This window comes from Eulemur rufifrons, chromosome 2 (assembly GCF_041146395.1).
Source record: "Eulemur rufifrons isolate Redbay chromosome 2, OSU_ERuf_1, whole genome shotgun sequence".
Taxonomy (NCBI): Eukaryota; Metazoa; Chordata; class Mammalia; order Primates; family Lemuridae; genus Eulemur; species Eulemur rufifrons.
This window is the reverse complement of record NC_090984.1, coordinates 125,417,647-125,470,300: the sequence shown is the minus strand read 5'-3', so window position 1 is coordinate 125,470,300 and position 52,654 is coordinate 125,417,647. Positions and strand designations below refer to the sequence as shown.

The 52,654-nt window shown below is 66.2% G+C and overlaps 3 protein-coding genes across 8 annotated transcripts; all 3 read right to left on the bottom strand.

The window, feature by feature from the left end:
* Positions 1-2,907: 2,907 nt before the first annotated feature.
* Positions 2,908-8,424, bottom strand: SIVA1 (SIVA1 apoptosis inducing factor). 2 transcript variants are annotated; one of them, XM_069465324.1, is made up of 4 exons: positions 8,259-8,424; positions 5,920-6,114; positions 4,970-5,126; positions 2,908-3,123 (listed from the first exon to the last, which is right to left on the bottom strand). In XM_069465324.1, the coding sequence occupies exons 1-4, from the start codon at positions 8,374-8,376 to the stop codon at positions 3,066-3,068; spliced, it is 528 nt and encodes a 175-aa protein (XP_069321425.1). In that variant the 5' UTR covers positions 8,377-8,424; the 3' UTR covers positions 2,908-3,065. The 2 variants fall into 2 exon arrangements, with proteins under 2 accessions (XP_069321425.1, XP_069321426.1); XM_069465325.1 differs by lacking the exon at positions 5,920-6,114.
* Positions 8,425-12,288: 3,864 nt separating this feature from the next.
* Positions 12,289-30,061, bottom strand: ADSS1 (adenylosuccinate synthase 1). 3 transcript variants are annotated; one of them, XM_069490716.1, is made up of 13 exons: positions 29,830-30,061; positions 24,199-24,301; positions 21,203-21,265; positions 20,318-20,368; positions 19,936-20,002; positions 18,894-19,001; positions 18,699-18,780; positions 18,417-18,543; positions 17,736-17,890; positions 16,803-16,927; positions 15,759-15,856; positions 13,207-13,356; positions 12,289-12,671 (listed from the first exon to the last, which is right to left on the bottom strand). In XM_069490716.1, exons 1-13 carry the CDS (start codon positions 30,019-30,021, stop codon positions 12,619-12,621), a joined length of 1,374 nt encoding a protein of 457 aa, XP_069346817.1. In that variant the 5' UTR covers positions 30,022-30,061; the 3' UTR covers positions 12,289-12,618. The 3 variants fall into 3 exon arrangements, with proteins under 3 accessions (XP_069346817.1, XP_069346825.1, XP_069346808.1); XM_069490724.1 differs by having other exon boundaries at positions 12,605-12,740; XM_069490707.1 differs by lacking the exon at positions 12,289-12,671 and having other exon boundaries at positions 12,769-13,356.
* A 3,246-nt stretch (positions 30,062-33,307) lies between these two features.
* On the bottom strand, positions 33,308-48,258 carry INF2 (inverted formin 2). Of its 3 annotated transcripts, XM_069490677.1 has the most exons (22): positions 47,853-48,258; positions 46,589-46,704; positions 46,358-46,517; positions 45,759-45,792; positions 44,585-44,726; positions 43,782-43,923; positions 42,955-43,581; positions 42,353-42,501; positions 42,207-42,268; positions 41,788-41,890; positions 41,461-41,546; positions 41,053-41,153; positions 40,363-40,433; positions 40,169-40,276; positions 39,745-39,815; positions 38,880-39,000; positions 38,587-38,751; positions 38,308-38,410; positions 38,015-38,176; positions 36,825-37,472; positions 36,320-36,376; positions 33,484-33,547 (listed from the first exon to the last, which is right to left on the bottom strand). In XM_069490677.1, exons 1-21 carry the CDS (start codon positions 48,241-48,243, stop codon positions 36,321-36,323), a joined length of 3,618 nt encoding a protein of 1,205 aa, XP_069346778.1. In that variant the 5' UTR covers positions 48,244-48,258; the 3' UTR covers positions 33,484-33,547; position 36,320. The 3 variants fall into 3 exon arrangements, with proteins under 3 accessions (XP_069346793.1, XP_069346778.1, XP_069346785.1); XM_069490692.1 differs by lacking the exon at positions 36,320-36,376 and having other exon boundaries at positions 33,308-33,547; XM_069490684.1 differs by lacking the exons at positions 33,484-33,547; positions 36,320-36,376 and adding an exon at positions 33,554-34,673.
* Positions 48,259-52,654: the final 4,396 nt, after the last annotated feature.

Below are 52,654 nucleotides of genomic sequence, written 5' to 3'. Positions count from 1 at the left end.
GTGTGCGTGTGTGCGTGTGTGTGTGTGTGTGTGCTCGCGCAAGACACACCTCAGAGCGCAAACTCCAGGGAGCACAGCTGCCCCTGCAAGGGGCGGTCCCACCCTGGCCAGCAGGGCCACAGCAGACGGGGAGGGGGCAGCGCCATGGCCCAGGCCTGGTGCGGGAGGACTGGCCAGGGAAGTTGTACCACGACTGCCCATCAAGAGGAAGTTCTCTCCTGTGTCTGATGTACCATATCCTGCCTCTTCCAGGCCAGTCTGGAAGGGACAGGAAGATAACAGAAGTGACTTTAGCAGTTGGACTGCCCACTTCCAGCAGGTCCCTGGATCTGGGGGGCCTCAGTGTTGCAGGAGAGGCCCTGGTGCCCACCCAGGTGGGGTTCCCAGGGAAGGTCTGCTCCAACGCCCAACTTAGCATCCCACAGATACTTATTTCATCCTTTTGCTTCTAACTTGTGTCTTTACACTTAAAGTGAATTTCTTACAGACAGCGTATAGCTGGGTCTTGCTTTGTTGTTAAAAAAGAAATCTGACAATCTCTACCCTCTAATTGAGGTGTTCAGACCATTAACGTTTAACATGACGATTGACGTGGTGGAGCCTAAATACACCACCTGGGCATTTCTTAGGCACCCCATTTGCTCTTTGCTCCCCTTCTTTTCCTGGCTTCCTTTGCATTAAATGTTTAGAATCACCCCGTTTTACCTCCTTTATTGGCTCATTTGGATTTCACCAGTTTTCCCAGCAATGTCCTTTCTCCTGCCAGGCCGCAGGGCGGGAGGCCACACCGGGTGTGGAATGTCTGCGCAAAGGACCCAGCGCGGCTCCCGGCCTGCCCTGGGGTTTACAATACGATACGCAGCTCTTACCTGCGAGTCCCGCCAGGTGGCCTCGTGCTACTCCAGCGCAGTTTATGGGACCCTTACAGGAGTTCACTTCCACGTCCCCTCTCCCAAACTTAGTGCTGCTGTTTTGATGAATTTTGTTCCCAAATATGCCATAAACTCCTACATACACTGTTACTATTTTTGAACAGTGAATTTTTTTTAAAGTCGTAAAATATAAATTTTACTATTTTAACCACTTTTATTTATTTATTTTATTTTTCAGACAGAGTCTCGCTCTGTTGCCCGGGCTAGAGTGCTGTGGCGTCAGCCTAGCTCACAGCAACCTTAAACTTCTGGGCTCAAGTGATCCTCCTGCCTCAGCCTCCCTAGTAGCTGGGACTACAGGCATGTGCCACCATGCCCAGCTAATTTTTTTCTATATATTTTTAGTTGTCCAGCTAATTTCTTTCTATTTTTAGTAGAGACGGGGTCTCGCTCTTGCTCAGGCTGGTCTCGAACTCCTGAGCTCAAACGATCCGCCCACCTCGGCCTCCCAGAGTGCTAGGGTTACAGGTGTGAGCCACCGCGGCTGGCCGAGTGTCTGTGTTTTTGATTTGCATTTCCCTGATGGTCAGCGGCGATGAACATCTTTTCATGTATCTGTCGGCCATTTGTTTGTCTTCTTTGGGGAAATGTCTTCTCAAGTCCTTTGCCCATGTTTGAACTGGATTTTTTTTTTTTATTGCTAAGTTTTAGGAGTTCTCTGTATACAGACAGTCTCCAACTTACGATGGTTTGACTTATGATTTTTTGACTTTATGATGGTGCAAAAGCGATACACGTTCAGGATATGATGGGTTTATCTGGACATGACCCCACTGTAAGTCGAGAAGTATCTGTATAGTCAATTATCTTTTAAAGTGATTTTAAAAATAAGAAAACAACCCACCTTTTACATTTACCACTTGCTTCTGGTGCTCACGGCATAAAGCACCCTCTGCCACAGCACTCGTGCCTGTGGCGTGGACCCGGCCTCAGCACGCTCAGTTCAGGCGGGACCCCAGGCAGCCCTCTGTGACCTCCTTCTAAGTAGCCCCACAGCTGCCACCTCAGCCATCCCGACCGCCTCGCCGAGGGCCCGACACTGCTGCAGTGGCCCGCCCTGCGCCCCACGGCGGCGAGTCCCACTCTGCACCCGGCTCAGCCCCTGCCCACGCGCCGGCAGCTGCGCTCCAGGCAGCAGCGTCTCTTGCCCCTCACGACTGGCCAGTGCGCCCCACCGCCCACAGGGGCAGGGAAGGCGCTTCCCAGCCGTGCCCAGCGCACACCTGCGCCTGCCTCTGCCCAAATAACCTCTACTCTAGTCCGGAGCTTCTCGGCGGGGCTGTGGCTTGACTGTCCAGTGAGTCACCCTGGAAGGGCCGGGACCCACCCGGGGACTCCTGTGTGGGGCCAGCACTCAAGCCGCCTGCCTGGCTACGCCTCTCCCCCTGCCTACCCATCTGGGCCTCCAGGCCACTCCCCACCCCGCCTGTCAACTCTTCCTTCCAGCCCACAAACTGCACCTACTCCAAATGGAGCAGGGACTCGCACGCCCCCACCGCCGCCGGGGACATCTCCCTTGCTAGACCAAAGTTCCTGGCGGGCAAGGGCCTGTCAAGTCACCGGGGACCCTGACCACAGACTCCGAAACAGCAGAGTGGACACCAGGATACGATGGATCAGGGTGAGACGGTGGCGCTGCAGGGACAGTGTGGGAACAGGACCGCTCTTCGTGAGGTGGTCTAGCGTACTCCGGAGCCAGCGGCCCAGGCTCAGGTCCTTTCTCCCATTTACGGGCGGGGCGGGCAGGGCAAAGGGCACAGCCCGGGCTTCAGCTTTCCAATCTGAAAAGCAGGATGACAAGTCAGCACCTCACACGGTTCCCGGGGGCGCTGCAGGGGCAGGCAGGTGTGGTGCCTAGAAGGGGCCGGGGCCACTCCAACCGCCCCTTCACCCCCCAGGTGGGCGCCCTCCAAGTGGTGGGCCACTCACTTCACCCTCGCAACTGCCGACACAAACAAGAGCCCTCTTGTGCAAATATAAAGGGGTTTATTCGCTTCTGCCGTCACGAGTACAAAACACAGCATGTAAAGGCGCCCTCTCCACCCGCCCCGAGTTCAGCGTGAGCGGCCGCCGGCCGCCCAGGAAGCCTGCTGTCCGCCGCGGCCCTCGGGAACGCAGCGACCTAAGCCACGCTCAGGCTTCGAACACGGCACAGCTGGGGCACAGTGCCTTCTCATAAATGTCACTGCAGCTGCCACGTCGCCAGGGAGGAGAGAAAAAAGCTGGTGTTAGGGGCTGTGTTGTGCCCATCCCCCATAATTCAGACGCTGAGGTCCCAACCCTGGTGTATCTCGGGACGTGGCCCTATCTGGAGACAGCATCACAGCTGAGGTGGCACCTGGGAGCAGGGCCCTAAGAGCACCACGCGGAGAGAAAGACAGATGACACGAAGACACGGGAAGAAGCCAGCCACCTACAAACACCAAGACGCCAGCAGCCACCAGGAGGAACTGGCCCTGCCAACACCTTCACCTCAGACCTTGGCCCCCAGAACTGGGAGTGAGTAAATTTGCGTGTAAGCCCCCTGTCGGGGTGCTCTGTGACGGCGGCCACGGCTGACTCTCACAGCGGGTAAGGCCATTTGGGGCCCAACCTGGGTTTCAAATAGGACAGAATCTCTCCACAGAGACCTCCCAGTCCTGCCACAATTCCCTGGGCCACCAAGGTTTACACAGGAAGCATGTCACACAGTGATTTATTCTGATGTAGCGAGACTCTAAGAGTAAAGACCAGGAAGTCCAGCAAATCCCAGGGAGAAAGTGACCAGGAGACAAAGAACAAGGACACAAACAGGCAACACGCTGCAGCAAACACAGTAAGGACAGCACAGTCCAAGCTGAGTCAACAGAGCGGTCAGAACCGCTCGCCACTGGGCGTTTTAGACGCTTGGCTGGTGGCGCCGTGTGCCGGCTGTCAGGGCAGCCCCGGCCAGTCCCTGCTGCTGAGCCCGGCAGAGGACAGGCCAGCATGGGCCAGTGCAGGGCCACCAGGCAGGGGCCGTGTCGACTCAAACCAGAGCCACGGGGAGAGACCCGCCCTCACTCACACAGCTGGCAGGGGAGGGGGCACAAGACTGTGGGCTTCCCACGGGGGATGCCTGGGACACAGCTTCCTGCAGGGACCCGGAGCACGTCATTTATGTGTAAAACAGGGCCCTCAGGCACCCAGTGTGAACTGTGGGCATCTGGAGAAGAGGAAACCAGTTCGGGGAGTCCAGGCACGTGGGGCTCCACAGCTCTCTCCGGGGACCACATTCTCCCCTCAGCTGCCCTCTACTCTGGGCTCCCCCCTCCCCAGCGAGGAGGTCCACTGGACGCCGTGTCACCAAAGCCATGGGAACGCGCCACAGCCCTCTGCGCTGCTCCCCAGTGCTCCCACCCCTAGTGGGACTCGGGCTCCCACCCAGATGAAGAGACCCGAGACGGGACGCATGGTTCCGTCTCGCACGGCGAGCCTGGCAGCCCCCGTGTGTCTGGGGGAAGTCGTCTGCCTCGCAGGGCAGAGCTCTGCACCGCCCGCCACCGCCAAGAGTGGCCACGGGGTGGGGACAGTCCCCCCACCCAGACGCTCTGAGCAAGGACGGGATCCTGCCAGCTGTGGCAGACACACAGGCACAAGGGCAGGTCACGCAGACACCGCACCGCGTGCCTAAGAGACAATCCCCAGCCAAGCAGACGCAGCTGCTGCTGAGGATCGGGGGTGTCCCCGGGAAGCTACAGACCAGACAGACACACGAAAGTGCTGCTGGTGAAGTCCAGACGGGAGAGCTGAGGAGGGGAAAACAGGACGCTGCCTAACGCAGGGGGCCGCAGCCAGAGCGCGAGCAGGGAGCCCGCAAGACCTGGGTTTCCTTCAGAAAGGGCCACTGACCGCTCAAGCTGGGCCAAGTGCTTATCGCCGTCACATCCCGCTAGGCAACACTGGATGGCGAGGTGTCAGGGGCCACGCAAGCATGTGCTTGTGGCTGACCCACCCATCCCCCACGTAGGGCTGGCCGAGGACACGACTTTGGCAGCTCCGGGGACCACAGCACTTACTCCACAAGGCCACACAGGGCGCAGGCCACGGCGCCGCAGCCCCAGCAGGCGCGCACGCACCGTCTGCACAGCGCGCGCTCGCACTGGCCGCACACCGCCTTCCCGTCCACGGCCCTCACGCACGAGGAGCAGGCGACGGACGCTGCCCCAGATGGGTCTGTGAGGAAAAAATGCCACACGGTCAGCCGGGAAAGGACCCTGGAAGAGCTTGGGGAGGCAGGGTCACCCACCTCCCCACACACCTGAGGGCAGAGTGCTCCCACCTGCCGCTCCCACCCAGCACTGGACCCCTCTGACAAGCCGTGGGCCACACAGCACACAACACCCGCCACTGGAGAGAGCTCTCAGGGAGACGGGCCTGTGGCCATTCACGTGGCTCCGGGTTGGGGCCCCTTCCCTTCCCCAGAGCCCTCCGCTGCCTGGGCCTGGGCGGGAGGGCTCAGCGGCTCCCCACGTGCTGGTGTCAGAGCCCCGCGTGTCCCACCTGTGTCTGTGTGGCCCACGGCTTCCGTGGTTAGCAGAGAGGTCCTGGGCCCCTCCTAGACCCACAGACCAGACGTGCGGGTGAGGTTAGGGACTCTGTTATTAAAAAGCAGCACAGGTGACGGTCTGAGACCCACACGGCTCATGTATGGAATCTGCCTGTCTCCACCGGCTGGGGCTGCCCGAGAGGGCTGCAGGTGGAAAGCAGGTGGGGCGCCCAGGTGAGTCTCTGCTCCTTTTCTGGCCCAGCAGTTAGGATCTGCTTCACCACGGCCAGGCTCGGACACTGGGGAGGGTCAGGCCTCCGGGAACAGCAGCCTTCGGGGCCTTCCAGCATTTGCCTGGCTCATCAGACTTGGCCGGACTCCTGCTTGTCCGGGTAGGAAAAGCTCCTGAGCAGACAATTTTGCCAACAAAGAGAAACGCACATGCCACCACCCCCGTCAGCCACGGCCAGTGCCACTCACCGGCTTCGGAGGCCTGCGCGAGGCTCCGGGTCAGGCGGCCGTCGGGTCCAATCAGCATCTGCCCGCGGGCAGCCCTCGGGGCCCCCACGGGGCCGGGCTTTGGGGACTCCGGCAGGTGAAGGACGGCACAGCCTTCATCCCACGTGTGGTCCATGTAGGCCTGCGCCCCGAGGAAAAGGAGCTGCTTGGTCTTCTCTGGGGGAGACAAATCACCGCGTGTTCACGCCTGTGCAGCAAGGACGCCCCTGCACAGCCACCTCACCCTGCAAGCCTCACACGGACCCTGCTGGGCGGGCAGTGAGTCCCCCTTTGGGGCCTGTCACCCAGTAACCCCAGGACAAGCTGGGTCCTGGCAAGGCTGGTCCTGCTCTGCCTCCGTGCTGAGAGTGCTCTTCCCTCCCGCCGCGGCTGCCATGTCCTCAGGAGGGTTCCCGCCCTGCAGCCCCACTTGTGTCCGACACAAAGGACACAGATAGGGACACTCCTCTCCTGTCACTCTCACCTGCAACTCCCAGCTGGCCTCGCCTCACAGGCTGTGCCCCCTGCCCAGGACCCCCACCCTGAAGGCAGGCTGTGTGGTGCAGAGGGAGCTCCGCACTGGCGCGTTCGTCCACAGCAACAGTCCCCCTCTGCCCACCCGGGCAGGAAGCAGCCAGAGGCTGAGCTGGCCTGTGACCTCAGGCCAGTGCCCGGCCCACTGCTTCACCTCCTACAGAGCTGCCGGCAAGACAGGGCAGCAGCCGGCTCCTGACAAAGGTATCCCAGAACCTTCCAGACCCACCTATCCCTGGGAACTGCAGTGGTTACTCGGCACCCAGGACAGTGGCTCTCCATCAGGATGCAGTTCAGTCACCCGGGGGACTTCACAGCGTCAAACACCCGGCACCAGGCCCAGCAATGCTGTGTTTCCTTCTCTACCTCACCCCAGCCAGGACAGAGATCCCAGAAGCCCTGTGGCTCCACGCGAAACTGGCAGCAGTAACAGTTACAGGCAACCAATGGAGTGGCTGACAGCCCAGCCACACCTGAACCTCTTCTTCCTGACCCGCCACGTCCCCTCATTTATAAGCGGATGTCACATGGTGAGACTAATCCTTGTCCTCAAGGGCTTGTGGTATAACCGTGGCAAAGAGATCACGGTGACAGCTGTGGCTTGGCTTTCACCACTCAAGTCGCGCTTACTATGGAGGGCCCAGCGAGCCAGCGCCCTCCCCAGCCCAGTCCTGTGAATGACAAGCCCCCGCAAACGCCCTAGCACCCAAGGGAGAGAGCCAAGACTCAGACTGACCTGGTCCCCTTTCCTGTTTAGTTCAAATGTCCTTAGAGGGCACACAGTTGCAGTCCAGCCACAGACTCCTGCCCTCCTCATTTATCACCTGCACGGCCCGCAAGGGCATCTGAGTTTGCAACCCCAGTGCACAGAGAGAGAGAGGGTGGAGCAGTTGCTGATGTGGGGAGATGCAGCAAGAGGAAGAGAACCGGCGAGGGGCCAACCCAGAGACTGGGCTCTGTCCCCCATTCCCAAAACGCAAGTGGCACTACTCAATTACCGACACCTTGGGTTGTTCTCTAACTGCTCCCCAGTATAAACCTTGTGCCCCCAACCACTACTGGAAATTGCTACCCTGCTCTCCCGGACTCCCGTCTCTGCTCACGCTGATCCCGCTACTCCCGCTACGCTGCCCTCTTCCCCTCCTCTCCCTCTCTACCTAACTCCTACTCGCCCTGCCCGATCAGGCTTAGGCTCTTCCCTCGAGGAACCTCTGATACCCCTGCAGATGCTCCCGCAGCAACCTGGGCCTGTCCCCACCCGGGGCCTCCCCCACTGGGCTGGGCGCTCCCGGGGCGCAGGGGCGCGTCCGTCTTGATCGCCTTTGGTCTCCCGGGCCAGCCCGGCGCCTGGCGGGGCGGGCGCGCTCCATAAATACCTCTTGCAGTAGAAGAGGCACTTTTCCAGTTTAACCCACGCAGGACATCCCATCCCCCGACCTCTCCCAGGGCCTGCGGGGCCCCGAGCGCAGACTAGGGCATCCCCCACAAAGTCCGGACGACAAAGTCCCGAGGAAGCACCAGGCGGGCGCCGCTCACTGCGGACGGTGACTCGTGAAGAGGTCGTGGAGGAAGGGGTGGTGACAAGGGCAGCGACAGAGTGGACGGGCCTGGGGGTCACTCAGGTCCCACTCACTGACTCCAGACGTGGCCAGCCCGTGTCCTCGCGGCTTCCCACCTCCCAGGGGCTCGGGGCCGGGAAAGCGGACGCCGCCTCAGAGAGGAAGTTGTGGCCCGGCGGGATCCAGGCCCCGCCGCGGCGAACCCTCGGCGGCCGCCCCCGCACTCACCGAAGATCTCCCGTGAGTAGCGCTCCCCGCACACGCCGCGGCTCAGCTCCTTCTGGCCCACGCGGACTTTGAGCTGCAGCGGGGCCGCCGCAGCGAAGGGGCAGCCCCGCTTGGGCATGGCCGCGGGGCGCGAGCGACGCAGCTCCGCCGTCGCGCGCGCCTTACCGCTGACCCCGTGACGTCACAGCAGCGCGCCAATCCGCGGGCGAGGGCGGGGGCGGGACGAGGGCGGGGTGCGGCCCGGGATAGGCCGGGGTGGAGATCGGGGGCGGGGCTCCTGCGCGACGAGGCGCCGGAGAGGCCGACGGCGACGGCGGGGCGCGGCTCGTGCGACGGCGACCGCAGCGCGGGAAAGGTCAGGGGCGAGGTTGAGGGTCAGGGTGCGCACCCGGCGCGGGATAGGCCGGAAGAGAGCTCGGAGGCGGGGTTCCCACGAGCGCGGCGCAGGATAGGGTGGGGGCAAGGCCAGGGGCGGTCCTTGGTGGCGCACGAAGGGCCGGGGCAAGGCTGAGCGTCCAGACCGTGCAGCGGAGTCGGAGACGGCAACGGGGAGGGAACTTGTGCGTCGGGGGCGGGACTCGTGGGAGACGCGGCGCCAGATAGGTCGGTGGCGACGTCGGGGGCGGGACTCGTGGGAAGCGCGGCGTGGGCTAGGTCGCTGACAGCATCGCGCCTGCTTCTTTTTGGTCCCTAAACGACTGTGGGCGCTGGTTAGGTTTCCTCGTTTCCTTTCCCCAAGTTTGAGGGCGACCCACTCTTGCTAGGTTTTGACGGTGGCGAATTCCCAGACTTCTGCTCCCGCTAGGTCGACCTGACGTCCCGCAGGCCCACGCGGGCTCCAGGGGCGACAGTTCCTGCTCCCGGCCGCTACCGCCCTGCCCACATTTCCTGCATTGTCCGAAAAGTACCTTTTCTTTACAGCTGGCTCATTGACGGGGGTCCCCACGCCGTGCAGTGCGTCCGCGGCTGCCCCTCTCTGGGGTCCTGCTCATCAGACGTCCCTGCTCCCCTCCTCTGACCTGGTCCCCGCGGCTGTTCCTCTCTGGGGTCCTGCTCATCAGACGTCCCTGCTCCCCTCCTCTGACCTGGTCCCCGCGGCTGCCCCTCTCTGGGGTCCTGCTTGTCAGACTTCCCTGCTTCCCTCCTCTGACCATGTCCCTGTGGCTGTCCCTCTCTGGGGTCCTGCTAGTCAGGCACATTTCCTTAAACAACATCAATGTCATAATTTTAGTCTAATTTGGTCTTGACGTCTCTGTCTGGAGAGTGGCTCTGAATTCTAGTCCTGCTCTGTTGGGGCTGCAGGGAGGTGGTAGTGGGTGTTCACAGCAAGTGTTTATGGGATATGTCCTCATCCTGGTGGACACCCAGCCTGAGTGTCCGACCATGACCCCACTTAGCTCACGTGTGCTGGCAGGCGACCCTGTGCCTCTTGTCTGACCTGTGTCCCGTTTATTCCTGCCAAGTCAGCCGCTCTCTAGGAGAGCCCTGACTGGGACAAGAGTTAGGTTCGGGCGTGTCAGGTAAGGCACAGAGCGGCAACTCAACAGGACACATGAAGTAGCAGAGGCTTCGTGTGACCCACAGGCCCAGAGAGAGGAGGGCGGCTTGCTCGCTTCCAAATGGATGCTGAGGCGGCATGAAACGACAAGAACTCACTACAATTACCAAATCACCAATTTGTCCTTTACCGTGTGTCGTGCAGAGATCACCACTGCCTCATCTGCACTGGGGCCGTGTCCTCCATGCGACGTGGAGAGAGCCCTTTGTTGTAACAACTCAGATGCTCACAACATCTGCTTCTCAAAGAAAAGGGATGGGCACCCGAATTACTGGCGGGGTGGTCTGCACTGACCCATCACTCGATGACAGAGCCTCCTGACGCTGGAACACGTGAAAGAACCATTTCCCTCTAAGGTGGTGCCCTCCTACCCAGTGAAACCTCCACAGATACCTGCTGGCACTGCCGGTGGCTCCTCCTCAAGGTTTCATCCAGGTATGAAGAGAAACAATGACAACAACTGTGTCTCAGTGGAGGATTTAGCAGCTACTACAAAATACAGATTTGAAAACTTTTTTTGCAGCTTCCTAAATTTTTTTTTTTTTTTTTTGAGACAGAGTCTCACTCTGTTGCCTGGGCTAGAGTGCCGTGGCGTCAGCCTAGCTCACAGCAACCTCAGACTCCTCGGCTTAAGCAATCCTCCTGCCTCAGCCTCCCAAGTAGTTGGGACTACAGGCATGTGCCACTATGCCCAGCTACTTTTTTCTATATAGATTTTTAGTTGGCCATATAATTTCTTTCTATTTTTAGTAGAGATGGGGTCTCGCTCTTGCTCAGGCTGGTCTCAAACTCCTGACCTCGAGTGATTCATCCGCCTCGGCCTCCCAGAGTGCTAGGATTACAGGCATGAGCCACCACGCCCGGCCTGCAGCTCCCTAATTTAAATGGCAGTTGAGGCCAGGTGCAGTGGTGCACACCTGTAAACCCAGTACTTTGGCAGGCCGAGGTACGCGGATCACTTGAGCCCAGGAGTTGGAGACCAGCCTGGGCAACATAGTGAGACCCCCATCTCTAAAGAGAATAAAATGAGCCGGGTGTGGTGGCGCATGCCTGTAGTCTTAGCTCCTTGGGAGGCTGAGGCAGGAGGATGCTTGAGCCCAGGAGTTGGAGGCTGCAGTGAGCTGTGATGACACCACTGCACTCCAGCCTGGGACAGATTGAGACCCTGTTGTGTCCGAAACAACAAAATGGCAGGTTAAACTTGTGAAGCTAGGCTTGTAGCTTTTTATACAGAATGGAATGATTTCTTTTTCTTTGAAAAACGTCTGCTGTGTGTAAGGGTCAAGTCACACAAGGTGCCATCCCCCTTCCCCTAGGAGCTTACCCCTGCCGTTGCTCTCTCCCTTTGTCCCTCTTGCTGTGCTATGGAAGGAACACTTGCTCCTGCTGAGTGCTGACGCTGCTGGGCAGGGCAGGCGGTCGCTGTGGTGTAATGTGTCTTCCCCCTCTCAGGCCACCGAAGGCCGTGCTTGGCATTGTTTAGAGAAGTTTGGTTGCACGCCTGGAGTCACGGGAATTCAGAGTTGAGCCCGCCACGTGCGTGTCTCCGAGGTGTGAGTCGGCCAGAGCCCACAGAACTCCGTCCCCCGTGAGACCAACCGCACTCGCAGCGGTGCCGTGTCTGGTTTCACTGCGCAGGGCTGCGTCTCTCCAGTGAATTCCTTCCTCTCGGAAAGGATCCTGAGAGGGCGGTTATTTCTCTAAATCTACCCCACACGCTGCAAAGTTATTAAGGAGGCTACTGAGCGTTCAGGGAGCGCCGGCCACCATGCGCCTTACGCGGCTCTGGCCAGTTACGACACGGCTCATCCCAGCAAAGGAAACACAGGGACGGTGGCCACGCGGCCACTGGCACGAGGAGGGGCTGCTGGTGAGGCTTCGTCACCCCATGGGGAGGGCAGGGTCAGCGGGGCGGGTCCTGCCCAGGCAACAGCTCTAGAGCATAATTTGTTTAAGTGTTTAGGTTATTTTGTTTTTTTTAGAGGTGGGCCCAAGCTAGAGTGCAGTGGCATCATCACAGCTCACTGCAGCCTTGAACTTCTGGGCTCAAGCAATCCTCCTGACTCAGTCTCCCAGGGACCTGAGACTACAGGTGTGCGCCACCATGCCTGGCTATTTTTTTTTTTTTTCATTTTTTTCTGTAGATGGGGTCTTGCTATGTTGCCCAGTCTGGTCTCCAACTCCTGGGCTCGAGCAGTCCTTCCACCTCAGCCTCCCGAAGTGCTGGGATCACTGCACCTAGCTGTGTTTAGTTTTGAAAAACATATTTAAGGTACCCGATCTCTCTTACACAGGCTTCTTTCCTAAGCGAACACACGGCTTAGCTTTGTGGCACCAACACCACGGGCATCTCTTAGGAAGCTGCGTCCATACTTGGCACAGTGAACTGAAACCTTTCAGTGTTGAAAAGCAGAAGGACAAGTCCAAACAAAAGTGAAACCACCACTCGTTCCGTGGCTACTGGATGTTTATTACGACATGGCTCCAGCTGGGCACACAATCGTGGGACAGTTAGTGTCACAGAAGGTCTCCGCTTTGAGCACTTTGGCTCATTTTACACAGCAGAATTTTTAAAAACGTATACAGGGTTGGCTTTCTGAGGTTTAAAATCATTGTAGAAATCAACGTGTTGAGCTGAAGGCTTCAGTAGAAATGTAAAAGTCCAGAATCGCTTTCATGTTTCTTTGTTCACGGCGTCGGCTGTGGCGGCCACGGACCGAGGCTGCTGCCGTTCCTGTGGGACGGGGCAGAGGTGCGGCCGGCGGGGCAGAGGTGCGGCCGGCGGGGCAGGCTGGGCCGCATCTAAAACAGCTGGATCATCGACTCTCTGGACTTCCCGACGCCGACCCACTTGACTGCAGGCCAGAGCGGCGTGTTCATGGAATGAAGTTTTCTTTAATGTCACATCTTTTTATGTAGTTCATCTAGTAAAAGGGGCTATGTTTTCTTCAAATGGACATAGTTCTAATTTTTCAGTTATAAAGGCCGCACATGTCCGGGGATTAATCCACGTACAGCAGAGAGCAGGAGTCCCCCTCCCTCCCTCGGTCCTGCCCCTTGGGAACGGCCACCTCGTCTGTAGGTGGTCTGTCTCCCTGCGGCCCTGCTGCAGGTGCTGCAGGTGCAGACTCCCTTGTGCTGTGACAGGAAGGACACGTCTCAGCGGCGGGTGTGTCCCGTCTGTCGTTCCAGATGCTGAGAGGTGGCCGTTCCTGGCAGGGCCACACCCGCCCCTAGCCGGGGGCCCTTCTCACCTTGCTCTGATACGCTCTCCCGGCGACGCACGCGGCTGGGTTCTTATGTGCACCATGCCCTGCACTGGGACGTGGACCTCTTGGGGCGCCCAGGGTCCCGGGTGAGGGAGGGGCCCCGGGGATGCAGGGCACCCACCTGCGACTCCCACGTGGTTCTCCACGAAGCGGACGTAGTTCTGGGCCTGTGGGGGCAGGTCCTCCCACCTCCTGGCGCCCGTGGTGTCTGCTTTCCAGCCAGGCAGCGTCTCGTATTCCACCTCAACCTTCTGGAGTATCTCCTGGTTAGCTGGGAAACACGGATGAGCGGGTCCCACAGACGTGTGGTGACACGGCGGCCCCCACCCCAGGGCCCCAGGGGCTGGCAGCGAGGAAGGCGTCCAGGGCGGGCAAGGCACCGCTTGTTTGCCGTGTTGGGTGGTGAGTGGGAGCTGGCAGGGGTCTGGGACACTGGCTGTTCCCCTTCCCGACCAGGGACACGCCCACCCTCGACGGGTGTCGGCCAACTGCTAAAACCTCCACGGTGACATCAGCTGAGGAACTGCAAGGCCCTGCCTGGAAATTCTAAGATTCTAGAATCCTGAAGCCTTGAGGGATGCTTAAGGATCCATGTCCCCTCACCCCGAGAGCGTCCGCTCCCTGGGGACAGGGACTCCGTGCGGGGTCTGCAGCTCAGGGTAGGATCCAGTCACCCCTCACTGACAGAAGGTGCTGGGACAGGGTTCCTGCTACAGTGGTTTGGTTTCTTTTTGTTTCCGGATGCTGCAGTGGCTTTCGAGCCACGGAGCCAGGCGGGGTCTGCCCGGGGCTCTGCACGGCCACGAGGAGACTTGGCAGCCTCGGTCGTGTGCCCTCACAGGGGCCAGACGTCACGGGGCCAGGGACACTGCCCCAAGGATGCACGAGGTTCCCAAGGCCAAGTGACACTTTGGGACCTACGTGGGCCTGCTCAGAGGCGGTAAGCAAGGGGCAGTTTGCCCAGGGCCGCTGGGGACGTGGGGCCAGAACGTGATCTGGGCCTGAGGTCAAGGGGCACGTCCAGATGCGCAGGGAACCGTGCCATCCAAGAAAACAGCCCCTCCTTCTTGCTTTCCAAAGGAAGGGGTGCACGGCTGGAGAGACCCCAGTTACGTCTTTAAAAATCTAACCGGAAAGCGAGTGTTCTTAGATGAAATCGTCGCCCTGCGCGCCTGCACGGTGCGCTGGGGCTTCCAGAGCAGTCAAGTCTCCGTCCTGACTCGGGCCCCCCCCCGTCCTGACTCGGGCCCCCCCCCGTCCTGACTCGGGCCCCCCCCCGTCCTGACTCGGGCCCCCCCCGTCCTGACTCGGGCCCCCCCCCCGTCCTGACTCGGGCCCCCCCCCCCGTCCTGACTCGGGCCCCCCCCCGTCCTGACTCGGGCCCCCCCCCGTCCTGACTCGGGCCCCCCCCCGTCCTGACTCGGGCCCCCCCCGTCCTGACTCGGGCCCCCCCCGTCCTGACTCGGGGCCCCCCCGTCCTGACTCGGGCCCCCCCCCGTCCTGACTCGGGCCCCCCCCCGTCCTGACTCGGGCCCCCCCCCGTCCTGACTCGGGCCCCCCCCCGTCCTGACTCGGGCCTCCCCGTCCTGACTCGGGCCTCCCCCCGTCCTGACTCGGGCCCCCCCCCGTCCTGACTCGGGCCCCCCCCCGTCCTGACTCGGGCCCCCCCCCGTCCTGACTCGGCCCCCCCCCCGTCCTGACTCGGGCCCCCCCCGTCCTGACTCGGGCCCCCCCCCGTCCTGACTCGGGGCCTCCCCGTCCTGACTCGGGGCCTCCCCGTCCTGACTCGGGCCCCCCCCGTCCTGACTCGGGCCCCCCCCCGTCCTGACTCGGGGCCCCCCCGTCCTGACTCGGGCCCCCCCCCGTCCTGACTCGGGGCCTCCCCGTCCTGACTCGGGCCCCCCCCGTCCTGACTCGGGCCCCCCCCGTCCTGACTCGGGCCCCCCCCCGTCCTGACTCGGGCCCCCCCCGTCCTGACTCGGGCCCCCCCCGTCCTGACTCGGGCCTCCCCGTCCTGACTCGGGCCCCCCCCCGTCCTGACTCGGGGCCTCCCCGTCCTGACTCGGGCCCCCCCCGTCCTGACTCGGGGCCTCCCCGTCCTGACTCGGGCCCCCCCCGTCCTGACTCGGGCCCCCCCCCGTCCTGACTCGGGCCCCCCCCCGTCCTGACTCGGGCCCCCCCCCGTCCTGACTCGGGCCCCCCCCCGTCCTGACTCGGGCCCCCCCCGTCCTGACTCGGGCCCCCCCCCGTCCTGACTCGGGGCCTCCCCGTCCTGACTCGGGCCCCCCCCGTCCTGACTCGGGCCCCCCCCGTCCTGACTCGGGCCTCCCTGTCCTGACTCGGGCCCCCCCCGTCCTGACTCGGGCCCCCCCCGTCCTGACTCGGGCCCCCCCCCCGTCCTGACTCGGGCCCCCCCGCCCGCTGGAGGTGGGCCTGTCCCCGAGCCCTTCCCAAACCACCGACGGCACCCGCAGCTGCCGTGGGGCCTGTCGTGGGAGAGCCCGTGAGAGCCGGAAGCCGCGCCAGAGGTGAGTCTCCGGGGACAGGCGGCTCGCCCTCGCCTGCTGAGCGTGCGAAACCTCTGCCCCGTCTCCGAGGAATCACAGGTCCTGCCCGTTTGATGCCCACGAAACAGACCAACGGACAGAGAAGCTACCAGCTCGCTGCATGTACCTGGGAAGTAGGGGATCCTCTTCCCGCTCAGCTTGTACGCGACGCCCACTTTAATCTCGCTCAGGACGTCCAGGATGTCCAGCTTCGTCAGGGCCAGCCTGTCCAAAACCGAGACAGACACAGACTGGAGAGCCGGGATTTCTTCCTTTTGCTTTTCACACCCTCCTTTCTCCTCCGTTTACAGTGAGTAGAAAATAAAGATCAGGTGATCCCAGAAAACTGCCACGGGCCGACAGGTGTGAGAGCAGGCGCCGCGCATCTGGGTGGGTGCCGCTGCCGGTGGGTGGGTGGGGGGGCGGCCTCTAGGGCCCCACCCAAGCTCGCCTTCTGGCTGCCCATGCTGTGGGGGTCACCCTTGCAGGTGAGGGCCTCAGGTGGGCTTCGCAGGTGGCCTTTCCTGCTTGGGGTTTTGCATCCTTTTGAGCCCCGAGTTACCTCCACGCGGTTCTAGGGGGAGACTGAGGCTGGCACGTGGGGCTGTGGGCTCTCTCCCTGTGCGGCGGGAAGGGCCCGCAGCTCGTGCCAGTTGGCTCCCACCAACAAGTGTCATGTTGTCACCAGCTGCCTTGGTCTGTGGCTCCTCCGGGCCCTGTCTGTGTGCCACCCCATAGGATGAAGCTTCTAGAAATGCCAGGTGCCCCCTCGGGCCCCTGGGGCCCAAGGGCGAATGTGCGCCTGCTGTCCCTGCCTGCCAGCTTGTTGCCGCCGAGTCCCGCAGTCCCTTCTGCCAGGATGGCCCTGGCGGCCCCAGCTCCAGAGGTGCCTGCTGGGGAACGAATGAGGCAGCGCCTGCCGCGCTCCGGGGCCTCCTCCCAGGCTCCAGCGCCTCCGGAGCTCCCAGGGCTGGGGCACGGCCCTCGCCTGATGCCCAGGCACACCCCACGTCGGGCCTGTGTCCTGGGTGAGCAGAGCGGCCAGCAGCGTGGGGACCTGGACGAAGCCAGAGGCTGCACCAAGCAGCCTCAGGGCCCCGGCCCCCTGGGCAGGTGCTGGTCCTGTGGGTGTGGGGGTCCCGGGCGGACGGCCCGTGGGAGGGCTGCTTACGCGGTGAACCCGTTGACCATGTGGGCGTATCTCAGGATCATCAGGTCTAACCAGCCGCAGCGCCTCTTCCTGCCCGTGGTCACTCCCCATTCGTGGCCGCGGCTCTGCAGCAGGTCTCCGATTTCCTAGTGACAGCAGAGCGCACGGTCCTCCCAGGCCACGACGGGAACCTGTGCCCCTGGCCTGGCCCCCCCACCTGGCTCAGGGGAGTCCTCGGAGCTGCCACCCCCTGACAGAGTCGCCCCTGGCGTCTGGGTCCCGTGCCCCTGGCAGGCGCGTCCCGCAGGCCAGGCACACACCCGGCAGGGCCCGTCTCCGGAACACACCAGCCCCGCCAGGTCCTGTAGCCGGCTCGGGGAGCACGGCGTGTGCGTGTCTGCCGACGCCAGCCCCAGCCTCTCACAGCACCTGCTTCTCCTCCCTGCTCAGCACAAGGGCCGGGCCCTCCCTGCCAGGGGTCACAGGTGAGGCTGAGAAAGGAAGGCCGTGCCTCCTGGGGATCCCGGCAGCTTCCAGAAACACCCCTGAGGCCAAAGAGCCGAGGAGGGTGGTGGGCTCTTGTTCCAGCCCGGTTCTTGGCAGTGACGGACCCCCGACCCTGCCGGGACATGGCTGACGGCAGGTGCTCGGCGACCTCTCTGAGCCAACGTGGTCCCCAAGCTGCCCCAGACAGGAGAGACTGAGGGGGCTGCAAGGCACCGCACTCCCCTGTGGGCCTCTCACTTCCCCAGGGAAACGTCCTGCACGCACGTGTGTGCGGCTGTACACGCATGGCGCAGGCCACGTGGTGCTGACGCGGTGGGAGTGCGCCAACATCCAACGCCCTCCTCAGCCGCCACCCCCGGCCCTGGTGGGCGGGGCAAGTGGCGGGAAGGGCGCCCTGCCTGGCCTCCTCGTCCCCTGTGTTCCCCAGGGTGGGGGCTGGGGGCTCACATTGATCTGCTCCGTGGGGAAGGCCCCGATGCCCACGCGTGTGGTGTAGGCCTTCACCACGCCGTACACGTCGCCTATGTTCTGGGGGGGTATGCCCAGGCCCGTGCACACGCCGCCCACCGTGCAGTTGGATGAGGTCACAAAGGGGTAGGTCCCTGCAAGACAGACGGGGTCGGGGGCTGCCCAGCACCCCTGCTGGTGCCCCGGCCCAGGCAGCAGGCGGTTCGACTCCCCGTGTGTCCCCTCGGTGGGTCTGACGGCCCACCTGGCGCGCTGGGTGCCGGGCTGCGTGGCTCACGTACGAGTCTGGGGCGAGGTGAGGGAGGAGGCTGCTCCTGGCGTCGACAGAGGTGGCCAGGCCACCGTGGTGATGGGGCCTTAGCTGGTGTGCCCGGGGCTCGGGGACGGGGACAAATAGACCGCCAAGGGGCTGCTCTGACTAGCCTGGCCAGCTGCCTGCTGCCATCCCGGCCTTTCCCCGTTAGCTCACCCGCCCTTCTCTCCTCCCCTCCCCCGCTGAAGCTGGGGACAGGGACGCCGGGACCGCTTCTGTGGGCCTGGGTGGCACTGTGGCCTTGGCTCTGCCCCCCGCCCCCCCGTGTGCTCCCGTGGCTCTCGGCAGCGGCCTGGCCTTCCCTGGCAGACGCAAGGCCGTCGGGACGAGCGCCCGCCGGGCCTTACCGAAGTCGATGTCGAGCAGGGCTGCGTTGGCGCCTTCCACCAGGATTTTCTTGGCGGGGCCGTGGAGCGCCTTGTACATGAAGTAGACGCCGTCTCGGACCATGGGTCGGATCCGCTCCGCGAAGGCCTGAGAGCACCGAACAGCAGAATGGGCTGCAGCCTGGGCGGAGCCCCGGGTCCCCAAGAGGGCTGGCCAGACCATAATAATGCCTGGCAACAGAGGTGCTCCGTGCTGTTCGACAGGCACCCCGGGGCCTGCCTGCCCGCGCTGCCCGGCCTCACCTTGAGCCTTTTGAGCTGACCGTCGACGTCTATTTCCAGGGCAGGGAACATGGACTGGTGCTGGCGGGCCAGGCTCTTGAACCTGCAGGAGTGACCGTTGCCACGGCTGCCCCGGGTCCAGGGCGCCTGGTGGCCGCCCCACTAGCCAGGCTCTCGCCGGCCCCCTCCCCCGCCCCCGGGGTAGGGCCCAGGCACCTGGTGGAAAACTCGTCAAAGTCCGACAGGAGGTCACAGATGCGGAGGCCGGTCCGGGCAGCTTTGGACGAGTAGGTGGGTCCGATCCCCTTCTTGGTGGTGCCGATGCTGAAAGGTGGGGGCGGGTGCTGTGGGGACCTGGCAGAGCCCGCCAGACCCCCGGGGCCACCTTAGGGATAAAGGGCCGAGCGGGGTGACACCCCAGGTGCCAGTGCATCAGCAACACCCAGGAGAGAGCACCGGGAGAGCCACCTGGACACCCAGTGACGGGGTGCTGGGGCCCCAGGCCTAACCCCCCTCGACCCTGTCTTCACGCTGCCCTGTCTGCTTTCTGCCTCAGCTTCCCTCTCCGGGCCCAGCACTGTGGACGCTGCGCTCGGGGCCGTCGGCTGCTGCCTCCCCAGCCTGGACCCCGCTGCCTGCCAGGCTGAGCCACCCGGAGCTCAGCGCGGCACCGTCTGGCCGGGCTGTGTGTGTGCACTTGTGTAAGTGTGTGCATGCGTGCACGCGTGACCATGCACATGTGTTTGGTGTGTGAGCACGTGTGTGCAGTGTGTAAGCGTGAGACTGTTGACTCTCCCTGGCAGGACACGCTTCTGCTTCACCCGTGTCCCTGGCACATCGGGGATCCAGTAAACCCCCTTGAGAGGACAAACGGTGGCTGCTGGGGTGGGGGCAGGAGCCAGCGGGACAGGGCCAGAGCTGCATGGCCTCAGCGAGTCTCGTGTCTTCCCTGGGCCCAGGAGTAGTCAGGGCTGCCCAGGATCCCGCAGTCGTGCGGATGCGGCAGGTGACGTCAGGGCACGTGCACCGCCAGGGGGCTGTGTGCTGGTGGCAGCGAGTGAAGACGCGTGGGACCCCCGAGAGAGGTGGGCAAGTTCAGGGTTCAGCGATGTGCCAGGGTGTCTCGGGGTGCTGTTCCTGGGGGCTTCACGTCCGTCGACTCCCCTCCCCGTCCTGCCCAGGACCAGACGGGCCCCGGGGCTGGCCGGCGTGCGGGACCGGAGCACCCGCGCCGATGGGACGTCGGCAACGTACTTACTTCTTCCCCTCCTGTGCTTGGCGCTGCACTTCCTGGAGTCCGTCCACGGCCTGGTGAAAATCGAACACTGTCGGGCCGGGCGGGGGCACCGGGGGACGAGAGAGAAGCAGAGGACAGAGGTTTACGGGGGGCCCTCACCTGCCACGCCCAAGTCTCCCGGGAAGGGGGTGGTCGAGGTTTGAAAGAGGACGGACTGCGCTGAGATGCCCCGAGTCCCGCCCTGCTCTGCACAGACTCAGTGTCCCTGTCTGTAGGCGGGCTCCTGATCCCCGGCCCAGCCCCCACCTCGCAGCTCTTTGGAAGGGGCGAGAGGGTGTGCCCTGAGCCCTGAGCCCTGGGGGCGCGCGTGCCGGAGCCCTCGGCCCCGCCCAGGGTGCCTTACCGAGGTGGGCTCTGTCAGAGATGATGAGCCTCTTCTCCCAGTCCTTCAGCCCTGCGGGGACACGGCACAGGGGGTCGGCCTCCTCACAGGTGAGGTTCGCAGGTGAGGTGGGCCCGGCTCCCTCAGGGAAGGCTTGTGGGAAGGAGCCACGTGGTCCCCTCTGTTGTGCAGGAGGCCACAGGCCCTCCCCTCGGTGCCCCTTCTCCTGCTGAGGCTCCCAGGCCCTCAGGCCACGGGGCACCCCCCCTGCCCCCCCGCCCCCCCTGCAGATGTCTGTGGGCTTGTCCTGCTCCAGGCTGGGGCGCTGGGGCTGGTCTGAGCGCCCGGCCTTCTCCCTGCCCGCAGCCGCTCTGGAGGTGGCCTGTTCCCCTCAGGGCCTCAGTCCGGGTACCTCCTGGTGCCCGTGTTCCCAGAATTGGGTTCCAGGCCCTCCTCTCACCCCCACCTAGAGCCCTGAGGCTGGAGCTCTGCTTCCTCCCAGGCCCCTGCCTCTGACCCGCCCACACCCTGGCTGCGGGTCTCCACCTGCCCGTGTGCCTGGCAACACGCCTGCTGGGCCGCAGGAGCCACGTCCCTCCCTGCCGGCATGGTTGACCCAGTTGTCCCCGATCCCAGCTGCACACCAGGGGCCCTAGCTCCCCCCGGGACTTTCTGGGTGTGAGCCTGCAGGGCCGGCTGGCCAGGTGCGCAGGCAGCAGCCACGGCGGGCCTGGGGCCTCCTGGGCAGGACCCCGCCTTCTGCATGGGCAGAGCCAGCGGGCGGGAGCGGGGCCAGCCTCAGCACGCCAGGGCCTGCCCGTGTCCCCGTGGGAGAGACTCTCACTGAGGTGCCCGCGAAGGACACCACGGCCAGGACAGGGCAAGTCTGCAGGGACACGGACCCACCTTTCTTCTCGTTCTTCTCAGCTTCTTCAAACAGGCCTGGCAGGTGAATGACCACCCCGTTGCCTGCAACACACGGGCGCGGGAGAGCCAGCTGCGGTCAGCGTGAGGGGCACACCCCGCCCACAGCAGCCCTGCTCGCAGGGGCCACGCGGTGTCCACGGACAGACGGAGGGGGTGGCACGGGGTGTCCACGGACAGACGGAGGGGGTGTCCACGGACAGACGGACGGAGTGGCCACAGGGTGTCCACGGACAGACGGACGGGGTGGCACGGGGTGGCCTGTCCACACAGTGGAGTGTGACTTAGCCTCACGCAGACAGGAAACCCTGGCACATGCCCTTGGAGGGCACGACACCAAGCGAGATAAACCACCTAGACGTGGTCCCAGAGTGGTCCAAACCGCAGAATCAGGAAGCAGGATGCGGGTGCCGGGGCCTGGGAGTTGTTTGCTGTTTTGGGTTTCAGTTTGGGAAGGTGAAAAGTTCTGCAGGTGGACACTGCCTGGTATTTACCCAAAGGAGCTGAAGACTTACACCCACACAAAACCCGCACGCGAGTGTTTACAGCAGCTTTATTCATAATTGCCACAGCCTGGCGCCCGGTGGTAGGTGCGTGGATAGAAGAACCGGGGCCACCCAGACAACGGGATTTCATTCAGTGCTGAAGGAAACTGAATGAAGAGGGTGTGCCCTCTCGAGCCGCGAGGAGACACAGGGAAAGCTACACGCATGTTTCCGGGGAGGAGCCCGTCTGACGGGCTCCGCACCGCCCGGCTCCAGCCACGCGACATTCCGGAAGAGGCAAAACTAAGGAGACAGGACAGACAGCTGCCACCAGGGGGGGCGGGAGGGGGATCGGGTGGAGCACTGGGGGTCGTAGGGCAGCAAACGTGCTCCGTGAGACACCGCAGAGGCGCACACGTGTCATCGCACGTTGGCTCAAACGCACCCACGCACGACACGGAGGGACCCCTCCTGTCAGGGCAGGTTCCCCGACTGTGACACACGCACCGCCGGCGGGGGCGGGGGGTGACCGTGGGGCGGCTGTGCATGCGTGGAGGGGACCCGGGGAATCTCCACAGCAGCCGCTCGATTTTGCTGTGAACCTAAAACTGCTCTTCAAAATAAAGTCCATTAAAAAACAACAAAAAATGGTTAAAACGGTAAATCTTATGTCTTGCATGTTTCACCAGTTAAAAATTGGTGAAAACAGAACCCCAAGCCCGTACGGAACCGTCTGCAGAGACAGAGCAGGTCGGTGGGGGCGGGGCCGGGGGAGGAGGGGTCACCCGCAAATGGCACGCGGGAACGTCTTTGGGGGGTGAAAAGGTTCTAACATTCAATTTTTAAAACTTTTTGTGGTGGCTGCACATCTTACTTGTGCCGCTGGCGAGTTTTATGGTAGGTGAATTATTCCTCCAGAAAGCTGTTTTCTCCACACGGCATGAAAACGGGGGAGCCCTGGAGAAACGCAGCCCCGCCCCTCCCGGGCCCAGCAGCGCCTCCTGGGGAGCCCGGCCCCAGCAGAGACCCCGGCCCAGAGAGGGCAGGCAGCTGGCCCAGGGTCACACAGCAGGCTGGCGAGGGGTCTGGGCTATGCCGAACGCTAGGCCCTTCCCCTGAGAGCAGGAGGGGCCTTCAGAGCCACCTGCTGCCTCCAGGCGGACCCTCTCTCACTGCTCCCGCCTGGCTGGCCGTGGGACAGGCCAGGGGAGACAGGACATCAGTCCAGATGGGAGTGACCGGAGACCGTGCAATCCACAGCGCGCACAAAGGGTCTCCTAAAGGCCACAGCATCCTGAGACAGCCCTGTGGCCGAGGCCTCGAGAGGCGCGAGCTGGGGGGGCGCCTGTGTGGGCCCTGGCACAGCTGCCCCTGCTGAGCCTCTGCGGGCACCATCTGGCCGCACCGCCTGCCGCGCCAGCCCCCGCTGCTGTTTCCAGCCTGGACTCCGGTCCCTGGCCCCGACCCGTCCTCTGAGACCAGGCAGGGCGGCCTTGGGTCACGTGGCGCCTCCTTGGCCTGGTTTCCTGCCGAGCGGGGCCCAGGCCAGGCAGAATAGGCGGATGTCAGGAGACCAGGCCAGGCAGAATAGGCGGATGTCGGGAGACAGCTTCTGCAGCACAGCCGGGGGCAGTGGTCAGCCGGCCTCCCAGTCCGCCTGGGGCTGGGGACCAGGGGCTGCGGGGACACAGCGGGGCAGGCCACCTCCCAGGCTAGGGCCTCCCCACTGTGAAATACGCATTGTCACCGCCCTGTCCTCGCTCCATGCTGGGGGGGTCCAGAGGCAGGGTCTGGGCTCGTCTTCCCTCTGGCCCAGCCCCGACCACCCACAGCTGCTCCGGCCGGCCGGCATCTCCCCCTCCTCACAGTCAGCGGGCAGAGCCCGTGCCAGCGCTGGACACAGCCCCTTCCCGACCGGCAAGTGTGGCCTTGCTGTAGTCACAAAACGAGCCGGAAGGAAAAGGAGCAGAGCGGCCTGGCCGGCCCGGCCTGGGGGGCCAGGAAAAGCTGCTCTGAGCAAGGGGATCTCGGGCTGAGACCTGAGTGCAGGCTGGGCCGGAGAGGCGGTGTCTGGAGGGAGCCTCCAAGTCCCGGTGGCACTGAGCAGTCACCAGGGCTGCAGGCAGGTCCACGGGGAGGGGCTGTGTGCGGGCCCTGCAGGGGGTGGGGGCCGTGGACAGAGGGACGACAGGGGCAGGGCCGAGGCCCGCCAGGCATCTGCAGCAGCCCAGGCGAGGGGACGGCCCGGCACCTGCAGGCAGCACCCGCCCACTGTCACTCACACACTCGGGGGGCGGGGGGAGTCCAAGTGCGCAGGGAGCTGCTGTGCCGCCAGCCCGGCGAGGCCCGTGGTCAGGTGGGGACCGGCACCCCGACCGGCAGGGCTCTGAGGACAGGTCTGCCCCCGTCCCCCCGCACGGTGTCCTGTCCTCTCCGCCCGTCCCAGCCAGGCCGAGGTGCCGCGGGGAGGGCACCAGCGGGCAGGGCACTCACCGATGAAGGACACGGCCTTGGTGTTGATGATGCCGCTGGGCAGCAGGTGGAAGTCGTACTCCTTGCCGTCCACCACCACCGTGTGGCCCGCGTTGTTGCCCCCCTGGAACAGAGACCCGGCTGAGCCGGAGGCGCCGAGTGCTGGAGCCCCCGGAATGGGACCGACCCCTGGGCCTGCCTGAGGCCCAGCTGCCGTCTGGGGCCGGGGCCAGGTGCAGATGCTCAGAGCCTGCCCGGCCCCCCAGGGCGAGCCCCGTTCAGGGCCGGCTCTGCTGTGTGTCTGGGGGGCTGGGCTGGGTTGACGTCCTGCTCTTTGGGTGCGGGGCAGGGTCCGGTTGGGGACTGGGGCAGAGAGGGTCTGGCCCAGGCTGGTGCCAGCGCCTCCATGAGGTGGCTCAGTGCAAAGACAAGGGGCCCCCAGGGCCCAACCTGCCCACACCCCTTCAGCAGGGACCCTCCCTCTGGGCCGGCACCTCCTGTCTAAGGATGAAAAAGCAAAAGCGTGTTGGGGAGCACCCAGCGGGAGGCTCCCTCTTTCTGGGGCTGGCAGGCCGGCTGGGCTGGGGAGGGCCCAGGTCCAGGAAGCGCGTGGCCTCCCTCCGGCCACGAACGAGCCCAGGACACAAGCAGACACTCGGTTCCCAACGAGGCGGCACCACCGAGTCCTCTCGCCTCTGACGGGGAGCCCCGCCCCTGGGCACTCAGGATGGGACGGGCCCTCGAGAGACTGACAGGCCCCGGGTTTGGGGGCCACCTGTCCCCCTGGAGACACCCATCCTTGCTCCGCCCTCGCCCCGGCACCGGCGGTAACTCCCCTCACACTTGGTTCACAACAGCCAGTCACGCTTGCTGCCCGGGGTGGGCCGGCAGGGGCGGACGTCCCCGGGACAGGTGAGGAAACGGAGGTCCCCAGAGCAGGGAAGGTCGCAGTGGAGCCAAGTTCGCTGTCCTCGGTACGCAGGCTCCCCCACCCCTGCAAGCTGGCAGGCCTCCGGGGACCTCCGGCACCAGGCCAGGAGCTGCCTGCCACGGCCAGGGCCAGACCAACCAGAAGGAGGAAGGGCGCCCGCCCCCCTGCCTGCCCTCGCCGCCCAGGCCAGCGTCCGCGGCCGGAGGACAGGCGCAGACGACAGCCAGCAAGGCCCCAGCAGGCTCACCCCACCGCTGTTGGGGTAAACACAGGCACCTAGGAACAGGCTGCAGTGGGACGGCGGGTGTCACATGACCCTCAGATGACCCCAGGGCCCCGCCAGCTGCAGCACCCGGCTCGGGCCACTCCCACCGCGAAGGCACCTGCAGACAGCCGGGCAAGGAGGCGCTGGCCAGTCTGGCCGCCCTGCCCTGCCCTGCCCTGCCGCTGCAGGAGGTGGCGAGGCCCCTGCACTCAGGGGAGGCCAGGGGCCTCCAGGGTCCCCGCCACAGGGTCCTGCGTGTCCCCGAGGTGCTCCCCGCTGCTCCCCGGGCTGAAGGAGGGAGGGGAGCACCCCTGCGTGGTCAGCACGCCCTGTGCAGCCGCCCCCTGCAGGGGTCTCTCCACACAGAGGCCCCGTCCTTCCCTCCTCACCTCCACGCCCCACACCGCCGGCTCCCCGCGCGTCCCGGGGGACACTGATGGCAGGCACCTCCTGCACTGCCCTGGCCTCACTCCAGCCCTGGCAGCCACCGGGCACCACCCAGGCTGGGGGAGGCTGCTGACCTCTGACCTGCCGGGCCCTCACCTCGGGGACCACTCAGCCACGGCCCTTCTCTGCCCCTCAGTCACCCGGGGTGGGGCTCTGGATGTGCCCACTTGGCCCCAGGGCCGGGGAAGACACCAGGCCCTTTGTCACCTGGGCTGAGGGGAGCCAGCGCCCCCCTCTCCCGGGCACCAGCCGAGTGCATTTCCCTGACAGCCCTGGCAGGGCCGTTGGCCACCACACCCCCTCCCGTGCAGGCTGGGCTCCTACTCAGGCTCGAGGACACAACCTCTCTCTGCAGAGCGAGGGGCTCAGCTCCCAGCGTGGCGGCGGGTCGTGGCCGTGGTCTGCCCCACCGCGTGGTGCGGCCTGAGGCTGCCCAGCGCTCCCTTCCTTTGGGATCTGCTCGAGGGCTCCTTCCCTCGGGACAGCGGGGCCCAGGGGGAAACTGAGGTCGTGGGCACAGTGGGCAGGTCTCGGCTGCCTGGCAGACGTTGCGCGGGGACGTGGGGCTGTGTGACCGTGGGGAGCCCTGCCCACCGCTCAGCGGCCAGCACCAGCAGGGTGCACAGAGGCGGCGAGGAGGCCCCTGGGAGGCAACACTAGGCATTTCCGGGCCGGGGCGGCTGCCCCTGCACCGCCAGGGGTCCTGGGAGCAGCCTGGGGCCCAGGCCAAGCGTTTCCCAACAGCCCCTTGGAGAGAGCTCCCAGGACAGGGTCCCTCAACGCCCGAATGTCAGCAACGCCAGTGCTGCCACCCCACAGAGGACACAGCAGGAGCCCCTGCGATCTCCCGTCCCTGTGAACACTGCCACTGCTGTCCACCCCAGCCGGGAACCTACTGCTGCCCCTGCAGGGTGGCCCTGGCTGGACACAGGCCCGGCTGCAGGTGGAGGGCAGGGAGGTGATCACCATGGGAACCTGTGGTCAGACACAGAGATGTGTGCTGGGGCCCCCCGGTCCCGGCCAGGGAGCCCAGAGCACCAGCGGAAGGTAGCTTGGAGATGGCCGAGCTGGGGACGAAGGCTGACCGCCGCCCGCCTGGGACGGGATGCAGCAGGGGACACGGGGGCCAGGAAGCGCCTGCCCTCGGAGCGCGGCCTCAGCTGCCTACGGGAGGGGCGAGGAGCTGGACACGCAGGCCAGCTCTCGGATGAAGGAGACACGGCGGACGCAGGAGAGGAGGCCCAGGCGGAGGCTCCTGGGGCGCCCAGAGTGGGATGGGGCATCTGAGCCGAGAGGAGAGACACCAGGGGCCGCACGGAGGCGGGTGACGTATGGGTTCTGTGATGCGGCCAGACCAGGGAGGGCAGACTCGGCTCAGGGGAGACTTAGCCTGCAGGGAAGAGGAGGGCACAGCCCCCACAAACCCAGAGCCCTCGGGGGCAGAGGCGGGACTGCCGTGGCGGGAAGAGATGGAGGCCGAGGGCAGGAGGCCGGGGGCGCAGAACACAGGCACAGTGGACGCGGGCTGCCGGGCGGCAGGTCCCACCGGCAAAGAGCAGCGGCAGCCAGGACCCCAGGCCTGAGACCGGAAGGAAGGAAGCCCCGGGGGTGCTGGGGACCTTGTGACCACAGGCCCCAAATCACCGGGGTGGGAGAGGAGCAGGCAGCCCCAGACCACCTCTGGCAGGGCGGGAAGTGGACTTGCACAAGTGCCAAGGGCCCTGAGGGCTTGGCGGAGCGCGCCCACAGAGCCTGAGCCACAGCCTGTGTCACCCAGAGGCCAGGGCCGAGGAGCCGTGGCCACCGCAAGACGGCCCCAGCCACAGCTGACAGACCAGGTGGCCTCAGGGGCCCGGGGCACCAGCCTGCCGTCCGCACGGGCACCAGGGCCAGCCGCCTCGCCCACCGCAGGCGCATTTCCCTCGGCCTCTCCTGCGCCTGGGGACCCCGATTCTGGCATTGCCATCTGGCTGCATGCCACTCTCCAAGTAGGGGCAGCCTTCCTTGGGGACCCCCTCCCACCAGCCTCGGACAACACCGGGTGGGCAGACGTGGGGGCACAAGCAGTGGGGAGGCCAGTGGCAGGTGAAGCCCCCACTGCTGGGGGAGGGATAAGTGCTGTGACGCGGGGGTCACTGGGCACTCAGAGTGGGGGTCCGTCGACCTTGCCTTCCTGCAGTGGCCCCGCTGAAATCTCAGCTGGTTACCTCGCCACGGGGTGGGGACAAGCTGGCCAGGCCCGGTGCTGTCGTGGTGCGCATGGGCGCCTGTAAGGGCTCCAAGAGCCGCATTCTCATTCCTCAAGGTCTCTGAGCCTCGGTTTCCCCACCTGTAAAGGAGCTCTGCGGATGATGCCGCCTCACTGGCGTGTGTTAGGAGGCTGCAGGGAGGCCCGGTGGGCTCCAGGCCATACCTCAAATGTCTATTCCTGATAAGCTGGAGCGCCGGGGGCTCCTTCAGGAGGGGACGTGTTTTGACTTCACTCAGAGAAGTGGGGCTGGGCGAGGGGTGCCCGGTGCCCGCAGTTTGGGATGGGTTCCGTCCTCTCTGCCCCTGCGGGTCCTGGCTGCTGCGGGAGGGTGCAGGGCCGGCCGGCAGACCCGCTGGCAGGGCAGCGAGGGCTGTTCCAGCACCAGCTCCACAGTGGAGGCACAGCCTGGCCCTGTGGGCATCAGGAGCAGCAGGAGGTGGCCCGAGAGCTGGCTGGAGCCCGCAGGCCCTGGGGAGGGGCCGTGGCATCCCCCGGGGCAGAGGCCTGAGGAGGGAACGGGGGGGGCGTGGCAGCCCTGGTGCTGGAGATTGCTGGACATGTCATCAGGCGGCAGGGGACAGGGGCCGGTCACACACGCAGCAGGGTGTCTGACCTGGGAGGGGATTGTCTGCCTCATAGGGCAGAGAGAGGGTGGAACATAAACTCCCCAGGAGGCCACCGTCTATCCCCCACGGGCAGCAGCGGCCTAGGTAGCTGCTGAGGCCGCATTGCCTTGAGCCAAACGGGTCCTTCAGCCGATTCCCTTCTCCGAGGGGCTTCCCCGAGCCCCCAGCCCTCCTCTCAGAGCTCAGGACAGAGGCCACAGAACCAGGGGAAGGGGCTGGAGCAGATGGCCCTCCCCATTTTTGACAGCAGCCTCCAGACAGGGCTCCAAACCCCCAGCGGTGCCAGCCAGGGCACCCCAGAGCTGACCGCTTTGTGCCCGGGGCTGTAAGTCAGCCCATGGGCAGCCCTGGCACAGATTGGGGACCCCCGGAGATCCTGGGAAGTGGCCCTGAGAGAGTGCCCAGTGGCCAGCAGCGGTCGGAGCAGACGGGGGCACTGAGAGCAGCCCGCAGATGGTGGAGGCCCCGCCCTGGGCCCTGGGGACAAGCCTGTGTCTGGCATCTTCAGTGGCACCACCAACCACCGGGTCGTCTGGCCAGGAGTCTGTGGCTCCTCCCTCACCCTCCCAAGCAGCTTCCTTCAAGTCCCTGCCCCCAGCTGCTCCCCGCAGGGCACCGGCCCGGGCCCCGCCTCTGCGTGTGCCTGGCTGACTCACGGGGCCACCCCTGCCCGCAAGCAGCTCTCAGCCCTTGGCCACACACTGACCCTCGCAAGGAGTTGGCCCCAGGTGATCACAGCAGGATGAACAAGAGGGGTGTCTTGGGGACCCCCAAAGCACCCAGGAGCTGCCCCTCTTATGGAGGACCCAGCGTCACTCCATGGCACGCCCCACCCCCTGAGGATCGGGTGTCCCCAACTCAGCGACTTGTATTTATAGCTCTGCCCCTGGCCCGCCGCCCTGGGGCAGTGGGGGGGTGTCAGGTGGAAGGAGGGATATGGGTCTGAGTTCGGGGCTTGGTGTGAGAGGCGTGCGTGCGTGTGCAGGGTGGCCCCGGGAGAGGTGCTGGGGAGGGGAAGGAATCCAAGTGGCATGACCCAGTCAGCCTGCGGGGGGCGGGGGAGGGGCAGGGTCCGTCTGGGTGGGGGAGGGGCTCGCTGGGCGGGTGGGGGAGGGCCCCGGGCCGCGCGCACCTGGCAGCGGCTGATGATGTCGGCGTCCGTGGCCAGCAGGTCCACCACCTTGCCTTTGCCCTCGTCCCCCCACTGCGCGCCCAGCACCACCGTCACGCGGGAGCCGGTCGCCGCCGCCTCCTGCTGCAGCCGCCCCCGCTTGACGCCGCCCGCGGCGGGGGGCCGGTCGTTGGAGGCTCGGGTCCCAGACATGCTGGCTCGGCTGTCCGCTGCGCTGGCCGCCGGAGAGCCCGCCCGCCGCGCCGCCGTTAAATGGGGCCGGCCCGGGACGGGGCGGGAACGGGCGGGCGCAGGACGCGCTGGTGACCTCTGGCCGCCCAGTGCCCGCCCCGCTGGCCGCCGCCGGGAGCCGAGTCGGGGCGGGGCCCCTTCGGGAGCGGCGGGGCGTGGGGACAGACGGCAGGGCAGGCCGATGGCCCGGGGGCGCCCGCGAATACGCAGCGGGGGCACGTTCCCGCGAGCCCGCCGTGGGGCGGGGCCAGGGCCCGTGCGCCAAGACCCCACCCCGCCGCCGAGCGGGGACTTCGAGTCAGAAACTGCAGAGTAGTCGCTCCCTACACGGTTGCATAAGGTCCGCAAAAGAGCGCTGTGTCGTGCGCCCCGCCTGAGGGTCCGCACGCTGGGGGCGCGCACCTGCTCAGCGGGGACCCCCGCGGCCCCGGGCGAGGCCTCCCTAGTGGCTGCGCTCCCTTTCCCCGCGTGCCGTCCAGGACGCGTGTGCCTTGGGCCCGGCCGAAGGGAGCAGGCGGACTCCGGGGTGGGCTGCACTCCAGCCCTTAGCACCCAGGGCTGGGGTAGAGGGGCCCCAGCGGCCAGCATCACCGGCCAGCGGGGGAGCAACCTCAGGGACGTGCACCAGCGCCACAGGGCCCAGGCTTCCACGAGGCCTCACACCAGCCCACCTTCCTGTACCAGCCTGTGGAGGGACAGGGCCCAGAGAGCAGTGGTCTGCTGTCCTCGGGTCCCCAGCTAGGGGCACGGCCCCACCGGCCCCTGTCCTGATAGGGACATGAGCGCCTATCAGGCCATCGCCCCAGGACTGGAGGGGGTGCCCCTCCTTTCCTCCTGGGGGCTCTGGCTGACTGACCTCTGGATGGGGCTCAGAGTGCCTCCAGGCTCCTTGGGCTCCTGGGGCAGCTCCCAGGCCAGTGACAAGGAACCCAGGGAGACTGGACACTGCCCACAGTCCCCACGAGGGAGGGAGTGGACTCTGGGCTTGTCCCCGCAAAGCTCACTCACAGTTAGTGATGCAAGCGCACCCAAGGACTGCGCGCCCCTCCTCCCGGGGCTGTGGGAGGGGACTGTCCCCACCAGCCCTCAGGCTGAGAGCAGCCTGGCCTCCCTCACCGTGCTCCAGCCACCGGCAGGTCACTCCAGCCCCCCGTGCCCAGTGCCCTCTTTGCTCACAGAGACAGGGAGCCTTCCTCTCCCTGAGCCTGGCTGCGGGGGAGACGCCGCCACGTGGGCTACGGCACTCAGGGCTGCCTCGAGCAGTGCGACCACGTCCCCAGGAGAGAGGTGCAGTCTTTATCCCTTCCTGGTGTCACCGTGGGGGTGACAGCTGTCCGGGGGTGGGGTGCAGAGTGAGCACACCTGGCCACCAGAAGAAGCGGCTGGAGCAGGGGGCCTGGGTCGAGGCTCCTGTGCCACAGAAGGTGTGGCAGGCTGAGGACGGATTTTGTTTCTCAGCAAATAGACGAGGTTGTGCAACCCTCACCACGACCCAGCGTTAGAATCTTTCCAACACCCCAAAGGGCTCCCTGACTCCTCCAGCGCTCACTCGCCACCCGCAGGCCCGCGCCCACCATCCCTGTCCCTGTGGGTTTGCCTGTCCTGGCCACGGCACGTCATGGAATCACACAGCATGTTTCCTTCTGTGACGGCTCTTTCACTGAGCGTGTGTTCAAGAGTCCTCTGTGCTGCAGGCCATGCCAGTGTCTGCTTTGTGGCGAAGCCTCCTGCGGTGTGGGCAGACCTCACGCGTTCAGCTGGCGGGGGACACTCGGGTGCCCCCAGTTCGGGGCTTGTGTGATGACGCCGCTGGGAACATCCGCAGGCCAGTCTGTGTGGACCAGCGTCTTCACTCCTCTGGGGTAGATTCCTAGCAGGGGACTGGCTGGGTCACAAGCTGAACTTGTGTTTAACTTTTTAAGAAACTCCCAAACGTTTTCCAAAGCAGCTGTGCCAGGTTTCCTGCCCGCCAGGGCCGCTGCTTTTGTTGCTTTTGAGTTAAATAACTCAACCTCTCCCCTTACCCCCCCCCCCCGCCCCACCACACAAATCTTGAAGTAAAATTAAGCCAGAATGGACCCTGCCACCTGCCGCTGCCCCTCCTGCCTGGAGGAGCGGGGGTGGGGGAGGCGCCTGTCCCAGGGCCCTGTTGTTTCTGCGCTGGGTGGGAGTCAGTTTAGTGGGTTACGACCAGCTAAGAAGCCGGAGTGCACAGCTCTGGCCGTGCCTGGCACCTCGCGGGTTCCTGGGTGTGGGTGTGTATGCAGGTGACTGTGGGCGTCTGTGTGACCTGGGCCACCATGTACAACGTGGTCCCACAGTGAGGTGTGGCCCCCAAAGAGTGGAAACCACAGGTGGCTGAGCCCGTGTACCCCGAGGGCCTCTGGGATCTGCGGAGCTTTGTGGCGGCCACTTCCCCAGTCACAGGGCAGCTCCGGCCGCGCTGCCCACCGCCTGGTGACAGGCCTGCTGCGGGGTAGGGCCGGGCCGTGTGACTGGCAGGGCCCCAGCCCAGGGCCGGGCCAGGGCTGTTTTTAGCAAAGCCCCACTCCCTGCCCCCACCCAGGCCCGCAGCTATTTATAGTCCGGGGCCTGGGGCAGTGGTTGCCCAGCCAGCAGCCATGGCGGCCATGGCGGCGTTTGGCTCTGTAGAGGGGGCTCCGTCCCTCCTCTGCCTGCCACATCCCGCCGCCTACCCCCGCGGCCTCTGAACACAAGTCACTTGCCGAGCCAGGTTTGTTCTTTATTGGTCACACGGCCACCAACCAGCCTCTGCAGCCCACCCTGGGGGTGGCAGGGGCCCCGGCAGGCTGCCCTTGCTGGTGGGTGGTGAGCGGGAGAGGGGCAGCTGCCGCGTGTCACCCTGCATCCCCTCTGGCCGGCGCTTCTGGTCCCTTGGCCCTGGGCTGGCCCTGGGAGGCGCGTCCTGCTGCTGAGAGGCCGGGCCTGGCTGCAGGCGAGGCAGACCCTCCCCACGCTCAGGGGCCGACACCGCAGGGTGGGGGTGGACTCCACAGGGAGGGGCCTCGCCTGCCTCTACCCGGGGTCCGCTGCCCCACCCTGGTCCCCAGCTCAGCCGCCACAGAACAGTAAAGACTGGAAGACTCGCATTTCAGTCGCGGCAGCCGGGCGGAGTGCGGGGCGGGGGCTGCAGTCTCGCAGGTGCGGACCCGGCACAGCCTGCCCGGCAGGCCGCGGAGCACACGTGTGTGGAGCCGCACCGAGGAAGCAGGCCAGGGACGCTGGGTGCGTGCCGGCAGTCAGGAGGGCGCCGGGCCGGCAGCGGTGCCTGTCGGGGTCCTGGCCACAACAGCCCGGAAGGCTCCGGGAGGGCCCTGGCCGGGTAAGGCACGGAGTTGTGGGTTCACAGGGCCCAGTTCCAGCCTGGCCACCGGAACAGCCTCGCTGAGCAGCATGTCCGGCAGCCGCTGCTGCGCCCGGGCCACCCAGGGGCTCTGTCACTTGGCTTTGGGCTTGGGCCTGAGGCCTGTAGGGAGGAGGAAAGGGGACAGCGTTAGGAGCAGCCTTGCTGGGGACAGCGCCACGGTGCCAGCCGGGGTCTCCATGTCCTGGCACCCGTTAACACCACTGCCCGATGGGCTGTGCCGTGCATCCTGGGTCCACTCTGACCCCAGGCCCTGTCTCTGGAGCAACACAACTCATCCAGGTGGAAGCTGCTGGGATGGCCCTGACAAGCCGGCTGCTGTCCAGGCTGGGTCTCCACACGGCTGTCTCCTCTCTGCTGAGATGGGGAGTCTCTGTGGCCCATCCCCCCACGTCCCAGACACACTGCGCTCTGTCACACTCCTCACTCCCCGTCCTCGTGCTACAACTCCAGCTGTCTGACCCTTCTCCAGCTGGGTGCTGAGAGCACCAGGCCCTGCCCCAACAGCTCCTGCCACCTGGGTGGCCTCCGAGATTGGCCCTGCAGGCCCCTGGCCCAAACACCCCCATCTCTCTGGCCCAGGGCCCTCACTTGGCCACCCTGGTGCCAGGCGGTGTCCCCAGATCCCCCGTGGGACCGGGGCAGGCTCGGGTGTGAGAGCCACCGCTTGAGCAAGACGAAGCGCAAACTCAACCATCTCTCCGAGAGGGGTTTCAGCACCACCCCCCACCGCGGAGGGCAGGGAACCGCCAGGGCCGAGGCTGGGGCAGGAGCACCAGGAGCAGGGCGCTGGGCTCAGGGAACAGAGGGGCCCCCAATCAATGGGCACGGGAGCGTGTGATGGGCCCCACTGGTCCCCGCCCAAATGTGCGACAGTGACAGATGTAGAAAACTCGCACAACTTAAAAAAGTGGAGAAAGGAAAGCTCGAACAGGGAGCCACCGGTGCAGAGCAGCGCCAGGGAGAGAGAGAGCCTGGTCCCGGCCGCCCGGCCGCTCGGAGCTGCAAGGCCGCGAGGGCGCTTGTGCAGGGGCAGGACTGCCCAACCACCGCCTCACGCCAGCAGCAGGGACGTGAACCCCGGACAGACAGACAGGCGGCCACGCCCCTCCCTCGACGCACTCCTGGCCCAGACCCAACGTGGACCTGCCTGGGGAAAGCCCTCAGCCAACCCAAAATGCCTTCCAAAATGTCACTGTCGTACAAGACAAAAAGAAGATGGAAAGTTCTAGAGCAAATGAGACCGAAGAGATGTGACAACCAAACAGCCTGTGATTCTGAACGGGATCTCGTTTCCAAAGAACCCAAAGCGAGGGCCCTGAGCGGCATTACGGGGACGCTGGGGCACGTGCCCAGGGCGTGGGCCGAGCACCACACACTGCCGTGTGGGCGTGACACGTCGCCGCGCCCGGGGCTCGCGGGCCAGGTGTCGGGGAGTGTGGGGCCCAGGTGTCCGATGTCTGCGGTTCCTCCCCAGTGGCTCCGGTGGGGAAGCAACATAGCAAGATGTTGGCAATTTTGGTATTTTTTGCAAATTTTTGCAGTTGGGGACAAGGTGGTGTTCGTTCTGATCTCTCTGCAAATTTCCTGCCAGGTTGAAGTTTTCCAAACAAGAAGGTGGGGAGAAGGGGCTCAGCGCGGGCTGGCGACCTCCTCACTGGACAACGGCTGCCGGCCCTGCAGACCCCCCAGCCGGGCCAGGGCTGCAGTCAAGACCAGCCTCCACGGGAGAGGCCGGGCCTTTCTGAGAAACACATGCTGGTGTCTCACCCCAGAGAGCCAAGCGCGGAAAACGACCCCAGCAGCAGGCGCTGGACCGACAGTAAGGGCTCTGTGCCAACAGTGAGGACAAACACAGGGACAGGAATGCCCCGACGTCACTGCTGCCCTTGCCTGAGGGCCCAGCGGCCTCCCGCCTGCACCCCTGCTCCTCCACCGCGGGCCGCACACCCACAGCACCCGGCCTCCCTGCGCTGCCCTGGGCAAGGCCGGAGGGGCCGGGAGACCCCACGCCAGGCTGGCCCTCTGTCCCCACACCCAGCACCGTCTGGGCACACGGCGGACCCAGGCTGGTCTGTCTGGTTGTATGTCAGCGCTCTGGCCCCGGCTGTCCTGCCCACGGGTGGGGGTCCCAGAAGGCCCAGGGTGGCACACACTGGCAGGAAACTGCATCAAAAGACCCCTCCCCATCTCCAGGGCCTCGAGAAGGGCGGGAGTAGGGGAAGGAGAGGCAGGAGGAAGGGAGAGGGAGGATGGGGGGGTAGGAAGGAGGGGGAGGGGTAAGAGGGAGGTGGACGGGAAGAGGAGGGGAGGGGGAGAAGGGGGGGCCTACCCACCCCCTCCCATGCCTTAGAGAGTTGCTGCTAGTCCCTGGCAGTGCCTGCCCTTGGGCCCATCCCTGCCTCCTCAAAGACTTCCTGGGGACCCGCCTGGCCAGCCGGGGAAGGGAACGGACTCAGCGAAGCGCAGGGGCAGGGAACCGCGGTCAGGAAAGGAACCACCTCAGCCTGTCCTGCAGGGAGCTGAGCTGCCCCCGAGGCCCTCCGTGCCCCAGGCAGCCTGGAGCCCTGTCCCCGGAAGGGAGCCCCGCTCAGCGCCGTCCACCCGCCATCCCTAGGCCTGTGTGCCGGAGCCCAGCCCTGAGGCTGCGTCCTGCCGCAGCGGGCGAGGGACGCCAGGTAAGCGAGCCTTGGCCCCGAGAGCGGGTGGACAGAGGGGAGGGAGCCCACCACCGCTGGCGCAGGAAAGGGGGCCTGATGCACCCAGGTGGGCTGGGAGAAGCCAGGATTAGCGTCGGGGGTCCGGGCAGCAAGCTCAGGCCCCACTGCCCTGCCGCCACCGTTAGTGCACACAGAGCGCCGGCTGCATACGTACCTCACTGGATCACACACAGCCTTTTTGTATTACTATCACCACAATCAGGGGCAACCTCTGCTTTCAAACAAAATAAACGCACTCAACAGCGTGTCTCACCCGAGCAGCCCTGAGCACGGAGGGTGGGGGCCGGGGCCAGCTGCCCCGTTCTCTGGCCGGAACGCAGCCACGCGTCCAGGGCCTGGCGCCAGGCACCCCGCCACACCGCGCCCTGCCCCGCCGCGCCCTGCCCAGCCTCTGCTGTGGTGCCCGCCACCCCCCCGCCCAGCCGGAGGAGGAGGGAAGGCAGGAATTAGTGGGGTGGGAGAGGGGCGGCAACACAGGCCGTGGCGACCCCCAAAGCTGCCCTCCTGTGGGAAGCGCGGCCACCTCCTCCCCTGTGGGCTGCACCCCGGAACCACCCTCTTTCCCGGGCGCCCAGTGGGGAAGGCGAGAGGTCCAGGGCCCTGGCGTGGGACGGACAAGCTCCAGCCACGTGCCCAGCTGCCCCCAGCCCCTGCCTTACCTTCCTGGCTCCTGGTCGAACGCTTCTTCCTTCGCCGGCCCGGCCCCTTCGAGGCCCGGCGGGCCCTGGGGAGGGTGCCAGACCCCGAGGAGTCAGTCACTGCGTCCTCAGAGAAGGACCTGTCCAGGGACGTATCCAGTGCGGACTCCGGGGCCGGGTCCTCCTCGTCGGCGTCCTCACCAAGGCCTGCAGCCGGGAGGCCGGCACTGCGGCCGAGGACACCTGCGTCCTCCGGTCCCTGGCTTGTGCTGTCGGCCTCGGCCCGGCGGGTGCCCCCCAAGGATGCAGGGCCCTCGGCGTCATGGCCGGAACTTTGGGCCCCAGGGGGCTGTTCGCTGGAGAACTTGAGGGGCTGCAGGGCTTGACCGTCGCCCAGAGTCACTGGCCAGGCCCCCTCCGAGGGCTGGGGACACTGGGCGTCCTCCGGAGCTAGGAAATCACTGGCGTCCACGTACCAGGAAGAACGCCTCTCCAGGGGTCTGGGACCACCCTCATCCGACGGCTCCTGGGTGGGCTGCGGGCCAGGGGTCACGGCGTCGACAAGGTCCCAGCCTGGGGGCTCGTTGGTGGCTGAAGCATCGAGGCCTGGCCCAGAGGTGGGGCAGCGGGTGCCACCCCGGGGGCCCCCTGCAGGGTCCCTGCTGGCCGCTGCGAGGGAGGGAGGGAGGGAGGGAGGGTCAGTGAAGGGCAGGCATTGGCCCCAGCCAGCCCCAGGGGCCTCCCTGTCTGGGCTACCCCAGGCCCTGCCCAGCCCCTGCCTGGAAGCCTCCCGACTCCGTGGGATCTCTCGGGTGGCTTTCCACAGGGCGGGGCGTGGCCTCAGCATCCACGCCCTGTCCACAGCATGGGAGAGCCACGCCGCCCCACACCCCGAGGAGAGGGGCCTCTCTCACCAGGGCCGTGCCACCAGCCTCCGGCCTCAGGTGGCCTTTGTGCCCTGGGGACCCCAATTCTCCGGGCGTCTGGGGCTGGGCTGGCGGCTGTCACATCGGGCCAGGGCCCCGAACAGAGACGCTCCGAGGACAGATGGCGGGAGGAGGCCGGTGTCCTGGGCCACCCCATCTCAGGCGCCCCGGGGCAGCCCAGGGAGAGGATGGGCTTTCCTGTGAGGTCAGGGGGCTTCCTGGAGGAAGGCGCACTGTGGGGATGCGGAAAGGGAACTGAGGAGAGGAGGTGGGCAAGGGTCTCACCAGACTCCGTGACCGCTGGGGGGTCCCCTGCAGCTGCCTTGCTGGCCCTGTCCGTGTCCGTGCGGCCCCGGGCTGTCTTCCGCAGCTGGAAACCCTTCCTGATGTCGGCCAGCAGGGCGTCGATGATACACACCTCCTCCTGCTTCCCGGGCCCCTTCCTGCCTGGGGAGCCCACGGAGCCTCAGAGAGGGGCTCATGGGGACCTGGGGGCCACCCGGAGGGCCTGGGGGCGCCGAGGGGCTGAAGCGTGGCCTGCCCCTGCCGCTGCCACCGCCCTCCTGGCCGGGCCTCACCTGGCTTCCCGTCCTCGCCCCGAGGCCTCCGCGCCTCCTCCTCGGCCAGCTGCTGCTTCCTCCGCTCTGCCCTGGCCGCCTGGTCCTTCCGCTCCTTGTTCTCCTGCGCCGTGAGCCCCGGTCGGTCACCCAGCACCAACCCCGCGGGCTCCACAGGCCGCACGGGGTGGGGCCGAGGGCGACGGGCGGCCCACAGTGCTGCGCCCACCGCACGGCTCCGCCGAGGGCGCCCAGGACCCCACTCTGGCCTCCGGGCTGGGTCCTTCCCGGGCCCCTCACCTTCAGGGCGCGGATGAAGAGGTCGCGGAAGGTCTTCATGGTGCTGAAGGTGTCCTCCAGGGACAGCTGCTGGGCGTCTTCGCACAGGTAGTCAGCCAGCTCCTGCCGCTTCTGCTCGATGTCCTCGAAGAGCTTGTCCAGCGCCCGGGAGGCCGCGATGCTGGCCTGGGGGCACGGGGCGCGGTCACAGCCCTGGGAGGGCCCTGGGGGACCCCCAGTTCCTCAGAAGCGGGGGCCGCAGGGCGGGCGGGTGGGGCCTGATTCACCCGGGACGCGTGTGCCCGCCTGCTTGCCTGGAGGCGCCCCGCGTACTGCTCCTGCACCTCCGGCACCGAGGCCGACACCTTCTGCTCTGTCTCCAGAAGCTTCTTCAGGTTGGAGCTGGCCTCTGAGCGGATGATCTCCAGGTTGATCCTGAAAGGCACCGGAGGGCCAGGCAGAGACAGGTGACAGCTGACATCCAGCCACACTGGGACATGGGGGCCCGACCTGTACACCCCCGCGGAAACCCAGGTGCCTCGCTGAGCACTGCGGGGCCCAGAGCAGGTCAGAACCCTGAGGCCTGCCACGTGGTGTGGTCACGCCTGGTCTAGTGGGCCCTTGGTCCTTTCTGAGTATTGGGACAGGGACCCCTGATGGTCACATGTCCTGCTCGCCTGCCCTGCCCCCACTGAGGCTCAGCAGCCCCTGGACCAGGGAACCTTCCAGGGCAGGTGGAGCCTGGGAAGGGCCTGTGCTTGGAGCCAGGGCCCTGGGTGGGTGCGGGGGAGGGGGTGGTGGCCCGGACTGCCCGCCTGTCCCACCCGTGTGACCCCAGGAAGATGACACGGCTTCCCTGGGCCTGTTTCCTCGTCTACACGGTGAGGGAGGCAGGACCGTGCCTACAGGCTGTCGTGAAGGTTAGCCTTGGAGAGAGACTGTTAGACTTGCTCCCAGTGTGACCCTGGGCAGGTCAATCCCTGCCCCCAGGCCTCAGTTTCCTCATCTAAGTCACCCAGGACAAGCTATGGCAGATGGTCCCGTCCCAAAGTGAGAGCCAGCATTCGTCCAGGCAGGGTGCTGCAGCCGAGACCTGGCCCTGGCCGGCCGCCTGGCAGCTGGGCCAGAGGCTGGGGGTCCGGCTGGTGGTGGAGGGGGGCGCTGGCAGGAGCTGCCTACCCTGCTGCCTGGGAGGGCTGCTCCAGGTCCCGGGGCAGCTGCAGGAGGTCCGGGTGGCTGCTTTCCACTTCCTGCAACAGGACACGTCCATGAGATCCACTGCGGCCGCAGCCTGGACCGGGGATGCCCCTGTCCCCAGCCCCTTCGCTCCAACCCTTAGCAAGGAAGGTCTAGAAACCCCCAGCACTTTGGGCCTCCACATCCTCCCCGCGGGCCTGGCTTTGATTTTGTGCCATTTCTGCTTTTCTCAGGGGCTGCCCCACACCGGGGGGCAGGTGTCCTGGGAGGGTGGAGGCTCGGCTCGGGCTCAGACGCTGGGGGCCCAGGCGGGATCCTGGGATGGGGAGACCAGCCCCCCACCCCCGCGTCGAACGTGTCCCTCACGCCCTTCTGCCCCCGTGGGCGCGTCCCGACGGCAGCCCACCTCCAGCACATGGTGCAGCAGTGTCACGCGGTTCTGCTGGGACTTGGTCTCCGTGAGTTTCAGCAACGTGCTGATCTTGAAGCCGTCAGCGTCACCTGTGTGGCTGCCCTGGGAGGGACAGGGTGTGAGTCTCCCTGCCTCCCGGGGGGGTTCCGGGGGCAGCACGAGGCAGGTGGGCAGAGCCCCCGACTCACGTAGTTGAGGAAGTTCCCGATTCTCAGGATGAGCTGGCAGAAGACGGGCAGCCGGTGGCTGGTGAGCAGGCCTGCGGGAGGGGCGGGGCGGGGAGGGGTCTCGGAGCCGAGTCCCCAGAGCCCCAGAGTGGGGCGTGGTCCTGCTTGCCGGCTCCTTTGCCCGCTACCCCTCAGGTCCCTTGCCCAGGCTCAGCCCAGCTGGGAGGGACACAGGGCCGGGCTCGGTGGCTGCGAACTCCGCCAGGAACAAGCCCGGGGGACGGGAAGCAGGTCTCCCAGGGCAGCAGCACTGACCCCTCACAAGCCCTGGGCACGGATGACAGCGCCCTCCCCGAGGGTGGGGACACCGGGGTGCTGAGAGGGACCTCCTAGCCTGTGGCTGCTCTGGCTCCCGGTAACTGTCCCGCTGTGGGGGAGATGGGAGGGGACACCCACTGCGTGCACGTTCAGAAGTGAGCTGCACCTCGGGGTCCAGACCCGTGGCGTCCCTGCCCACGGCCATGCTGTTCCCGCTGAGTCCCTGCTCAGAGGTGCGTGTGTGGCCGTGTGTGACAGAGGGTGTGAGCAGGCACATGTGTCTGCATGTGCCTGACGTGGTGGTGACGGTGACGAGGGTGGTCTACGGTGAGGTGGTGAAGGCCGACACCCTCAGGTGCCCTGCTGTGTCCCGGCGCCCCCGGCCCCACTCACTGTCGCAGGCGGCAAGCACCAGCTGGGCCTTGGGCTGCACCATGTCCAGCACGACGGCCGCGCCCTCGCACAGCAGCATGCACTCGACCCGCAGCTGGTAGCTGGGGACCGCAGAGCCCACGGTCAGGGGCCGGGAGCCCCCACCCGCCCGCCTGCAGCGTGGGGCTAAGCCCACAGATCTGCGGCTGCCGGGCTGAGCTGTCCCCGGTCTACTCAAGCATTGGGGCAGCCGCAGAGTAGTGGCTGCTCCCTCGGGCCCCACCCCTGCAGCTTTGCTCTTTGAAGATGGGGCGGGGGGGGGGGGCAGCAGGTGGGGCACGAGCAGAGTTTGGAAACCAGACAGTTGTGGTTTCGGATGGGGGGGGAGCCCCTCCCTCTGCCGCATCCCCACGGGCTGCCCGTGCTCACCAGGGAACGCCCAGCAGGAGCAGGTAGAACTGGTCGGCGTTGGCCAGCCTGGCTCGGTCCTCTCTGAACGCCCGCAGGTTTTCAATCTGTGGGGAGGAGGCCCGCGTGGAGGACCCCTGCCTCGTGCCAGCTTCCCGCCCTCCCGCAGGAAGCCCTCCCAGACTGCCTGTTGCCTCCGCCCGCCCATGTGCAGCTCCGCTCCTGCTGCGCACGGCTCAGGGCAGGGGCAGAGCTGGGACCCCTCCCTTCTGTGCCCCAGCTGGGAGCCCCCAGGGTCTACCCCCCACCCAACCCGATCTCCCTTGGTTGGCGGGGGTCCCAGCTCACCTCGTGCTTCTCCGGAAGGAGCTTGAGGAGCTGTTTGAGAACCTCCACGTCAAACTTGGTGGTGTCCCCAGCCCGGATCATAGCGGTGACCTCCTCGTTGGAGCTGGAGGGGAGGACGGAGCTGCTCAGCAGAGGGTGCGGCCAGGGGCCCCAGACAGCCCGCAGCAGGGGAGGACTCAGCACTGGCCTCAGGGCCCAGAAATCGCCTGCTCTGGCTGCTGCTTGTGTGTGTCCTCGGGGACGGTCCCAGCTGATCCCTGGGTGCTTCCCAGGAGCCTGGGCTGGGTGGTCTCTGGGGCCCCCTGGGGCAGCCTGCCTCCCACCCTGCGGACGGCATGCACTTCCCGCGGCGGCCTGCAGAGGGCACCGCCAGCCGGGGGAGGCAGCGGCGGCGCGGGGCGGGCGTCTCTGACTCTCACCACTTAAACTGCTTCAGGAAGATGTTGAGATTCAGGCTCTTCTTGGAGTCGAGGAATGTGATCTGGAAAACACGCACCCAAGGCGCTGGTACCTGGCCGGGCAGGGCAGGCACCCGGGTCTGCGTCCTTCCCCGCCCCCGTCCCACCTCCTTGGGCTCCTTCCTGGCCGGGGCAGCAGCGGCTGGCGCCCTGGGCTTGGCCACGGGGAAGGAGAAGAGCTGCTCGATGCTGGAGAAGTCGGGCTCCACCACCTCGGTGTCCGGACTGCCCAGCGCCGCCCACATGGAGTTGCCTTCTGCAGGGAGGGCGGGCGAGGGCACGGCCGCTCAGCCTCCCTCGGGCCGGGGTTCAGGGGGCAGGGGGCAGGGGGCGGGGCCTCCCAAAGCCTATCAGGGATGCCCTGCCTGAGCCCAGCTGGGTCCAGCATACAGCAGGCACTTAAACACGTGGACACGCAGGTGCGTGTCCGTGTGGCCGGTTGCGTGGCTGCTGGCCGGCCGTGGCCTTCTCTGAGCAGGGCACGAAGGGCCCGGGCAGCGCAGGGGCTGCGTGCAGATCCCAGACTTGCAGCCACCCCCAGGAGCTCGGGCTGGGGGGCTCCAACCTGCTCCTCCCCCGCCCCCGCCCCAGACCACGCTGAGCCAAGAGCAGGGCTGCCCTGGCCACTCCCTGCCAGGGACATGCACGCTATAGCACCCTCAGCCCCGTCCTCAGAGGGAATCTCCCTCGGGGGGCTAGGGCCCCTCACCACGTGCCACGTTGGACGGCAGCTTCTGCCAGTTGAGCTTCTTCATGCGCAGCGTGGGCGGGTTCACCCGCCTGTGGCTGGGGACCCAGGCCGAGCCCAGGCTGTGGTCCACCTGGGCCACAATGACCTCCTCCACGCCGTCCACTTCGGAAGGGCCAGGGAGGCCGGGCAGGGGTGGAGGTGGGGGGGGCACAAACCCATGGGAGGCTGGCAAGGGTGGGGGTGGGGGAGGAGGCGGGGGAGGGGGTGGGGGCGGGGGAGGGGGTGCGGCCTCCGGGCCTGGCAGGGGGGAAAGGAAAGAGGGAGGGGCCCCGGTGGTAGAGCTAGGAAGCGGGGGTGCAGGCGGGGGTGGGGTGGGTGTCCCCTGCTCCAGGGCTCTCGGCTGTGGGGCTTTCCCTCCACTGTCTCTCGGGCCGCTGCCCACGGGCTGCCAGGCGTGGGCCCCTGCTGGCTGCTGGCCCTCCATGCTGGCCTCAGGGGCAGTGCCATCTTCAGGGGAGCTGCCCCTCTGACGCTGGCCCAGGTTGGCCTGGACGCTCTTGTGGGCTTTGTCCAGAGGGCTTGTTCGGAGCCGCCCCTTGACGGACAGGAGCCGCTCGACCACCTCCTCCAGGGTGCACTCCTGGGCTGTGGTGGGGGACGTCCAGGGTCAAGGGAGAAGGCCAGAGAAGGGGACAGGAAGGAAGGGACGTGGGCTGCAGGGGAGGCAGGAAAGGGGTGGCCACCTCCCTTGGGCAGAGGATGCACGAGGGGCCGAGGACGGCCCCCCCATGGTCTAAGACTCCTGTCTGCCCACCGGCCCGCACCCCTGCCCCCTGCCCCCTCACCGTCGCTGGCCAGGAGCACGGCCCGGTTAACCAGGCTCTCCAAGGCCTCCCAGAGCAGCTGGCTGGAGCGGTGGGTGGGTTCCAGGTGTAGGAGGCCCTGCAGCATGGACAGCAGCTGCGTGGACGCCGGGGTGCAGCTCACCTGGGGAGGCAGGTGGGGGGTCAGCAGCTCTCCCTTCCCAGGTGGGCCGCAGACTGTGGGCCTGTCTGCTGGGGATGTCACCCCATCACCCCCATGCCTCGTGGGGGCCCTGGCGATGACAGCATCAGCGCCCGTGGCACTGGTGACATTTGGGACTGTCTTGTGCACTGTAGGATGTTAAACAGCGTCCCTGGTCTTCACCAACTCGGTGCCAGTAGCACCCCCCGCCTAGTGCTGACAACCGAAGCCGTCTTCAGACGCTGCCTGGGGCACCGTCACCTGCAGCTGACAGGCACCAGCTCAGAGAACGAAAGGCCGGGCCTGAGCTCCGGCTCCTGGCCACCCCCCCCCACCGAGTCCACCTGATGGGGACTGGCCACCTGGGGGCCCAGGACAAAGGCCAGCTCTGGGCAGCCCTGGCCTTTGGAACCCTGTCCTTCTGGGTCCTGCAAACCCAGCTACCCAGCTCTGACCCCGGACAGCCAGCCTGGCACCCAGCACTCCTGCACTGCCTCCCTCCAGTCCCCAGCCTTGTCACTCCCTGCAGGACTGGCCAGGTCACGGCAGGCTGGGCCGGGGCCAACGGGGGCCATTCCGAGCCCTGGACCTGGGCCACAGCCCACTCTGCTGGGGCCTCTCTCCACCCCCCAGCCAGGCCTACCTTGTGGAACAGGGAGGCGAAGACCTCCTGGTGGCTGTTCATGTCAACCCCGCCGGACACGTGCAGCAGCTCCTCTTCGTCCTCGGCCTTGGCCTCCTCGAAGGCCTCCAGCTGGATCAGCAGGTCGGCATCTTCCAGGTCTCTGAGGTGGGGGGGCCGGCTGAGCCTCCTGCTCCCACCCCCCCCACTCCCAACAGGCAGGGGCAAGCCCGGGCCGTGCTGGCAATTCTGCCACTGCAGACCCTGAGTGTGGCCAGGGGCGGCAGCCTGAGAGAGTGGCGGGCTCGCCCCTGCCAGGTCACAGGGGCAGCTCCACCCCCCTGGGAAGGTCAGGCTTCCCCACTTCCACCAAAAGATGTGCACACCCAGGCCCGGGGGAGGGCCAGGACTGAGCGCCGGGGAGGAAAGGCCCCCCGGGTGCCGGGAGCGCATGGTCAGACCACTTCCGAGACAGGCCCACCGTGGCTGCTTGGACACAGGCAGGGGCAGAGCGCTGGCAGAGGGGCTTGAGTGTTCATTGGGTCCAGGACTTGCCAGTCATCTCAGCCTGGCCAATGAGCAGAGCCCTCGGCAGGCAGGGCAGGCCCCCCTCACTTGGGCACTGGCGGGGCACAAAGTACCCACTTGGCAAAACTGTGCCCGAGGCCCATTCAACACCAGCCACACCAGTCCTGGGCTCCTCTGAGCTGACTTCTCTGGGGTGGCGGGGGGGACCCCGCCCTGAGTGTGGTCCCGACTGAGGCCCAGGATAGGGTTTCTCAGCTACCTGGGCTCCTAGCAGGGCTGTCAGATTAACAAATAAAACAACAGGGTACCAATTATATTTCAATTTCAGATAAGCAATGAATAATTTTCAGCATAAGTATATCCTATGCAGCTTCTGAGATATACTTACACTGAAACATCACCTGTCGCGATCATCTGAAACCTGCACTCACGATGCCCTGTCCTGCACCTGGCAGCCCCCGTCCCCAAGGGCAGCTGCCAGGGACAGCGAGCCGGCTCTAGCCTGAGACCTGGCCTCAGAGTGGACCCACTGGGGCTGTCTGGGTGCCACCTCCCTGCCCATCTAGAGGTGCTGGCTGGGGAGGTGACTGGGACCCGAGGGGCAGCTGGGCCTGGCTTTGGGGAGCAGCAAGGCGGCGGTGGCAGGACCGGCACTGTGGCCACTCACCGCAGCCGGGTCAGGACGTCCAGCAGCTGCAGCCCTGGGACGGGACAGACAGACTCAGAGGGGTGCAGAGGCTGCCTCCGGCCACCCCTGCCTGTCCTAGGGTCACCTGCATCTTGCACCCCGCACCCACAGCCCGGTCACTTCTACCACCCAGGGCACCCAGCCCTGCTCTGCTTCTCCCGTGGGACTCCGGGACGTGAGGCTCCGGAGGGGTGACACTGTGCTGGGCACACAGTGGGGCTTGGTCACAGCAGGATGGGCAGGGCTGGATGTGGGGGTCACGCTGCCTGCACCCCTACGCCACCTGCCAGCCTTTGCAACTGGGCACTGTCCAGGCTGACGCCCAGGTGCTCTGGGGCCTGTGTCCACTAAGGGGCAGCTGGTGGCAGGAGGCTCCCCGGGCCCGAGTGAGACGGCGCCTTCCTCTGGGGCCCGGTGGGGGGGCAGTGGCAGGTTCTGTGGGGCCCCCACCTTCCGGGGTGGAAGGTGGGCTGGGCTGGCCCAGGAGGCCCTGGGAAAGGTCTGCCGGGCACCCGGCTGGCAGGAGGGCACCCGGCTGGCAGGAGGGGCACCCAGGGGCCCGGCCGGGGGGTGGTTACCAACAAACTCGCTGCGCAGCTGGGTGCGCGTGCGCAGGTCCTCGGGGCCCAGGATGACGGCGTTGATCACGCTGAGCAGGGTGACGACGTAGGGCACGTTGTCACTGTCCGAGAGCTCGCTCATGATGACGCTGAAGCGGTACTGCTGGCTGCACACGGTCTGCGGGGAGGTGGGGTCAGGGCGCGCCCAGGTGGGAGGCCCCCGCCCGCCTGGCAGGCCCCGCCACTCACCTTGTAGTGGTCGAGGGCGTCCAGGGTGAGGGCGTGGCCCTCGGGCGAGTAGATGCATAGGGCGGCCAGCAGCTCAAACACCTGCTTCTTCACCATCACATTGGACGTGTCCAGGGCTGCCGGGGCGGGCGGGTCTCAGCGGGGCCACTGTCCACCCTTGCCCCACGCCTGTGCGGCCGGGCTCCGGGCAGACGCCAGGGCTGCTCCGCACTCACCCCAAGCCCACGTAGGGTGCTGGGCAAGGGGCGGGCCCTGCGGCGCTGTCCTCTCCCCATGCCCCACAGGGAAGGGCCTGGAGCCAGGGGCAGCCCCAGGCATTTCGGGGTCTGCTGAGCTGGCCCCGCCAGTCCCGTCCCTGGGACCCATGTTTTCCCCAATCTCAGCCCCGTCTACGTTTACGGCAGACAGAGCCTGGGATGCCTCCTTGTCTCCGCAAGGCCCCGCCTCCGACCCTATCCCCCAGGCTGTGAAAGACTGGGGGTGTCTGTCATCCAGCCCTCCTGAGAACAGGCACAGGACTCACTGGGCAGCCAGGCTGAGGCTGGCCTGGCCCCTGGGTCAGACACAAATGAGGCGGCCTCTGGCTCACTCATGCAGGCACCTGCTGCCCCCGGGCCTGGCTGCACCCATCACTGCCACCCCCAGCTGGTCCTGGAGCCCCAAGCGTCAGGGAAACCAGTTGCTGCCATGGAGCAGTCCAGCCTAGTGGGCAAGGGTCTCTCCCAAGGGGTCAGGACTGAGCACAACCGGGCGAGACTTCCTGGAGGAGGTGGCAATGAGCTGGCACTTAAAGGATGAGCAAGACCCTGGAAGCATGCAGAGAGCAGCCTGGGCAGGGCTGCTGCTGGGGAAGAAGCCCCCAGGTCCCAGGGCAGGGGACCAGGTGGGAAGGGGAGCCCGGGAAGGTGCCAGCAGGTGAAGGAGGATGCCTCCAGCAGGATCGGGCCAGACCTGGGGCCCTGTGGCTGGGCTGGGGTCACGGGCTGGGAGCCAGGCAGAGGGAAAGTGGGAGCCACTCGGGGGACCTGTGGTTTTGACCAGGCGGCTCCAGCTGCCACAGCGAGGACGAGGGCCTGGACCAGCACAGGGCCGGGGGCAGGGTGGGGTGGAATCACAGGACCAGGGGGACAGCAGGTGCAGCCGGTGTGGGGCCCACGGTGACCAGGGCTCAGATGCGGGGTGCACGATGCCCCCCGACCCCTGGAAGCCCTACTTGCCCGGCCCACACCCAGGCCCTGACTGCTGCCCGTGCCGCGAGGCTCACCGAGAGAGAGCTGGCGCGCGTAGGCCGGGTTGCTGAGGATGTACTCGATGCCGCGCGGCGAGTTCATGACGGCGCGCACGCAGCTGATGCAGGTGAGCTGCAGCAGGGCGTCGGCGATGCGCGCCACCCCGCGGCCCGACAGCCGCGCCAGCGCCTCGAGCAGCAGGTCCAGGCCGCTCTGCTCCAGGAACTGCACCATCCAGCCGCCATCGCTGCTCTCCAGCCGCTTGCGCAGGCCCGAGTAGTTGACCACGGAGGGCATCTGCAGCAGCCGGATGCACAGCTCGGGGTCGGCGCTCTCCAGGTTGGCCTCGGTGGGGTCCGAGTCCTGCGGCCCCAGCTTCTCCTTCAGCGCCGCCCACTTGCGCTGGGCGCCCTCCTTCACGGACATCTTGCCGAGCTGCAGGGCCGGGGAGAAGAGCCGTCGGCTGGGGCAGGGGTGGAGGCCACGCCCAGGCCGCGGCCCGGGTGGGGGGCCCAGCGCGGCACCAGCGGCAGGTGGGGGCACAGTCCCCAGCCCATTTCTCTGTCGTGCGTCCCGCTTGGGGGACGCGCTGTGCTGACAGGTCACAGTGGCACGCTGTCCCTTGCCCCGGGAGTTCCTGGGCCTCCCCCGTGCCCATCCCTGACGAATCGCCAAGGCGCCCATGGGCGCAGGCAGCAGGGTCCCCCTGCACCCACGAGGACCCGAGAAGGTCAGAGCCGAGGCCGCGGCTGCACAGACCAGACCTGCGTGGCCTGGAGAGGCCTGGAGGGCAGCAGGCGGCTACACTGGCTGGAACACCACTGAGCCAGTGGTGATGAGGCAAAGAAAGGCTCCCTTATCTCACCCCAGGCTGCTTCCCCTGCCCCAAGGGGCAGGGTCAGATGGGGCAAGTGGTGGGGGGAGCCCAACCCCCAGGCACTTCCTGGGCTGCCCAGTGTCAGGAGTGAGGCCAGGGAAGGAACGAGCCGCCTGGGGGGTCCCCGGGCAGGGAATGCCCCTCAGGCAGGGAGGCAGCTGGGCCAGGCCAGCTCTTCCCTGTCAGTGTGTCTGTCTGCGCTTGGCGGATAGACAACTGAGACCTTGGCCCTCGGAGTTCTACCGGGACTCAGCCCGGACCCCTCTGGAAGGCTGGAGGGAGGCCTGGCCCGGAAGTACCCCCTGACCCCGACGCCTCTCCCCAAAGCAGAACAGGTGGTGGCTGCACCTCGGCTGTCCTCTCCACATCCACCAAGTCCCCCTCCCTGGGCCCAGCTGGTTGAGACACTGTCCCCAGCCACAGCCCCTGGGGACTGGCCTCAAAGGTCAGGGGCATCCCAGGCCCTCCTGCGACCATGTATGGCTTGGACCTTATATTTAGCGTTGAGGGGAGGCCTGAGGGGCAGGGCCTGGCAGGGACGCGGCTCCGGAGCTTGGGCCCAGCCCCCGCACTCTCCAGCCGGCGCCCACCACTCCCGAGGCCCTTTCCAGCCCCGCTGCCCGGGGGGAAGCGGCTCCCAGAGCAGCCAGGCCGTGCCAGGTGCCTCAGCTGGGAACAGCAGAGCGTGACTGCACCCAGCCGGCGGCTGTGGAGCCCCTACGTGCCGATGGCCAGCGCGGCTTCACTGCAAGCGCCGCCCACCCTGGCACGTCGGGAGGACACAGGACAAGGGGCCGCTGGGGTCGCACGGGACCCAGAGGCCGAGTGGGGACAAGCGCCCAGGCCTGTCCTCAGGGTGGCTGTGGCCCTGGCACCTGCCATCCTCACCTCGGAGGCCCCGCTGGCCCCTCCCCTCAGCTCCAGGGCCCACACTCCACCTGCCCAGCTGCGCAGAGACCCAGCCTGGCCTTTCAGCCAGTCCAGCCCCGCCCGCCGCCCGCCCCTCCCTGCCCAACGCCCCGTGAGGCCGGCAGGACCCTCGGGGAGGCAGCCCGATGGGTGGCAGGACTTCCGGCCCGCATGGTGACCCAGCGCGGGTCCTTAGCCCACCCAGCTGACACCCAGCAGGTCTTAGCGAGTCACTCATGTCTGAGCCGCGGGGTCCCTCACCTGCACCTCTGGCATCAGGCTGCTGGGAGCTCCTGGGAGGCTGCGGACGCCCCTGCCCCTGCCCGACCCCTGTGGGTCATCTGCCCTTTCCCCGGCCCTTGGAGGGTGGAGAGCCCAGAGACCCTTCGACCCCCGTGGTTTTACCCACCCTCCCAGGACCCACCCCCAGCCGTCCGCTCACCCAGATGCGTAAGACCTTCCGGCTGCCTCTGCCCACCCACTCGAGGCCCCGTCTCGGGCTGCCGGCGTCCTCCTGGCTTTTCATCACTGCTGACCGTGACCTGCCCCCACTCAGGCGGCCTCGGGTCCCAGAAGCCCCTCGAGGAGGTGGGGGAGGGCTGCTCCCACCACCATGCACACAAGGCAGACGGGCTCTGCACGCTCTCCCGCCCTCCCTGGTGTTGCTGCCCAAAGACGCACCCAGAACTCACCCTCCCTCCCCGCCTCCGTTGGCTGGAGTCCCTGTCCCCTTGGCGCAGGCTGAGAAGACGGAGCACGAACTCTCCCAGGCCAGGCCTCTGGCATCCAAAGTGTCCTCTCCAGCCAAGAGCCCCAGGGGTCCCTCCATGTACAAAACCTGACCTGCTGGAGACAAGCGGTGTGGCCTCGAGCCGCTGTGCCCCAGATTTCTGGCTCCCCCAGACACACAGGGACTTGCTCACCTGAGCACTGCTCCTCTTGGCACTGCCCTGCCCTCCCTGCCCTGGTCCCCACGGCTACAGGCTCACTCCTGGAAAGGCCCCAGTCGACACCAGCCCCCTTGGTCTGGGCGGGGGGGGGGGGGGAGGCGGAAAATGGAGCCACAGCAGGAAGACCCTGGCCTGCCCGCCCAGGCAGGGTCCTGTGCCCTGTTCCCTGGCACTGTGCTCAGTGTCCTGGGTCGCTGGGCACTGCCTGTGGGCAGCACAGGGTGCAGGGCTGGGCTGAGCTCGTGTCCCACTAGGAGAGTGAGGGTGGCGGGGGCCCCAGAGGCTGAGGCCGGAGCTGCTCTCCTCCCTCCGTGATGCCCACCCGGCCAGGCCCTGTGCCGGGCATCTCCCTAGAGGGGCTCCCACTGCTTGTCGGGATGGACACTGAACACCCAGAGGGACAATGGCCAGACCACGTATACAGACAGACGCTGACCCACAGCCTGCCCCAACCATCCGGGAAGCCAAACAAAACCCCTGTAGCAATCGGCCCCCAACAGCTGGACTTGGTTAGTGACTGACCACTTCGGTGACTCCGGTCCTTGCTTCCAACTTGGGGCAGCAGAGAAAGTCAACCGTGTGCCCCTAACCTGTCTCACAGGAGCCCCACTTCTAGCCGGCTGCCCCGGCCCCGGCCAGCAGCCCCGTCAGGGCATGCCCAGCCTCCCTTCTCTACAAAACGCTCTCTGTACACACAGAGAGAAGCCGTACGCACACGCGTGATGAACCCGCTTGCCCACTGCCTGCCTGCGGGTCTCTGCCAAGCCCGGCGGCCCCGCTAGAGCAGGCTCGGCTCCGACTGCAGGCGGCCGAGGGCTGGTTTGCGTTTCTGCCAGGACTGCACTGTGCGGGGTCCACAGCTTACTGTTCTCAGGAGCAGGGGGCACGGTCCCCAACACTGGGGTTGCGGGAGCCTCACTCCTGGGCCTACTGGCTGTGTCCCCAGGGCAAGTTACTCTGCCTCTCTGTTCTCCACCTGTAAAGGGGTTGCAGTGGGATCCCACCGACAGGAACTGCAGAGCGAGTGCTCAGGGGCGACTGTCCCCGCACCCGGGTCCTTCCCCCTCTCGCCCTGCCCAGGGCGTGGCATGGGGGCGGGGCCTCCAGCGGGACAGCACAGTGTGCGGGATGTGTCCTCAGAGTCCCCCGATCCTGGCTGCGGGGGTGTGTCCTCCCGAGGGCGGGGCGCAGGGACAGGAATTTGCAAGCTTCAGAGCTTTGCACTCTGCAGGGCCCGAGTACCGGCTCAGGCCAGACCCCACCCCTTGGGCAGACCCCAAGCCCCCGGGCAGCTGAAGGGTCGGGAGGCCAGGAAGAATCCCCACCTGCCACCCCCACCCTGGGCTTCACACCCCCACGCCCCAGCACCAAGGGGACTGCAGAGGGTGGGGCATTTTGCGATGAAGACCCTGAGGCTGTGGGGCTCACCCCCCCACCATCAGCGGGGTGTCACCAGTCACGTGGGGTTTCCACCGTGACAGGCCCGTGCCTTCCCCCAGACAGGGGCCCCCACAGGCAGGGTGTCCCTCGGGTGTGCCCGGGGCCAGCCCATCCGCCCGAGCACCCAGCCAGACCCGGCATACTGGGAGCTGCCGTGAGGTCCTGGAGGGGAGGGGACACTGGCCCAGTCCTGGGAGGGCAGCTCTTCGGCACCATGCCCATGTGCGTTCTCTGCCCGCGCCAGGCCGGCTGGCCTGGTGATGCCAGCACCCACACGTCAGGGCAGCTGCACTGACTCACGGGAAGCCACGAGCCACCGCCCCTACCTGGGAGTCATCTGTCAAGCTGGCGGGGGGGGGCAGGGCCAAAGCTGCCCCCCCCCCGACCTCAGAGACCCCCTGCCCAGCCCCTGCTGTGCAGGCAGAGACACTGAGCCAGGGGCGGGGGGGGCAGGGCGGTGGGCTCCTGGTGGGCCCTGGGCACAGGGCTGTGCACAGCTGCTGGGGCCCTGCACGGGGTCCACGGCCAGACCGGGAGTTCGTGCGCCCACGTCCGAATCCCGGCTCGTGGGGCCTGAGTGCATTGCATGGCCCCCGGGCCCAGCCAGCTCTTGCACCCGTAAGGCAAGACTGACGGTCACCAGCCTCCGGGAGCCGGCCAC

Coding starts and splice junctions, on each gene's coding strand:
- SIVA1 (XM_069465324.1), bottom strand. CDS start 8,376: ATGCCCAAGCGGGGCTGCCCCTTCGCTGCGGCGGCCCCGCTGCAGCTC. Junction 6,115..8,258: donor CTACTCACGGGAGATCTTCG/GTGAGTGCGGGG, acceptor TGTCTCCCCCAG/AGAAGACCAAGCAGCTCCTT. Junction 3,124..4,969: donor GCCCTGTGTGGCCTTGTGGA/GTAAGTGCTGTG, acceptor GCGACGTGGCAG/CTGCAGTGACATTTATGAGA.
- ADSS1 (XM_069490707.1), bottom strand. CDS start 30,021: ATGTCTGGGACCCGAGCCTCCAACGACCGGCCCCCCGCCGCGGGCGGC. Junction 21,266..24,198: donor CAAGGCCGTGTCCTTCATCG/GTGAGTGCCCTG, acceptor CGTGTGTTGCAG/GCAACGGGGTGGTCATTCAC. Junction 20,003..20,317: donor CTCTGACAGAGCCCACCTCG/GTAAGGCACCCT, acceptor CCGGCCCGACAG/TGTTCGATTTTCACCAGGCC.
- INF2 (XM_069490684.1), bottom strand. CDS start 48,243: ATGTCCGTGAAGGAGGGCGCCCAGCGCAAGTGGGCGGCGCTGAAGGAG. Junction 41,547..41,787: donor TCCTTCCGGAGAAGCACGAG/GTGAGCTGGGAC, acceptor TCCTCCCCACAG/ATTGAAAACCTGCGGGCGTT. Junction 37,473..38,014: donor CCCAGCGGTCACGGAGTCTG/GTGAGACCCTTG, acceptor CCTCCCTCGCAG/CGGCCAGCAGGGACCCTGCA.